The 60948-nt window shown below is 40.7% G+C and overlaps 3 protein-coding genes across 4 annotated transcripts in view; 2 read left to right on the top strand and 1 right to left on the bottom strand.

The window, feature by feature from the left end:
- Positions 1–4449: 4449 nt before the first annotated feature.
- Positions 4450–29587, top strand: UQCRC2 (ubiquinol-cytochrome c reductase core protein 2). The gene is made up of 14 exons (XM_037055791.1): positions 4450–4598; positions 7277–7360; positions 7451–7600; positions 8712–8776; positions 10218–10274; positions 10704–10828; positions 13693–13790; positions 16100–16157; positions 20434–20529; positions 20913–21112; positions 23702–23782; positions 25587–25663; positions 27864–28017; positions 29323–29587. Exons 1-14 carry the CDS (start codon positions 4566–4568, stop codon positions 29404–29406), a joined length of 1362 nt encoding a protein of 453 aa, XP_036911686.1. The 5' UTR covers positions 4450–4565; the 3' UTR covers positions 29407–29587.
- Positions 29588–35006: 5419 nt separating this feature from the next.
- On the bottom strand, positions 35007–50127 carry PDZD9 (PDZ domain containing 9). Of its 2 annotated transcripts, XM_037055785.1 has the most exons (4): positions 49723–50127; positions 47563–47742; positions 39843–40032; positions 35007–35770 (listed from the first exon to the last, which is right to left on the bottom strand). In XM_037055785.1, exons 1-4 carry the CDS (start codon positions 49751–49753, stop codon positions 35383–35385), a joined length of 789 nt encoding a protein of 262 aa, XP_036911680.1. In that variant the 5' UTR covers positions 49754–50127; the 3' UTR covers positions 35007–35382. The 2 variants fall into 2 exon arrangements, with proteins under 2 accessions (XP_036911680.1, XP_036911681.1); XM_037055786.1 differs by lacking the exon at positions 47563–47742.
- A 6771-nt stretch (positions 50128–56898) lies between these two features.
- The window catches only part of MOSMO (modulator of smoothened), a 96680-nt gene continuing 92630 nt past the window's right edge, over positions 56899–60948 (top strand). The window contains exon 1 of the mRNA XM_037055790.1: positions 56899–57035. Within this exon, the coding sequence (XP_036911685.1) occupies positions 56930–57035 (106 nt within the window). The 5' untranslated portion in view covers positions 56899–56929. The remainder of the gene's footprint in view (positions 57036–60948) is intronic.

Here is a 60948-nt window from a genome sequence, read left to right as displayed (position 1 = left end):
GTTAATATCCAGAAATCAAAGGCATTTTTCTATACGAACAATGAAACAGCAGAAGCAGAAATCAAGAAAAAAAATCCCATTCAATATAGCAAAAACAAAAATAAAATACCTTGGAATAAACCCAACCAAGGAGGTTAAAGACCTGTATGCATAAAACTACACAACACTGAAGAAAGAAATCAAGGAAGACACAAACAAATGGAAATATATACCATGTTCATGGATTGGAAGAATTAACATCAGCAAAATGTCCATACTACCCAAAGCAATTTACAGATTCAATGCAATACCTATTAAACTACCAATGGCATATTTCACAAACATAGAACAAACACTTCAAAAATTTATATGGAACTATAAATGACCCTGAATAGCAGCTGCAATGTTGAGAAAGAAGAACAAAGTAGGAGGGATCCCAATACCTGATATCAAATTGTATTACAAGACCACTGTAATCAAAAGAGGCTGGTACTGGCATAAAAACAGGCATATAGACCAATGGAACAGAACAGAGAGCCCAGAAATAAACCCAACTCTCTACAGTCAATTAATATTTGACAAAGGCTGCAATAACATAAAATGGAGTAAAGACAGCCTTTTCAACAAATGGTGTTGGGAGAACTGGACAGCTACATGCAAAGAAAATGAAACTCGAGCACCAACTTACACCATACACCAAAATAAATTCAAGGTGGATAAAAGACCTAAATATAAGCCGGGAAACCATTAAAGCCCTAGAGGAGAACATTGGCGGGAAAATCTCAGATATTCCACACAGCAATATTTTTACTGATATGATACGTCGCCCAGAGCAAGGGACATAAAGGAAAGAATAAACAAATGGGATCTCATCAAAATTAAAGGCTTCTGCATGGCCAAGGAAAACAGTATCAAGATAAAAAGAGAAGCAACAGTTTGGGAAAACATATTTGCCAATGATACCTCAGACAAACGTTTAATCTCCAAAATATACAAAGAACTCACTCGACTCCACTCAAAGAAGACGAGCAAACCAATTAAAAAATGGCAAAGGACTTCTCCAAGGAGGACATACAGAGGATCCAGAGACACATGAAAAGATGCTCGATATCACTAGCTATCAGAGAGATGCAAATCAAAACCACAATGAGATACCACTTAACACCAGTCAGAATGGCTATCATAAACAAAGAAACAAACAGCAAGTGTTGGAGAGGTTGTGGGGAAAAGGGGACCTTAGTTCACTGTTGGTGGGATTGCAGACTGGTATAACCACTATGGAAAACAGTATGGAATTTTCTAAGAAAACTAAAAATGGACCTCCCTTTTGACCCAGCAATTCCACTGTTAGGAGTATATCCTAAGAACCCTGAAGCACCAATCCAAAAGAACCTATGCACCCCGATGTTCATAGTAGTACAATTTACAATAGCCAAGAGTTGGAAGCAACCTAGATGTCCATTGGTCAATGACTGGATGAAAAAACTATGGTACATTTACACAATGGAATTCTATGCTGCAGAAAGGAAGAAGGAGCTCCTACCTTTTGCAACAGCATGGATGGAACTGGAAAGCATTATGCTGAGTGAAATAAGCCAGGTGGTGAAAGACAAATACCATGTGATCTCACCTTTAACAGGAATCTAAACAACAAAACAAACAAGCAAGCAAAAATAACCAAAGACACTGTAATACAGAAGGTGCTGACAGAGTCCAGAGGGGAGAGGGGAGAGGGGAGAGAATCACAGGGGAAAGGGAGAAGGACTCACATGAACAAGTATAAAGGACACATGGACAATAACTAAGGTGGGGGGTGGAGATGGGAGGGAGGTGGGGAGCACTGGGAGGGGGCAGGGCTGGAATACAAGAAAGAAAACTGTACTTGAACAAGAGTTAAATAAAAATTAAAAGAAAAATGGTGTTGGGAGAGCTGGACAGCTACAGGCAAAAAAATGAAACTCAATCACTAACACCACACACAAAAATAAATTCAAGGTGGATAAAAGACTTAAATATAAGTCATAACACCATAAAAGTCCTAAAGGAACAGAGGAAGGAAAATCTCTTCCCAGTCAAGGCACATGCCTGGGTTGCAGGCATGTGCCTGGTTCCCTGCAGGCCAACTCCCAGCAGGGGACGCACGAAAGGCAACCATACATTGATGTTTCTCTCCCTCTCTCCTTCCCCTCTAAAGATAAATTTTAAAAAATCTAAAAAAAAAATAAAATAAAAATGGATCTTAAAAAAAAATCTCAGACATCCCACATAGCAACATCTTCACAGGTATGTCCCCTAAAGCAAGCGACATAAAGCAAAGAATAAACAAATGGGACTTCATCAAATTAAAAAGTTTCTGCATGGCTAAAGAAAACAGCATTAAAATGAGAAGAGAACTAACCATATGGGAAAACATATTTACTGATGATACCTCCAAAATATATAAAGACAAGGGTTTGATATCCAAAATATACAAAGAACGTACACGACTCCACTCCAGGAAGACAGAAAACCCAATCAAAAAATGGACAAAAGACTTAAACAGACACTTCTCCAAGGAAGACATACAGAGGACCCAGAGACACATGAAAAGATGCTCACCATCACTAGCTATCAGAAAGATGCAAATTAAAACCACAATAAGATACCACCTCACACTAGTCAGAATGGCCATCATAAACAAATCAATATACAAGTTGGAGAGGTTGTGGAGAAGAGGGAACCCTAGGCGGGAATGCAGACTGGTGCAGCTAGTGAAAAGTGGAAAACAGCATGGAATTTCCTCAGAAAACTAAAAATGGGAACGCCTTTTGACCCAGCAATTCTGCTGCTGGGATTATACCCTAAGAACCCTGAAACACCAATCCAAAAGAACCTATGCACCCCAATGTTCACAGCAGCACAATTTACAATAGCCAAATGCTGGAAGCAATCTAAGTGCCCATCAGCAAATGAGTGGGTCAAAAACCATTGTACATTTACACAACGGAATTCTACACAGCAGAAAAAAAAGGAGCTCTTACCCTTTGCAACAGCGTGAATGGAACTGGAAATCATTATGCTAAGTGAAATAAGCCAGGTGGTGAGGGACAAATATCACATGATCTCACCTTTAGCTGGAACATAATCAACAAAAGAAAAAATCGAACAAAATATAACCAGAATCACTGAAATTAAGAACAATCTAACAATAGCCAGAGGGGAGGAGGGAGGGGACAGTGGGGAGAAGGGTTTTCAAGAACTATTATAGAGGACTCATAGACAAACCCAAGGGAGAGGTGGGTTTTGAGGGAGTGGGGAGGAAATGCAGACAACTGTAATTGAACAATAATAAAATAATTTAAATAAAAAATTTTCGTAGAACAGCATGCATTCATCTCATGCACCACTAGTGTAAGTCTACCACACTTTGGATAACTCTTATGTATGATACAAGACAAAATTAGGAGTGACCCCAAGGACACAGAAATTAGGTTGGCGCTAAATTCTAAAGGACCAGAACCCCATCAGGCAGTTGTAGGCACGGAACAATGCAGCCACAGGACAGACGAGTTTGTCTCTGCTTTCTACCGGCTGGAACAGCAGCCCTTTAGAAGTTTGACGCATACGTAAATCACCTAGAGATAGTGTAAAAATGCAAATACTGATCCAGCATGGAACCTGCAGAGCCCCCATTCCTAAAAAACTCCTAAGTGATACTGATGCTCTTGGTTCCCCAAACACGCGAGGTCCCAAGGTGCAGACAGTGAGTCCCTCAAGGGCAGCTACCACACCTCCCTAGTCCACTTAGCCTGGGCTCACCCAAGCTGCTTGCTACTGCTCCTGTAAGCTCCTTTCTGAGTTTGCTTCCCCGGAGTCACAGCTCAGAAATCTCACACACACTCTACTGTTCAAAACATTTTCACTTTTTCATACAAAAACCACAGTTTTCCTTTCCTACGTAACCCCTGACTAACACTCAGGTTCCACGCGAACAAAGACATTAGTTGAGAGCACTGAGTCCCCGGTCTGCTTCGGGAGTTACGACAGTGAATTCCTTGGACTGCACGTCTCTCCCGGGCCCAATGAACTGACCAGGGCTTTACCAAGCCACACACAGTCGCACACAACTTCGAACCCCACGTCTCCACAAAATGACAGGCGGCATAGATCCCAGTAAGCAAGACATCTCAAAGCTCAAAGACAAGTGCAGCTCCGAGGTCGCGGCTGGAATCAGAAGAAGCTGTCCCATTGGGCAATCCGGTCGGGAGAATCCAAAGTGGCAGAGGGGCGTAGAAGCTGTAAACGTATCAGGAGAGGATTGCCGAGTGGATGCCCGGGCCAGGAGGAGAATCCAAAAAGGTGGAAACGAAGTTATGTGCTGAGATATTTCCTTAAGAAGACAGTTATCTCCCTACCCTGTGAAGTGCAGGAATTAAACTGATCCAACCTCCCCCAAGGAGCAGTAGAGGGGTCCGGATAGACCGCTGTCCGGATAGACGTGACCCGCACGAAGGGGGCGCGGGGAAAGCTGGGAAATTGCGGCTGTCGGTCACCATCTTGCTTTCCCATAAACCAGCAGCGATCGTGGGTCCAGGCAGTTTGGGGCCATGAAGCTGCTAATCAAAGCTGGGTCCCTCTCGGTAAGCATAGCTGGCGGGTTTAGGGAGGGTTGGGGAACGGTTTGTTAGCAAGGTAATACGAACCGGAGGTACCTGGTTAGGGGTCCTGGGCCTAAGTCTGGTCTGCCCTTGAGCTGAACCTTGCATCTAGGCTGCATGCTAGGTGGGTCTTGCGTTGCAGGTCGGCTTCGTGCAATAAGCAGAAGAGACCTAGTGACGGAAAACTTGAGGGAGGGAGAGGGCTTGAGAGCGGTGGTAAGCCGACCCAGTGGAGAGACCTCTGAAGGTCACTGCTGCAATTGCGTCCCAAAACCACGAGACCTGGGGACAGGAGGCTGACATGGACTTAACTCGTTACCCTTGCCCGGGCAGCTGCAGGCCTCTACTTCTTGGTGTATCGTGGAGCACCAGTTTCCCCAACAGTGAGATGGGCTTATGAGTAAAATTTGTAAGAAATGAGCTAATGTCTTTGAAGTCATCACTGCCTGGAACGTGCTTATTATGGTGTCCTGGATGTATGATGTGTGTTTTTCTTGATCTTGTTACAGACTTCGTCTATGAGGGTTCTTTTGTCTGTCTTCAAGAGCTGCTTAAGGCTCCTCCTTCAAGCCCAAGTGAAACATAGCTGTCGCTAGGGAAAAACTCAGGTGTCAGTATTTTGTCACTGTGGAGCAGTTGCTATCCAGGGAGGAGATCGGAATGCCCTTAAAAACCTCAGCTTTGCTCATTTTGCCCCCAAAGAATAGTTAGCAATATCTGGAAGCATTTTTTAAAGATTTTCTTTATTTTTAGAAAAGGGAAGAGAAGGAGAAAGAGGGAGAGAAACATCAATGTGTGGTTGCCTTGCGCTCCCCCCACTGGGGACCTGGCCTGCAACCCAGGCATGTGTCCTAGCTGGGAATCAAACCAGTGATTCTTTGGTTGGCAAGCCAACGTTCAGTCCACTGAGCCACATCAGCCAGGGCTGGAAACATTTTTGGTTGTAATAGCCTGTGGAGAAGGGCTGACATCGAGAGACCTGGGATGAGGCCAAAACATCCTAGGGTGCACAAAGAGCCCTACACAACAACAACAAAAAATAGCCAGCCCAAAATGTCAGTAGTACCCAGCATATTTATTAGGTAACCTAGTAACCTGGTAGAAAGAGGTGCAAAAGACCAGGGGATGGAGTTTTCCTGTGCTTAATGTTTAAATAGATATCCTATGAATTATACAAGTGGCCATAATTTACACTGTGATTGTCTTATGCTTCCTGGGACAAACCAAAGATTAACAGCCCTTTGAGGGTAGCCCAGTTAGAGGTGCAAGAGATGGCAAAATCTCCATTTCATCCCTACCCACTTTCTAGTAAGGGGAAAAAAAACTCAAAGGTAACAGTTGGAGAATTCCAATGTAAACAGATTACAGTAAACTTGAAAGTAATTATTGTTTCTAATTACAGCATATTTTACATAAGAATACATTTGTATGTATTGTTATTAAAATGATATTTTAATTGTTTGATTTGAGAGAGAAACATCACTTTGTGGCACCAACAATTTATGCATTCATTGGTTGATGCTTGTACCTGCCCCGACCAGAGATTGAACCTGCACCCTCAGTGTGTTGGAACCACTCTCTAACCTGCTGAGCTACCCAGTCAGGGCATTGGATAATTCTTTGCAACTGATTTGAGTGGGACAAATTATAGGAAGTGCATAACAAAGTATCACTGTTGAGACACATTTGAGGGGAAAAATACCTGAATCTCTCTTGGCAGTAGCTCTAAAGATTATTCATATTTGAACTTTATGCCTGCATGTCTTAAATTTTAATTTTTGGAAAATTGAAAGCCAAAATTGCAAGTAGGGTTAACTTTACCACACCCAGCAAACGAAATTGATGATAAAGCAAGCTAATTGTAACCTATAATTAAAAAGTACTGACAGCAAATGAAAACTAGGGATCAACTAGTACACTGCTGCAGAAAGCACAACAAAGTACCCTCTGTCCTTCACACTTGATCATTTGGTCCTGGGAGTACCAAGCTTTATTAATTAACATATCCACTGTGACCGCATAAACCTTAGGCATAGGAAAACAAATTCTGTGCCATTGTATATCATTTCCAGAAAAAAAAAGTTTAGATTGTACGCAGTTTAGATTTCTAATCCAACATTTACAAGGATCCTTTACTTTATGAGTGGCTGCATATTACACATTGAGATTCTGCTGTGGATGAGGCTATTTTTAATTTTAGAGTTATATAAATTTGTATTAGTCAAAGAAGCTATAACCCTTTGTTGTATAGTCTCAGTGTAGCAGATGAGAGAGTGAAGAAGATATAGTATGGGAGACATTTGGGGTTTGATAGAAGTTCCTTGGCCCATTGTGTCTTTCAAAGGTAACTAAAATGATTGTAATTTCATTTGGAAAGGAAGACTCTTTGGGCAGATAAGGGAAGCAGCACAGAGTAAAACTCAGCATGTTGAATTTGGTATTCCTTCAGGCTCTACAAATCAAATAAATAGAGGTTTAAGAGGCTTGGGTGAATGGTGGGTTAATAAATACATATAAGTTAATCAGTTAAATCTTCCCATGGAGTTCTTTTACCACTACTGAACACCTATTGCTCAGGCACACTAGGATACGGTACACCGAGATATGTGTATAACCTGGAGTTTGATGGGTTGTTTTGTTTGTTTGTTTTGTATGTTTAGAGATTTTATTCCCTCAAAGTTGCTCCCAAAGTGAAAGCCACAACGGCCCCTGCAAGACCGCCTCCATATCCGCAGGAGCTTGAGGTTAGTACTGTTGAATTGGTGCTTGGAACCTGTACATGCCTTACTGTCTTGGTCATATAAAGTTTATTCACATCTCCATTTTAAATACAGCTTACCAAGTTACCAAATGGTTTAGTGATTGCTTCTCTGGAAAACTATGCTCCTGCATCGAGAATTGGTTTGTTCATTAAAGCGGGCAGTAGGTACGAGGACTGTAACAACTTGGGAACCTCTCATTTGCTTCGTCTTGCGTCCAGTCTGGTAAGCACCTTTACTTTCTCAATATGTTTGGAAATGCTGTGGTCTCTTGATCCTCCAGAAAAGAATAACTGAAAGTAGTGTTCCTGTATTAGTTGCTGGCTTGCCATAACAGATTACTGCAAACTGAGTAGCTTTAACAACAGAAATCTATCCTCTTAGGCTAGCAGTCAGGGTAACAGTTGAACCATGCTCCCTCTGATGGCTCTAGGGGGAGCCTTTCCTTGCCTCTTCCTAGCTTGTGGTGGTGGCTGGCAATCCTTGGTGTTCCTTGGCCTGCAGCTACATCACCCTTAATTTCTGTATCTTGTCACACAGTGTTCTCTCTGTCTCTGTGTCCAAATTTCTCTCTTGATTATTTCATTCCTATTAGATTTAGGGCCTTCTCTAATCTAGTGTGACCTCATTTTAAATATGTTTGCAAAAATTCTATTTCCAAACAAGGTCTCAGCCACGAGTTCTGGTTGGACGTGAATTTTGAGGGAACAGTATTCAACCCTATACAGTCCCCTAATATAATGTGAAAAACCACGGAGAAGCATTAAACTAGTGTCTATCTGAATGTTTGTGCTAAAGTATAAGAAAAAGTTTTTTTAAGTATGAAAATTGAAAGAAAATTATTCTTTCCCATATGCAAATCTCTTTTAGACTATATTGATGACTCTAGTAAGCTTATATTTGATAGTGGAATATTTGCCTAAATGTACTTTATATAAAAATCTATACTTGTGCTTTTTGGTGAATTTTGTTTTATAATTTTTCTTAAGGTTTTACTTGAGGGGAAGAGATAGAGAGAGAGAGGGATAGAAACATCATTGTGCGAGAGATACATTAATCAGTTGCCTCTCTCACGCCCCCAGCTGAGTCACCTGGCCCACAACCCAGGCATGTGCCCTGATTGATTGGGAATCACACCGGCAACCTTTTGGTTCACAGACTAGCACTTAATCCATTGAGCCACACTGGCTAGGGTGTTTTATAATTCTTAAAGTAAAAAGGATCCACTATTTAGTTAGAGTTCTCTTTTAATTTAATGACAGATATTAGATTATGATACAATGTGCTGTTTGGGGAACTTAGAATTACAAAAATACTAAAAATGTTCTCTTTTAAGACTACAAAAGGAGCATCATCTTTCAAGATAACTCGTGGAATTGAAGCAGTTGGTGGCAAATTAAGGTTTGTTTAAAATAAGTGTTAGGAAATCAATAGTGAAAACACTAGAAAATATTCAATTGGAAATATTCTATTTCTCTGTTATCAGGGTAGTTAAAGATTTCTTGAAGAAGGGAAAGACTAATGAATTGGACTACATCAAAATGTAAACATCTTTATGCTTTAAAGTAAAAATTCAATTAGCTGGGAGTAGATATTTGCAAAATATATAATGTGGAAAGGATTATTTTGAAAAATAAAGAATTATATACTAGGAGGGAAAAACAAAGAGAGGATCAATGGACAAAGGACAGAACAGACTATTCCCAGACAAGGAAGCCAGAAACAGTAATCGTCCCTTGTAATCAGTAGTATGCTAACCATTCCTCACCCATCAAGAGTCTTTGTATCTTGTATTGGCAGTATTATGGGAGATAGAGAATATCTTATACAACTGGTGGGAGTATAAATTGATTCAACTACCTAAAAAAATTAAGGAATATCTAGTAATATTGAAAATGAGCATATCCTACAGCCTAACATTTTTTAGTACACATTCACAAAAATGTTTTTGTAAAGCCTGGAAACAATTTAAGTGTCCATCTTTAGGGAAACAAAGTATGATGTAGTCATATAATGGGACTACTACATAGCAGTTAAGGAATGACCTAGTTCTGCATATCCACATAATAGATTAAAATACAAAATGTTTTGTGGAAAAACAAGTTTCAAGGTTTTTTTAAAGATGAGTCACTTATAATTTTTTTAAACAATAATACATATTGCTTGTGAATATGTTTGTCTCTAGAGTGGGAGAGAATGAGGGAATTAGCCTGGGAAGGGTACAGAGGAATCACTTGTCAAGTTGTGCTAAAATATATATAACATAAAATTTATTTTAAGTGTACAGTTCTATAGCATTAAGCAGCATGAAACAACCATCACCACCATTCATCTCCTGAATGTTTTCATCTTCCCCATTGAAACTCTATAGTTATGAAATACTAACTCTTTATCCCTCTCCTGCCAACCACCATTTTATGTTCTGTCTCTGTGGTTTTGACTACCCTACGTACCTCATATGAGTGGAGTAATACAGTGTTTGTCCGTTTATGAATGCCTTATTTCACTTGGCATAATGTCTTCAAGATTCACCCATGTGTAATGTATCAGGGTTTCTTTCCTCTTTAAAGTGAAATTATTTGTATTTTCTTATTAAAAATATTTAGTTATTTTTGTTTTTCAATTATAGTTACAATACAATATTATACTAGTTTCAGGTGTGCAACATAATTTTAAAAATATTTTTAAATTTTAGTTGATGGGCATGTGTATTTTTGTTATACTATTTATACTTTTTTATGCTTCAAAATAATTTTTTCAAAGGAACTGATTAATTTAACAGATATAAAGGAAAACTTCTAATTCAGATAATTTACTGTACAGTAATTTATTTCTGATGCAGTGTGACATCAACCAGGGAAAACATGGCCTACACTGTGGAATGCCTACGGGATGATGTGTAAGTACCTGCATGTATTTAGGATATTTTATTGCTCTATTATTAAATTTATTGGTTTCCGAGGGAGGAGGAGAGAGAGAGAGACATCAGTATGTTGTTCCACTTATTTATGCATTCTTTGGTTGCTTCTTGTATGCTCCCTGACCTGGGACTGAACCTGCAACCTTAGCATATTGGAGACAACATTCTAATCAACTTAGCTACCTGGCCAGGGCTAGGACACCTGCTTTTAAAGAAATGCTAAACTGCTCAGTTCTGAATGCAGCATTATGACCTCTGACTTTGGTTTTGGATTATGATTTGCCAAGTGCTTAAAACACTGTGCTCCCCACAAGGTTAAAGTTCAATGTTGAGAGTGTTACAATTACATAGAATAAATGTCGGTTTTAAATTTTTGACTCGTAACTTATGTCTTGATATCTTCTATAGTGATATTCTAATGGAGTTCCTGCTCAATGTCACCACAGCACCTGAATTTCGTCATTGGGAGGTAGCTGCCCTTGAGTCTCAACTAAGGATTGACAAAGCTGTGGCTTTTCAGAATCCACAGGCTCGTGAGTTCCTTTCTAGATTACATCAGTTGTTTCGAATATACTGGGTTTCAAAGAAAATCGATTTATATATAGAGAAAAAATGTTGAAGTTTGTTTCTACTTGGGTTTGAAAGTGTCTTTTCCTAAAATTTGTCCAGTTTTTAAAATATATTGTTTGTTCTTTTGTTGCTAACCATTTCTATTGTTGATTTTTTTCTCTTTTTTAGTTTAATTATGGAATCCTAGGCATTTTTTTCTGCCACCTCACCTGTGGGGTTTTTGTGGGTTTTTTTTGGTTTTGCTTCCACAAAATCCAGCAGCAGTTTATTGGTGCCACTGACATTAGTGTTTATTGTTACAAAATAGCTGTTACTATTTAGCCAATCCACTTTTATTGGGCCTTTCCAAAGCAATGTACTTAATTTTTTAAATAAGATCTTGTTTTGTATTTATGTAATGTTTGGTTATATAATTTTGACAAGTACAACTGGCAAAACAAATCTGAACACCACCAACTCTTGGAAGTAACTCAACTTTTGGTAGGTGCAGATGCTCAGGTAGACCACTCAGGTCTAAACAAGTGACCAGCTGCAAGGGCTCTGTGTGGGATGGGCTTCACTCAGAATGCAGGCCTTTTGCAGGAAACCCACTAGCTTGGGCCTCCTGACCTCAGTTACCCTACCAAACTTCATGCCTTGTGGCAGGGCCAGTGGGTTGTGCATAGCCTGGGCCCACCGTTTCTTCAGAAGGCTCTGGAGGAAGACCAGGTGACCTCAGAGGATGGCCTGTAGGTGGAAGCGGATTTCAGGGTGCATTGGACCTTTTATTGATCTGTCCCTGGCTCAGATCTGGAAGAAGCCTATTCTTGTATATAGTTTGGCCCCTCCCACAAACGCCCATGCCCAGTAGAGACAGCCGCAGTAAATAGCAAGGAAGCTCCAAAGAGGTAGCCCAAGGTCAGGTACAGTCTAACATTTACCTGCATTGGAACCCAACCTGAGTGGGACCCAAGACCAACACAAGTCAGTGGTGGGCTTTGGACCACATCAGAGCTCCACCCAACTACCCACACAAGCAGCACACCCACAGGGAATTCCGTCAGACGCCAGACCCTGCTGGGAACAACTCTGCCTGGGGGACAGCTTTTGCACAGTGACTCCTACACTGTGATCGAGGTCTGTCCTTATAATAACCCAGCCTGGGGGTTAACTCCACCCAAGAACAGGGCCTACAGCATTCAAGACTCAAATACAACAGGAGAGTATACATAACCCACTCGAAACATTTCCTAGAACACCAAGCTCAGGTGGTCAGGAAAATTGGGCCACTGAGCCCCATAGGATACTTTATTATAAAGCCATCATAGCAAGAGTCAGAGCAGATCTACCTAATACACAGAGACAAACACAAAAAGGCAGACCACAGGCCGGTTGAGAAAGGTTCTCTTCCCTGCAACATAATGAGTGCTTGGTTCATGTTAGCTAATATTATGTCGTAGTGATGCTTTATGTCACAAAGGAGTATGATCTTTGTTACTCTAGACTTCTACGAAAGAAATAGAATGGTAAAAAATTTTTTAAGATTTACTTTATTTTTAAAGGGGTGGGGGAATGAAGAGAGGGAGAGAAACACCGATTGGTTGCCTTCTACATGCCCTCAACTGGAAACCTGGCCTGCATCCCAGCCATGTACCCTGACCGGGAATCAAACCAGGAATCAAACTGGCAGTCTTTTGCTTTGTGGGATGACGCCTAAGCCACTGAGCAGCACTGGTCAGGGCAGAATGGTAAATTTTAGAAAAATGACTTACATGTCCAGAGTGGCTTCTTCCCCACTGGTAGAAGCGAGACTCCAGCCCTCCTCCTTTCTGCCTGAACAGTTCTGTAGTTTACTGGCAGGTATCTGCCCACAGGTTTACATCTTCAGCCCATCTTCCACATTGCCATTGCAATGATCCCTCTGACATGAAAATCCAGCAAAAATCCTTTACAGGCTTTTAATTATATACGGGATAAAGCCCAATCTCATCTGGCCCTGCCTGCCTCCCTTGTTTCTTTCTGTACCCTCTCCCCCTTTTCATTGCAGTTCCCCTTTCAATCAAATTGTTGTCATACTTTATGCCTTCCTCTGTTTCTGCTGCTTGAAATGCCATTCCCAAATCACTCACCTGGCAAACATGTACTTACTCTGTAAGACTCATCCCAGATTTTACTTCTCTTAACTCCTGTCTAGCTCATACTGCCTTTCCCTGTGCCCCTCTACACTTTTGATATACTGTACCTAGAGAGGGAACTTAGAAGTAAGTAAAATTCAGATTAAATGACTTGTCCAAAGTTTTCTCAACATTTTGAGGGCAGACATTGTGTCTTACTTATCTCTGTATTTCTGGCACTTAGCGCAGGGCCTGGCATAGGAAGATGGCCCAATGATGAGCAAATGAAGGGACATACCCCAAACAAAGCCTCTGAAGCAGGAAAGTAGGGACAGTGCCAGGGCCCCAGTGAGGGGTGCAATTTGATGATAACATTTGACCCCTGAAAGCTACTAATATGACCTAAGCCTGACACTCTTCTAACTCCTCTCAGACTGACAACTCTCTCATTACCTAGAGAGGGAACCTAGAATTAAGTAAAATTTCAGATTAAATGATTTGTCCAAGATCACACAGCAAATCGGATTTCTGAACCCAGGCCATTATAGTTTCCAGATAATAACAGGTACCTAGAGAAGTGTTTAGGTGGACTCCAGCAAGTAATCTCTTATTTTTCATAGCACTTTTCAGCTGGTAGAATTTTAAAAGTTGCCATAAGATGAACAAAGCTTTCTAAGTTCTAAAAGTGTTGTTGTTTTCATTTAAATTATATTTCCGTAACTCTTATTTTACAGGTATCATTGAAAATTTGCATGCTGCAGCTTACCGAAATGCCTTGGCTAATTCCCTGTATTGTCCAGACTACAGGCTAGGAAAGGTGACACCAGATGAGGTACTGCGCAACATGTTGCATTTTACAATGTGCTTGTTTCACATTAAACTGAATGTTCACCTACCATATTGGGTTTGTTTGTAATTTTTCTTTGTTCTAATTTAAAAATTTACTCGTTTGCTTTTTTTATCAGCTTTTCAACTAAAATTCTGTCACAACTATTTTTGTATGTTTTAACTTAAAAATTTTATAAAGGGGACATATGAAAGTTCAGACACAGAGAAAAAATGAAGGAAAACACCTCACATACATAAAGGCACTCAGTATTAATACATAGGTTTATTGTCTTCTAGACCCTTTTCTGTGCGTATGTATCTTTTTAAAAACAGTATTATAAAAAATAATAAATAAAACAGTATTAAATGTTTAAATAACATAATCTTGTGACAAAAATAATTCCCTTTGTGAAGATAAATTAGGTAGCTAAAAGCACAAAGAAAAACATGTATTTATTTATCTATTGTATTGTTTATAATTATGAAAAATTAGAAACAACATTGGAGAAATAGTTAAATAAGTTATTAAATGTCAATAGAATGGAATACTATGCAACCATTCAAATTATTAATCAGGAAAAATTTTATAATGTCAAGCGATGAAAAGGCAATTTATGAGTAGGATATACCAAAGAGTCTCATTTTTAAAAAAACAAGGTATGTGTTGTATATGAACTATACTTTAATTTAAAAAATAGTAGTAAAGTGTGTGTATGATAGATAAATACAAAGATGTTAATCAAGGTTATTTCAGACTATTAGCATTTTTTAAATGGGTCCCTAGGCTAAAAGAAATTCTGAAGAAATTGATGTCAGAATACTTTGAGCAATGACAGCATTCAATAGAAAAAAAAAGAAAATGGATGTCCAAGGTGACTATATTTGTAGGAACAATTTGTTTTAGGGCACAAAAATTTGATAACTTGATTCGAATTTTAGTTCCATTACTCTAGCCTAGTGATTATCAACATTATGACCCATTCCCAAAGAGACTTTGTAGTCAGATTTTTCTACCCTCCCCCAATGAATTTGTAATACCACAGATACACTGAATATCTGTTAATATACTGTTTTTATTTGTACTCTATATAAAAGAAATTATATATTTTTCTTACCCTTAACCAATTTTCATTCCCTTGAGCAATAGTGCTCCTATGAGAATGCATGTTTAAGCCTGACTTTTGTATATTATGTCTAAAATAATAGTATAAACCAGTGATTCTCAGCTCTCACTGATTCTTAAATCATGGGGGATGGGGGTAATTTATAAAAAAGATTCCAAGATTCTACATTGAGTTCTACTATATATCAGTTTGTATAGTGAGCCTAGAAATGGGGTGGGGGTTGGGAGATAGTGACAGTTTTTTAAGTTCCCCAGATAATTTTTTCATCATCTAGGTTGAAAAGCCTAGTATAGACAGTAACCTCATGGCAAGATGGGTGAGAGGTACAGTGAAGTAATTCTGTTACCTCTAGAGTAAAATGCTAATAGTCCTTTAATACTACCTGAAGAAAGACAAAAGAAACCTGGTATACTGCTTAAGTCACATCATAAAAGTAATAAACTAGGTTCTTTTTTTTTTCAAGTTCAAGCCGGTGTGTGCTCTAATTTTTTATTCCCTTTTTTATTCTTTTTTCAGTAACAGCTTTATTGAAATATGATTCACATACACAGTTGACCTATTTAAAGTCCACAATTTAGTAGTTTTCATTATGTTCACAGTTATGTAACCATCATCACATTAAGTTCTAGTTCTTTTAAGCAGTAGTCTTTTTGTTGGTGGTGGTGGGGTTTTTTTTTATTTTTTTTAAACACCTAATTTTTTTTTAAACTTTTTTAAGCTTTTATTTATTTATCTTTAGAAGGAAGGGAAGGAGAGAAGGAGAAATATCAATGTATGGTTGCCTCTCGTGAGTCCCCCGCTGGGAACTGGCCTGCAACCCAGGCATGTGCCCTGACTGGGAATTAAACCGTGATCGTGTGGTTCGCAGGCCCGTGCTCAATCCACCAAGCTACACCAGCCAGGGCTAAGCAGTAGTTTTTAAATAAAATGCAGGTAGCCTCTTATTCGTTACAACAACTTTAAAGTGATAATGTTTCTGCCGAACTGCAGTTTTAAATGTTTACAGCTTGCAATTTATTTTTTTAAATTTTTCATAAGGTATGATTTTTTGGTTTGTTTTTTATTGTATTTTTTCCCATTACCATTTATCCTCCTTATACCCTCTTCTACCTCTACCCAACCCTTCTCCCCACAGCTTTTTATATATTTATACCAGTATAACCTAACAAATGCTTTTTAACTTTTTCAGCTACATCACTTTGTACAGAACCATTTTACAAGTGCAAGAATGGCTTTGATTGGACTTGGTAAGTTGGGAGTTGCCTACCTATCAGTTTGCTTTCCTAAGAGTAGTCTTAAACTGTAATTAGGTGAGTATGTATTGAACAAAATTTGAAAACTTGGTCTATTTATGTCTCATAGGAAGTATGTAATGAGATTTTAATTGCTAGTGTTCTTTTTCTTGAAAAGCAGAATTCAACATTTAACTTTGTAAACTACCACTTTTAAATTTATTACAGTATTTGCAAAACCTATGACAAAGGGCAAATTGCTCTGGGCAAAGAGCTTTTGCAAGTTTTTGTTTTCTTTTTAAAGAAAGAAGTACAAGTTTATTAGAAAAATAGGCAGAGGGTATGAACAGCCAGTTCATGGGGAAACTGAGTGTGTGTGTGGTCAGTTACCCTTGAAAAAGATGGTCAGACTCACTAATAATTAAGAAAATTTTAATCTGTAAAATTGGCAAAAAAATTAAAAGTTTGACAATGCCCAGTATTACCCAGGGTATGGAAGTAGTAGGCACTCTCAAAAATTGTTGGTGGAAATGTAAACTGATAGAACATTTTTTTTTCTACAAGAAAAGAATGCTTTTCATTCTCTACAAGAAAGAATGCTTGGGAGGAAACTGTACGTGGAAGCTATTCTGCTTTAAAGGTGACATGGTCTTATGCATCAGTTGACACATTTCAGAAAGAAAACATGATTTTAGTTGTTCTTTTCATCTCCAACTTGCTGAGAAAGGGACACTTCAGGAATACTTTAGCAGAAGTGATAAATGCTCTCTGTATGATCAGAAACATCATTCCCCTGAGCATTTCTGAAATGAGTCTGTTGTCCTGGATTTAAAAAAAACTGCCAAAGTTGTTTGTTCAACACCAGTTGTTTTGAAACAGTGTCTTTCTAGTGTGATTTTGAAGGGTTCAAACATTGCTTTTCTATTTTCTCCAAGGAAAATGAACTGGTGACAGAAAGTGCACCATTCATTTCACATTCATTTGGACCGCCACAATAATGTTTTGTCCAAAGCACATCATAGACTTTGCTTGCATATCTTTTTTTAAAATATATTTTATTGATTATGCCATTACACTTGTTCTATTCCCCCCTTCATTCCCTTCCACCCTGCACACCCCCTCCCCCACCATTCCCCCCCTTTAGTTTATGACCACATGTCTCAAATTCTTTAGATTCTCTATTTCCCATACTATTCTTGCCCTCCCCCTTATCTATTTTCTACCTACTGTTTATGCTACTTATTTTCTGTACCTCTCCCCCCTTCTCCTCCTCCCAGTCCCCTGTTGCTAACCCTCCTTGTGATCTTCATTTCCATGGTTCCACTCCTGATCTAGCTGTCCTCTTAGCTTGGTTTTGTTTTAGGTGTGGTTGTTAATAACTGTGAGTTTGCTGTCCTTTCACTGTTCATATTTTTTTATCTTCTTTTTCTTAGATAAGTCCCTTTACCATTTCATATAATAAGGGCTTGGTGATGATGAACTCCTTGAATTTGATCTTATCTGAGAAGCACTTTATCTTTTCTTCCATTCTAAATGAAAGCTTTGCTGGATAAAGCAATCTTGGCTGTAGGTCTTTGGATTTCGTGACTTGGAATACTTCTTTTCAGCCCCTTCTTGCCTGTAAAGTCTCTTTTGAGAAATCAGCTGACAGTCTGATGGGTACTCCTTTGTAGGTGACTGTCTCCTTATCTCTTGCTGCTTCTAGGATTCCCTCCTTCATTTTCATCTTGGCTAATGTAATTATGATGTGCTTTGGTGTGTTCCTTGGGTCCAACTTCTTTGGGACTCTCTGAGCTTCCTGGACTTCCTGGAAGTCTGTTTCCTTTGCCAGATTGGGGAAGTTCTCCTTTATTATTTGTTCAAATAAGTTTTCCACTTGTGGCTGTTCCTCTTCCCCTTCTGGTACCCCTATAATCCGGATGTTGGAGTGTTCAAAGATGTCCTGGAGGTTCCTAAGCCTCTCATTTTTTTTTTGAATTCTTCTTTCTTCATATTTTTCTGTTTGGTCATTTCTTTCTTCCTTCTGGTCCACCCCCTTGATTTGAGTTCCAGTTTCCTTTCCATCACTATTGGTTTTCTGTGCATTTCCCTTCATTTTAATTAGTTTAGGCTTCATTTGTTTCTCTAATTTGTGACTAAAATTGACCAGTTCTGTGAGCATCCTGATCACCAGTGTTTTGAACTGTGCATCTGATAGGTTGGCTATTTGGTCATTTAGAGTTATCGGCTCCAGGGCTTTGAGTTCTTCTTGAGCCACGTTTTCGTCTGTTCGCACCTGTTACCTTTGAGGAGCAGAGCCCTAGGTGTTCACCAGGGCAGGGCAACTCAGTCACAGGGTTGTGGCGCTGTATGTAGGGGCGGGGTCAAAGAGGGGCAATGGCGGCCCCCTCTGCTGCTTCCTGCCGCTGGGACCTTCGTGGTCTGTCTCACTGCTTGCTTCTTCGCTGGTTTATCTGTGCGCGAATGTGTGACCGAAGTCAACCTGCCACCTTGCACCCTCACTGGGTCCACCTGTTGCTACCTCACACCTGGGACCCGCCCACGGCTGCTTGCACCCCTGAGTCGGGAGATCTTTCCTGCAAGACCGGGCTCTGCTGCTGGCTCCGCCCCTCTTACCAGTCTGGTTGAATGGTTCATTGTTGTCGGACTTCCGTATAGTTCAATTTTCTGTGTTTTGGCTGCGTTTTTGTTACTGAAACTTTGTTGGCTTTAAACTTGGTTGTGAGGGGAGGCACAGTGTTTCCACCTACGCCTCCATCTTGGAGGAAGTCCTGATAGAACATTTTTTGAGACCTATTTGAGTGTATCAAAATTCTAAATTTACATTCTTAGACCCAGCAGTTTTACTTTTCAGAATATAACCTGCAGAAATACTTGGTCAAGTTTAGAAAATAGTTGCTTGAGAATATTATTTGTAGTATCTTTTGCATTCATTGTTTTATAAGGAATAGCTTAATTGAGGAGTAGTAATTCATATACCATGAAATTCACCCTTTGAAAGTGTACTTATGCAACTATTCCCATTTTGTAGTTTCAGAACATTCTCATCATCCCCAAAAGAAACCCCATACTCATTATCAGTAACTCCCCATTCCACCCCCTCCTGTCCTCTCTGGCAACCACTAATCTACTTTCTGTCTGTACATAGTTGACTATTCTGGACATTTCACTTAAAGGGAATTCATACATTATATCACTTTTTATAACTGGCTTCTTTCTTATTGTAATGTTTTCCAAGTCCATTTATATTATAGCATGTACCAGTGTTCCCTCTTCTGGCTGAAAAATATTCCATCACCATATTTTGTTTATCTGTTCATCAGGTAGACATATGGGTTATTTCCACATTTTGGCTCTTGTGAATATAAACATTTGTGTATAAGGTTTTTGTAGATTAGAACATCTGTTTTTAATTCTTTGGGGTATATGGCTAGAAGTAGAATCGCCAGGACATAAGGTAATTATGTGTAACCATTTGAAGAACTGCCAGATTGTTTTCCAAAGCAATTGAACCATTTTATAATCCCACCAACAGTGGACAGGGGTTCCAGTTTCTCCACGTCCTTACCAGCACTTGTTATTTTCTGCCTTTTTGATTATGGTTATCCAGGTGTGTGTGAACTGGTATCCAATTGTGGTTTTGATTTCTATTTCCCTAATGACACTGAATATCTTTTTTTGTGCTTATTGGCCATTTGTAAATTGTTAGAGAAATGTGTGTTCCAGTCCTTTGTCGATTTTTAATTGGGTTGCTTTTTTTATTTTCAAGTTGTAAGACTTCTTTATATATTGTGGATACTAAGTTCTTATCAGAACCACTCTGTGGGTTGTCTTTACCTCTCAAAAGGGTTCTTTGGTACACAATGAATATTGTTTTAATAGCCAACTATTGGAAATCTGAATGTCCATAAAGAAGGGGTTAATTAAGTAAATGATGATATATTCATATAAATGAAATTCTTTATAACCATTAAAGGTTGGATGTAGACCACTCACTCAGATGCAAATTACAAAAGGCAAGTTTAAAACAATATCAATAGTATAACACCATTTTGAAAAATAACGAAATGAAGATAATATTAATACATGCGTCAAAAAAAATTTTAGATGAATACGTAGTAAACTATAAATGGATATCTCTGGGAGAATGGCATTGGGGAGTAGGGACTCTTGTTTTCTTTACTGTTTATTTCTGTAATATTTGAATTGTATATTAATCATTTTTAACAGATGTTTTATAATTGTCTTTTAGAAATTCTGGTTCTAGCTTTTTTTCTTTCTGGTGAAATAGGTGTGAATCATTCTGTTCTGAAGCAAGTTGCTGAACGGTTTCTGAACATGAGGGGTGGGCTTGGTTTATCTGGTGCAAAGGCCAGATACCGTGGAGGTAAGCGTTTTCTTCTATTAAGTTTAATTTTTCAGAAGGAACTCCCCCCTCCCCACCAAAATATTGTATCAGAGTGGAATAGGCCTGATTATTTACTACCAGACAGTCTGAATGTGGAAGGAAAGAATTAGCCTGCTTGGGTGTTGTCTATTAAATGTATTTTGTGTTTTGCCAGGGGCAGGCAGAGTAGCAAGGAAAGAGTACTGGGCCTTAGGAAAGCTTAATCTCAGTGAGTTCATAGTACGTGGTACAGAATGCTAAAGACTGGGCCTTAGGAAAGCTTAATCTCAGTGAGTTCATAGTACGTGGTACAGAATGCTAAAGAATAAAACCAGTGGTGACCAACCCACTTCTTTCTTCACCCTCTCCTTCCATGGCCCCAGGTGAAATTCGAGAACAGAATGGAGACAGTCTCGTCCATGCTGCTTTTGTAGCTGAAAGTGCTGCCACAGGAAGTGCAGAAGCAAATGCATTTAGTGTTCTCCAGCATGTCCTTGGCGCTGGGCCACATGTTAAGAGGGGCAGCAATGCCACCAGCCCTCTGTACCAAGCTGTCGCCAAGGGGATTCACCACCCATTTGATGTAAGTGTAAGCAGCTGATGGCTCTCCTCTTTTCTCAAAGTCTCAGTGTTTATAATGTAGTCCAGATAGTCTGCTCTTAAATGTTAATGTGCTCTTCAATTTTAAGACAAACACAAAGAAAATCTTTGTAAAGTTGAAGAGACAGCCAGGCTTGTTTTAGTACTTCAGTGGGCCTACCGAAAACTTACTGTCTTTTCAGTTTGTCCACCCCTAATATATAGGGGTGGGCAAATATACGTTTGTAGTTGTTCGTGTGAAAAATAATACAATAATTAGTAAATAATAATATAAGAATAAACTGTTTCACATACTCAACAGCTGTAAACCTGCTGATGAAAGAATACTTTAGCCCTGGCTGGTGTGGCTCAGTGAATTGAGCACCAGCCTGCGAACCAAAGGGTTGTCTGTTCCATTCCCAGTCAGGGCACATGCCTGGGTTATGGGCCAGGCCCCCAGTAGGGGGTGTGCATGAAGTAACCACACATTGATGTTCGGCTCCATGTCTTTCTCCCTCCTTTCCCCCCTTTCTAAAAATAAAAATATAAAGAAAAAGGAAGAGAAAAAAATAATACTCTAAAAAGTCAGAAATTCACACTTCACTTCCCTTTAGGATAAAATTTTAAATACTAAACATTCCCCTAAATTCTTTTTTTTTTTAAGATTTTATTGATTTATTTTTAGAGAGGAAGGGAAAGAGAAAGGAAGAGAAATATCAGTGTATGGTTGCCTCTTGTGTGTCCCCTCCTGCTGGGAACTGGCCTGCAACCCAGGCATGTGCCCTGACTGGGAATCAAACCGCGATCCTTTGGTTCGCAGGCCCATGCTCAATCCACTGAGCTATGCCAGCCAGGGCTTCCCCTAAATTCTAATTAGCCTTTATTTCTAGATTTTCTTCTGTCCTCTTAGGCTCTTATGGCCTTTTCCTGATTTCGACTATTCTTTATGTTTTTCAATCAAGTGTACAAGATACATACCAAGAAATTCCTACAGGTTGAAATGAAGTTAAAAAAGAACAGTGAGCCCTGGCCAGTGTGACTCAGTTGGTTGGGCATCATCCTGTAAACCAAAAGGTCATGGGTTCAATTCCCATTCAGGGCACATGCCTAGGTTGTGGGTTCAGTCCCCGGTCAGGGTATGTATAAGAAGGCAGCCAGTCAATGATTCTCTCTCACATTGATATTTCTCTCCCTCTCTCTTTCCCTCTCTCTAAAATCAGTAAGGATGTCCTCTGTTGAGGATAAAAAAAGGAGAAGACAAGTAATGACATTTAATCATAACAAAAAGTCCACACTACTTTAGAAGATACCTTTTTATGACAGTGAGCAAAGTGCTAAAGCTTTCAAAATGCTGATACTCAAATCAAGAGAATGTAAAATGTCAACAAGATATTATTCAATGAGTGACCATTGTTTTTCCAGTGTACCGTACCTTACCTGACATTCAATGATATGCTTTTAAAAAGTATCACGTACTATAAATTGTAGGATTAATAGGATTATAATTAGTATTTATAACTTAAGCAATAGTACATGGCACAGGCAGGTTTATGCTTCAGTCTTTGGCCGTGTGACATTTAAAAGTGGAAATTAAAGTCAACCTTCTCCTTTTACTCCTCTGTTTATTATTTGAGTGCTAGTTTTCAAACATTTTTTAGTGCAGGAGCCTTTTTGGCCAATATGATTTCCCAACTATAATACCCACACACAAGTCTTTTCTTTTAAAGAAGTTCTGAAAGTTTACTTAACAGTGAAACCCTTGGAATCTTCTGTTCATAACCTTAGGGGGTCCCTGGAACACAGTTTGAAAATCCACTATTTTAAATGTTTCTAAATGAATTCACCTGCTGCTTTTAAAATTTCCTCCAGATTTTTTTTCTCTTGGTTCATGTTCTATCATTTTCTTTACCATCAAACGATAATGATGGCTTCACGGTGGCTGGAGTTTAATCCTAATTCAATGACATAATGTAATAGAAATTCTTACTTCAAAACTTGTCCAGAAGTTTGGAGTATAAATAGGATAGTCTCAGAATTATAATTCAAGTAGAAGTGCATTTTTTATGCTTTATGCTTTATCTGGGCTGGACCAGTGGTTCTCAAATGTTAAAGTACATGAAAATCACCTGGAATATTAGTTTAAGATGTGGGCCCCAGACTTTGTCTACAGAAAACTAAGTTGTCTATTGCAGGAAACCTACAAACAAGTGATCCTTATGTAAATACTGGGAAACTTTATCCTAAGTGGTCACGTTACCTTAAGGAGCTTAACATTGTTCAGACAGGAATAATCCTATTATCCAGAGGCTAAACATTTTGCTACCTTGGAATGTGAATAATGGTCACCAAGCAGAAATTTTTCCTTGACTCTTTGACGTTAGTCTTTAGATGTGAAAGTGTCACAACCCATGATACTCAGCCATTGTGTCTGTAATGACAATGTTCACAGGTTCACGTTTACATTTACTTTTAATCAAAATAGGTTAGCAAAAACGAAAATAAACAAAATCTTAGTCTATTTTGCTTATATTATGAACATACAAGTTTTTGTCTCTACAATGTTAAGCTCCAGTCAAGTTTCATTGTATTTCAGGTTTCCGCTTTTAATGCCAGTTACTCAGATTCTGGACTTTTTGGGATTTATACTATCTCTCAGGCCACAGCTGCTGGAGATGTAAGTTGCAAACTCACCATGCTCACAAGTTTTTATTCCCCATTAACATGTTTTTAGTTAAAATATGGAAATGTTTGAGTGCCATGACTGATCAGAGCTCTGTAACATCACTGAGGTGTATCTGCTGTGGAGAAAACAGAAACATGTACACTAATGCTTCCGGGAAAGAGGGAGGAAATGCTTCCTTGGAATTTTGGTTCTATTTGGAGAAATGGCATTAAGTTGTCTCTAGGACATCTAAACTGAGATCTCAGGTGAGGTCAAGGCCAATATGTGTATTTGGGAATCCTCAAAATACAGACTGTGTTGAAGTCAGTGTTGAGTATGAAAGACTGTAGGAGAAAACTGAAGATTCTTATGCCCCATGCTTTAAGTGACTCAGGGAAATGACCAAGAAAACAGGAATAAAAAGAAGAAAAACTGATATATTTGGAGGAAATTAACACCATTTTGATCTACTGTAGATTGACATCCCTTTAGTTACCATAGAGAGGTCCGATAGATTTAGCAAACTAGGACATCACTGGTGATATTGCCAGTTTTCACCAGAATGTTGGAAGTAAATGATAACTTATTGTGCTAAGGAATGAATGAAGAAAGAATTGAAGGTTAGTGTAGGCAGGTGGAGCTTGGATGCAGGGTTGTGGGTGGTAGGTTTTGTAGGGTTTACACTAGGAGATGAACTTGGAAGAAACATTCATAGTGGAAAGAGACAGATTGAGGCAGACATTGGAAATAGGAAACTACAGATGGGAGATTTGGGACAGATGAATGTCTAGATACACACGAAATGGCAATTAGCCATTAGAGACATCTACACAGCAAATTCACAGTACAGACAGGCCTGGTTTGCAATTTTTCTTCAATAGTATTCACTAGCCTTATTGAGGAGACAAGTAGCAGGGTTGATCACAGGCTGAAGTGCTACTAAGTAGGCAAGTCATAAGTAGGAGGAAATAGCAAGGGAGTTGGGAATGCTGGCAAGAGTTTGAGAGAATATTCTTGGATCCAGGCTAGACAGAGAAATGAAGCCAGAGGGACCTCAAATTGAAACAAACCAAGGAACTCGTGATCTTGATAGTGGAAAAACAAAGACAGCAGGATGTAAGACTTAGGTCAGGGGTCTTGGAATTGAGGATTTGGGAGGTAGGACATACATATCTAGGTTATGGCCAAGTCTGGGGTGTGGCTATGAATATGAGTAGCTAAAATAGATGGAAAATGAAGGTCCTAGAATTTAGGTAATTGGGGGGAACATTAAGTAGCAGACCAGAATGATGCCAAGGTTGGGGTGGAGAAAATCATGGGCCAGGTTTATTAATTTACTTAGTCAACAAGTATTTAGCAAGTGCTCACCCACATCACCGGAACTTGATTCCTCCTTGACTCCAGCATCCCCAGTATTGACAAGCTTTAAGTTGGCTGAATGGATTACTTCTTTCTTCTCAGTGAACAGTAAGCACTAGCAGTATTAACTGTATGATGCTTTAAGAGGCTAGGGAAATTTTAGAGGTACTTATTCTTTATAGGTGATTATAAATCCATGTTTGCTTTTCCTAAACCTCCCCGCCATCTTCTGCCACTTATTTTTGCAAGAAGCTTTGCTACTCAGATACTGTAAGTTATACAAACAATTGCATGGAATATTGGAAGAATAAGGAATACATACTGACTTAAAAACTCCATCCAAATGGACACTGTCAATTTAGTTCTCTAGAACTAAGCTTCCATCTTGTGTTTTTACCTCAGAGGAGCATTCGATTGCTTCAGAAGACTCTGGCAAGCTTTTCATTGTCTGTCCTAGGTTATCAGGGCTGCCTACAACCAAGTAAAAACAGTTGCTCAAGGAAACCTTTCCAATACAGATGTCCAGGCTGCCAAGTAAGTTTCAGTATTAGCTGTGTGTTTTGTGTTTCAGTCATTTGAAAGTTACATTTTTTGTAGTTGTAACAATATTGTAATATATGCGCAAAAAGATTGAAAGATACAGAAAATGATTTAAAAAGAAAGGGAGACATACCCATATCCTACCATCTAGAGATAAAGCAATTAACATTTTGCTTGTTTGCTTGACCATTTTCATGCATTTTTAAACAATTGTTAACATTATGGATATACTTACAGCCTATTTAATAGCATGTTTACTGTTGAAATTTGAAAATTACACAAAAAGTGACCTTTCATTCAGATTACTAAAAATTTGTTATAAACAACATTAATTGGTGTATTAAAATATACTTAGTGGACACTTTATGCAATTGGAAATCACAGACTCTAAAGAATATCTTTACATTTAAAACACTTGTATTTGATATTAATTTCTTGGTATGGATTCTCAGCTGGGTTAAGACTTGTAAACATTATAATGAAAGGCTCTGCTTTAAAATATATGTTTATATAAAATTTTTATTTTTATATTCAAAGTCACAATGTAAAAAGTTTATACCAGTTTATAATCATACCACCAGTATGTGAGTGCCTGTTCTACCATAACCATTAGTAATTTCTTTTTCTCTTTGCTGATGCAATAGACAAAAAAGGATAATCTAATTAAAAGATTGAAATACTCTTCACCTATTTGGTGATTTTTAAATTCCCACTGTTACACTGAAAGTACTAACAACACCTCTAATTTGGAAGTTCTGGGATTTTCTCTTAACTAAAAGAGAGACACTTTGGGTAGAGTTGGAAATCAGTTTACATTTTCATACAGCAGTTTAAAACATTTAACTTTGACTCCATCTATTGAGGACAATTCATAATGTAAATCCTGAAACTCAGTCTTCATGATCTTAAGTGTCACCCACATGGCAAGTATGACAGTGAAGTACAAGTCAGGAGAGAATAACCAATTGGTCATTCCTGTAGTACCCATTTGTGTTATTACTTTGTTAAATGCTGAACACACTAAGAAATTGCTTCTCTTGAATAATGACAACATGGTTTATTAAATATTATATCCATGCAACCAAGGGTTAATAGGCTGTAACTCTGTGATTGTACCAGAAGCAAAACATGGTAAGAAAAAATTGAAACACTGGATTTATTTAAGAAAAATTTTTTCAAGGTAATTTATTTAAGAAAGTGTATTTTAATAAGTATAAACACTGTTTTTATAAGGTATGACAAGGATGGGGTTTCCGTTATTAATGTCAAGGTATTTTTATAAGGTATGACATGTAGAGGATGGAGTTTCAGTTATTAATGTCAAGTATTTTTTTTTCTTACTTGCCATTCGCATGGAGTTGATGCTTTTTTCTATCAGGTTCTTAGTCTTCCTGTAGTGAAAAAGAGAAAGTAAGGTGTCATTGCTGAAAGGATAAACTAATAACCTTTTGGTAAAGTTTATTGCTGGTAAAATCTCACTTTAATTAAGCTGACAATTTGGTAAAATTGCTACCTATAATCTTAATTACGTATAAATGGGGTCTTGTTAACAGTGTGCCAAAGGAGGATAATTTATTTAAGGGTTAAATAACCCAGGAGCATTATTGAACACCAATTTCTTTCTGAGAGAATTACGAATTGGGTATTATTTTATTTGAAATTGATGCTTTTGTGCCCACATTTAAGCTACTGGAGCTTACCCTCCTGCCTCTCCATTACTTTCTACCCTCAATGAGACAAATCCCAGAACAGAAATAGGGCTGGGGTAGAGGAGTAGCTACAGAATTAGCACACAACATTCTGCTAAGTGGACAGTGCTTTAAGAGCCCATATAGTTATTTTTCTTTAATAGAAATGCCTAAAATTATTACCAAGAAAGTATCAAGAGACAAGAGTTATTTCACTAATCAAAGCTTTACATTAAAATTGGCTTAACTAGATCTCAGTTCTAGTCCAAAATCAAAAGGTAATCTGTTGGGGTTTTGTATAATTTTGTACTGACAGCTTTCTAAATGATAATGTAAATAATGGTGAGCTGAAGAAATAGAAGGGAGGCCTGTAACAGTGTAAGATTTCAAAGCTGTTAATTTGCATATTTACCAATACATATTTGAGAGTTTGGGAACATACTAATAAAATTGCCTTGTTCTATAAAACTGGCTTCTGTCTTAGTTATGTACCTTTAATTGGACAGGAACAAGCTGAAGGCTGGGTACCTAATGTCAGTGGAGTCTTCTGAGGGTTTCCTGGATGAAGTTGGGTCTCAGGCCCTTGTTGCTGGTTCATACATGCCACCATCCACAGTCCTTCAGCAGATTGACTCAGTAGCTGATACTGATGTCATAAATGTAAGCAAATGAAAACTGACAATTTAACATCAAATAACTTGACCTTAATGATCCAATTTCAGAAGGCATGCATACGCTTCCTTGGGCTGTATATGTTATTCTTGTGCTGTTTGGTGCCTGTCTACCAAGTAATTTCATTACCATCGGATCTGCAAATAGCTTCCATATCAACTCAGGGTTTATGTATCTTCCTCATTCAACTAAATTACAATTAAGTTAAACCATTCTAAATTTTTAGAGGTCAAGAAAAATCACATATTGGCAATTTTATGATTCAAACTAATAATCAAGTTTGGTATTTTTCCTTTTCACTCCCAAGAAGAAATAAAGTATGTATTCTGCAACTCCTTCACAATCCATCATCTCAAGATTTTCTTTTGTCTTCTCAGCCTAAGACATTCTCCTGCTTTTGCTTTTTTTTCACATACATTATTGTTGACTACAAGATGAGTTGTTTTGAGGGCAAGGAATGTGTGTTATACTTCCTTTCTATATTCCCTACTATACCAAACAAGTACATGAACTACAGAATAAATTCAAAATCAGCAGGTTTTTCTAATCCTTTCTATATTAAAAATGCCAACTGCCCTTCCATTGTAGAGGTCTCATCTGTCTTCTTGACAACATGTCTACCTTATATAGGGACAATGAGGATGGAAAAAAGAGACAGTATATTTTAAGGAGTAAACCTGATGTCACTTTGCTGGACCCAAAATTTATTACATATTCTTCCAAATGTCCTCATCTTGTATACTACCATGTGAGTCCCAACCCAACTGTTGCCACCACTATCCACTGAGAAAAGATGGCCTGACAATGCACAGACTGATGCTTATGGTATTACACTAACCTAAGCACCAGCCTTTGAACTTGAAGTCATGGCATAAAGAATACTAAGAAAATTGGACTTTTAAGTTAACAATCAGTGTATTTTTATTAACCTAGACTATTTGCCACTGTAATACAGAAATAAGAAGGTACAGCCCTGCCCGAGGCCAACTCCACCCTAGTTTGCCATGTCCATGAGGTTTTCCTTATCCCCCTCTATTACAGTTACCTTCATATCAAGAGCACCACACTTCCTCAGTCACACATATGATGGGATACTCAGAGAAACAGCTGAGCTTTTATTCAAATGAAAACAGCACAGTAGCCCCCTTCTGTAGTTAGTTTTTACAAAAGGCTGTTAACAGAACTGCTGGCTTATAGTGTCTTATCCATAAACTCATGAAATAAATAAGTTAAATTACTTGATAATACGTGTTCTTATTTCTTTTAACTTTGCCTTTTTTTGTTTACTTGAAGGCTGCAAAGAAATTTGTTTCTGGAAAGAAGTCAATGGCAGCAAGCGGAAATTTGGGGCACACACCTTTTGTTGATGAGCTATAATGCCAAAACACATTGTAAGAAAGAGCTGGACATTTTCTCAACCCAGAGCAGCGAACACACGAAAGTTCCAAGTCTGTAATGTAACATTTATCTTTTTCAATGAGGTAAAATAATCTTAAAAAGTATAAATGCAGGTAATTGTTTCCAGCCAACCTAAAGTCAATAAAACATTCTAAGTGTTTTCTTGTGTTTGTTTTCTAATCAGTTAATCAATACGTATTTACTTGCAGACATCTTTGTTTTACGTGCTGTGAAGGAGAACAGGATATGATAGCGTGAGAAACTATTTTTTTATCTTTTTTTAAAATACGTTTTATTGTTTATGCCATTACAGTTGTCCCATTTCTCCCCCTTCATTCCCCTCCACCCTGCACACACCCTCCCCCACCATTCCCCCACTTTAGTTTATGACCACGTGTCTCAAGTTCTTTAGATTCTATATTTCCCATACTATTCTTGTTCTCCCCCCTGTCTATTTTCTACCTACTGTCTATGCTACTTATTCTCTGTACCTCCCCCCCACTTCTCCTCCTCCCCTGTTCCTAACCCTCCATGTGATCTTCATTTCTATGGTTCTGCTTCTGATCTAGCTATCCTCTTAGTTTGCTTTTGTTTTAGGTGTGGTTGTTAGTAACTGTGAGTTTGCTGTCCTTTCACTGTTCATATTTTTCATCTTCTTTTTCTTAGATAAGTCCCTTTAACATTTCATATAATAAGGGCTTGGTGATGATGAACTCCTTGAATTTGATCTTATCTGAGAAGCACTTTATCTGTTCTTCCATTCTAAATGAAAGCTTTGCTGAATAGAGTAATCTTGGATGTAGGTCCTTGCCTTTCATGACTTGGAATACTTCTTTCCAGCCCCTTCTTGCCTGTAAGGTCTCTTTTGAGAAATCAGCTGATAGTCTGATGGGAAGTCTTTTGTAGGTGACTGTCCCCTTATCTCTTGCTGCTTCTAGCATTCTCTCCTTCATTTTAATCTTGACTAATGTAATGATGATGTGCCTTGGTGTGTTCCTCCTTGGGTCCAACTTCTTTGGCACTCTATGAGCTTCCTGGACTTCCTGGAAGTCTATTTCCTTAGTCAGGTTGGGGAAGTTCTCCTTTATTATTTGTTCAAATAAGTTTTCCACTTGTGGCTGTTCCTCTTCCCCATCTGGTACCCCTATAATTCAGATGTTGGATTCAGATGTTGGAACCTAAAAATGTCCTTTAGGTTCCTAAGCCTCTCATTTTTTTGAATTCTTGTTTCTTCATTCTTTTCTGTTGGTCATTTATTTCTTCCTTCTGGTCCACTCCATTGATTTGAGTCCCAGTTTCCTTTCCATCACTATTGGTTTCCTGTGCATTTCCCTTCATTTCACTTAGTTTAGCCTTCATTTGTTACTCTACTTTGTGACTAAAATCAACCAATCCTGATCACCAGTGTTTTGAACTGTGTATCTGATAGGTTGGCCATCTCTTGGTCGCTTAGAAGTATTGGCTCTGGGGCTTTGAGCTGTTCTTCTTGAGCCATATTGTTTTGGTCTGTTCGCACCTGTTACATTGAGGGGTGGAGCCTAGGTGTTCACCATGGCGGGGCAACCAGTCACTAGGTTGTGACGCTGTATGTAGGGGCAGGGTCAGAGAGGGGCAGTGGCATTTGCTATGCTCTCTCTTGGATTTTGGTCCCTTCTGCTGCTTCCCGCAAGCAAATTGGGCCCTTCTGGTGCTGGTTCCTGGGTGTGTGGGCTTATGCACCGTCCAGGACCCTGTGGGTCTTTCCAACAAACTGTCTGGGAGCCTGGGAGCCTCTCCTGGCACGTCGATCCCGAAAGTTTTTCCAATTGGTGATTTTAGGCTTTAATTTCCATAGCTGGGGCCCTGGAGCAGTGATCTGTCTCACTGCTCACTCCTCTGCCTGGTTTATCTGCATGTGAAAGTGTGACCGTGGTTAGCCAGCTGCCCCGTGCCCTTACTGGGTCCACCTGTTGCCACACCACGCCTGAGATCCGCCAGTACGCCTGGGTGGGCCAGCCACCTTTTCCAGCAGGACCCCGCTTGGCCAGCCGCTGGCTCCGCCCCTCTTACCAGTCTGGCTGAACAGTTCGTTGTTGTCGGACTTTCGTACAGTTCAATTTTCTGTGTTTTGGTTGCATTTTTGTAACTAAAACTTTGTTGTCTTTAAACTTAGTTGTGCGAGGAGGGACATGTTTCCACCTACGCCTCCATCTTGGCCAAAAGTCCAATCAGAAACTTTCAAAATGAAAGTTGAGTAGCTATTAGCCAGTATTTCTAGGCTATTGTTGGTGGTACCTCTTTGAGATAAAAGCAGACTTCTGGTCAGTATGGGAGCATCATGGCTCACTTTCTCTCATACACCCACATCAAAATTACAACAAAATTGTAGAAGCAACCGTCAAGTTGAATGGGAATTTGTCAACTTTGGAATTAAAGAATCCACATCCATCCAGACTGGTAAGAGAGGTGGAAACATGCAACGGATTGGTCCCACATTCATGTAAGGTGGATAACAATTTGGGAGTGAGATCTCAGGAGTGAAGAGTCCCAGCCCCACACTAGGCTCACCGGCCCAGGGTTCCAGTGCCAGGAAGGTAAGTGCCCATTACTTCTGTCTACAAAAACCAGCAGGAACTGAATTGCTTGAAGAAACCTCTGGAGTCCCCAGCAGTTTCCCTTAAAGAACCCACATATGCTCTCACCTACTCAGATTCACTCCCTCTGAGCTCTAGCACTGGGGTAACAGCTTGAAAGCTTGGATAGTATCCAGCTTGAAAGTATCCAGCTTGGATACCAGTGGCATCCAAGGAGGAACTGAAGTTTCTGGTATCAAGGTGAGAGCTGGGGGTCAGCTTTCTCCAACACAGGCAGGTAGCAGCCATTTGTCACTTTTCTGAGTGTACCTCTGACAGAGCCAGCTGGCAGATGCCATCCATAGCTGAGACTCCCATCAACCTTGCTAAACATTGTTTGCCCTCCCCTGGGGATACCCTCAGGCTCTGTCCCACCCAATTTACAGCTGTTAACAGTAGCTATTTTATATGAATGACTCGTCTTGGTTCATGCTTCACAGCCTGCCTCAGTGAATTCCTGTCCTCCCTACCTCTTGCTAAGTGGCCCCAGGCCTGACTCTAGTTGCAGTCACCTAGATTCACAACTTGGCTTCCCCTGGAAATCTAAGCCCTGCACAAGTAGCAGCCATCTCAGATTGCTTTATAGTTCAGGCAGGGTGGTCCTGGTCAAAACAGGTGGGATCTGACCTTGGCCTGAACCACCCAGGAAACCCCAGAGCCTGTGCACCCAGTGGACAGGTACAGATCACATCCAAACTACCAGCCTGCCCCTCCACAGCTGATCCTCCACAAAGGATGGATGTTGGTGTTCAGTGGTTACAGCCAATCATTGAAGCTCACCGGCCCTGGGTAAATCCCTTCCATTGACCTGTTGCAGCAACCAAGTCTCAACTACAAGAGGATGGTGAACTCAGCCTACACAAAAGGCATACCTTGAGTACCCAATTTGGGTCAGAAGGGAGCCTATGCCTCTGGACTCTTCAGGACACCTACTGCATTAGGCCACGACACCAAGATAGGGAGTCATAGCAGCTCTACCTAATACATACAATACAAAACAAACACAGGGAGGCTGCTGAAACAAGGAGATAAACATGACCCAAATGAGAGAACAGGTCAAAACTCCAGAAAAAGAACTACATAAAATGGAGATGAGATAATCTATCAGATGCAGATTTCAAAACATTGGTTATAAGGATGCTCAAGGAACTTAGTGAGGACCTGAAAAGCATAAAAAAAGATCCAGTTAGAAACGAAGGATACACTAATTGAAATGAACAATTTATAGGAGAACAACAATAGAATGGATGAAGCTAAGAATCAAATCAATTATCTGGAATATAAGGAAGCCAAAAACAACTATGCAGAACAAGAAGAAAAAAGAATTCAAAACAAATGAGGATAGTAGCAGCCTCTGGGACAACTTCAAGCATTCCAACATTCCCATCTTGGGACCATAAGGAGAAGAAAAAGAGCAAGAAATTGAAAATCTATCTGAAAAAAATAGTGAAAGAAAACTTTCCTAATTTGGAGAAGGAAATAGACATGCAAGTCCAGGAAGCACAGAGTCCCAATTATTATGGATGCAAAGAGGCCCACTCCAAGGCATTTCATAATTAAAACACCAAAGGTGAAAGATAAAAGAGAGAATCTTAGAAGCAGCAAGAGAAAAGCAGTTAGTTACATACAGGGGAATTCCCATAAGACTTGTCAGCTGATTTCTCAAAAGAAGCTTTACAGGCTAGAAGGAATTGGCAAGAAATATCCAAAGTCATGAAAAGCAGAAAATCTCTACAGCCAAGATTGCCCCACCCAGCAAAGATATCATTTAGAACCACAATGCAGATAAAGAGCTTCCCAGACAAGAAAAAACTAAAGGAGTTCATCATCACTAAACCATTATATGAAATGTTAAAGGGACTTATTTAAGAAAAAACATCAAAACGATGAACAATAAAATGGCAATAAATACATACCTATCAACAATTGAACCTAAAACACAAACTAAGCAAACAAGAACAGGGACTGATACGGAGAGCATTTTGATGGTTGCCAGATGGGAGGACAGGTTTGGGGGAATCAGTGAAGAGGTGAGGGAATTAAAAAGTACAACTAGGTAGTAACAGAATAGCCATGGGGATATACAGTACAGTATAGGGGGTGGAATAACCAAAGAACTTACATGCATGATCCATAGACATGAACAATGGTGTGGGGATTGCCTAAGCAAGTAGGGGGTGCTGGGTGGTGGGGAGCAAAGGGAAAAATTGGGACAAGTGTAATTACATAATCAATAAAATAATTTTTAAAAATATTGTTTGTAATGACAACAAAAAGATAAAAACAGTTAAAATCTCATTTGGGGTAAGAACAATTAAATGGTCTGGATTTTATTCCTTTCTTGCAATATAGTTATTTTTGAAAAACAAGTTTTCTATTAGTTGTGTCCTATATTTGTACTGCTTCATTTTGTATATCTGCTTTATCTTCACTGTGACAGAACTTTGTCTTCTCTCATCTTCTCCTTCTCCCTCATCTGTTTTTATCCTGTCTCTTTCAAGTACTGTACTTTGCTGTGTATAATGTGCACTTTTCTTACTCGAATTTTTCAGGGAAAAATAAGGATGTACATTATACATGGGCAGTACCTGAAATACCTTATATCTATTCTTGTGTTTTGTAACTTGTTACATAAAATTTCTTATACCATAATATGTTAAAAAATAAATGCTAAAATTCTTTTATAATACAAAAAACAAGTATCTATAAATAAATAAATAAATAATCGAATTTAAAAAAATAAAACAAATGATTTTTTTCCTGACAGTTTGGGCCAAAAACGTGGGTGTGCATTATACATGGGAGTGCACTATACACAGCAGAGGAAATGCTGTGTATAGTGCTGTGCAAGGAAATCCAGCAAAATACATTAGTTACCAATGAACACCAACATTTAGAGTAAAAGTGGGGCAAAAAAGGAAAAAAATTTCTAATTTGAACAACTAGCCAAAAATATCTATTACTGGAGTTTGCAAAACAAGAGAAACTACATATCTAAATAACAATATGTACTTACCTTAAAAAGTAAAATTCTCTACTATGTTCATACATTCTGATATTAAACTGCTCAGCTGCATTTTCTAAAAGATGAGACATATTTCTGAGATATGAGGGTCTTAATGACTGAGTGATGGTGCTGTTTTAAAAATAAATTTTTGAGGGTTCTTGGCCCACCAAGGGAAGTCTTGAATATCACATTGAAGAAGGTCTAAAGGCTTCACAACAGCTGTGAAATAATTGGCTAAGTCTGCACATATTCCTAAGTACAGGAAAGCTGTATGTGGCAGTGCACAAAAATTGGGTATCTTCCAGAGAAATGCTCCTATGATCACAGATTTGTAAACTAGTAACCAACTTTTGACCCAGGTTGACCCTTGCCCTTTTCAACCTGGGCATAGTCTTCCAGCCAGAATATGTCTGAGGCTGAGGAGGAGGAGGAACTGTCTTTGTCTTGCTTCACCATTGTCCAGTATGGGGAAGGGGCTCTCATTTCTTTCTTGTGGTCTCTGTGAATCATGACATCACAGTTAATGTCTGTTCCTACACTGATAGTCTGGTTCTTCTTTTCATATTCATGCCATTCTCTGGAGATTGACATAGGTCTTCTTGCAGGATGATGCCCAGTGGACTGTGGGGATTTATAATACTTAAGTTTTTTATCTAAAACTACATCTTCCTTGTCCTCAGTGCTTGTGAAAGAGTCGTTTGTCTGCTCAGTTTTCTTTTTTGTGCTGGAAATAGAAGAATAGTTAAATGAAAAGTGTTCTTAATATCTTATCATTGGCTTTGGCACATAGAAGAAAGGATATAATTTAACTTTAGCACTGCCTTTTTGAGTTGTGAACATTTTTCTCTTTTCTAAAAGTATCTTTAAATTTGTCTCCATTCCTAAATGTAAATCAAACTGCCTGGCTTTGTACGGACTTAACCCTGATGCCTAATCTGATTTATTACCAGGCTTTAAAGGGTGGGTTAATTTCACCCCACCCAGAATGTATTTATGAGTCTCCAGGGGTTGGCAATAACAGAATATCACCAATTTCAAGGGGAGCCTGGAAGCAGTGGGCCTCAAAGACCTTTAACACACTAGTCATGGGAAACTGTGAGTCTTACTTTTTTCTCCTGACCATCATTCTTTGCTTCTCTTTTGGGTTTACAAATGTGGATTTGTAGAATACCCTTCTACCAGATGTATCTCATTATTCACTATCGCACCTCTTTGTTGCTGTCCAAAAATTTTTAAGATTTTTTTGTAACTTGCCTCAACTTTCATAATTGTTTAAACTTGGGTGAGGCTTGCCTGCTAGCAGTTATAGACCTCTTTTTTAAAAAGATTTTATTTATTTTTAGGTAGAGGAGAGGGATAGAAACATTGGTATGTGAGAAAAACATCGGTTGGTTGCCTCTCACACCCCAACCAGGCACCAGCCCGCAACCAAGGCATGTGCCCTGCCCGGGAACCAAACTGGTGACCCTTTGCCCTGTACAATGACGCCCCACTGACTAAGCCATACCAGTCAGAGCCAGGCCTCTTGAACTTCTAATCCTGCTCTATCTGTGCCCTAAAGTTTCTCTCTCCTGCTGATGTACAATTAATATTGAGTCATTTTTACTGAGAGCCACTGGTCTTAAATTGTGTTATTTTCTTTGATCCTTGATTTAGCGCTTTGCAAGGAAACCTAAAAGATCTAATGACTAGAATAATATGCCTTCATCATGCTCAGGGCTTCCTAAACAGCACATGAATGAGGGGTGGGGGGACAAGGTACTATTTTTTCAGGCTGCAGAGAATATCCCTTGTAACTCTGTATCAGGTCATATAAAGGACAGGTGGGAGAGTCAGGCTCCTATTAAATTGGCACTAGATAATAAAACCACAAGCCTGCAGAGATCGGGGTTGGCTGGAAACAGTTTTTATACCAGTAGGCCAGCCCAGATCTTTATATGGTATATTCTCTCCAATGTTCACATAGTGCCCTATGCTCCTAAAGAAGGTCATACCAGCTTTGTGAAAGAAGTCTTTTCCTCCCTTTTCTTCCCCTTTCTTGGCCCCTTCACATAAGATAATATGACATCTTAGATACAAATCCTTTGCTTAAGAAAGGGAGTCAGAACATGCTTGGCAGTGTTCCTAAGTTTCTGAGTTTCACCTCATACTTAAGTTGTGCTATTCTGTATTTATCTTTTCTTTGTTTTTGAACAGTAAATCTGCCACCCTTAGATTTTAACATTCTAAATCTCAAACTCTATAATTAAAATGCTTAGTTAGAATGTAGTTTTGTATAAGCAAGTGGTTAAAAGCTCAGGCTTGAGTGACACTCCCCAGCACAAAGGTCCACCAGCGCTCTGTGACAGCTAAATTTAAACTAATTAAACCTGAATTCTTCATTTGCAAATCCTTACATTCCAAGTGCTTAATAGCCACATGTGGCTGGTGGCTACCATAGAGGACAACACAAATGCAGAACATTTCCACTGCCACAGGAAGTTCTTATTAGACATGGCTGCTCTAGAGACAAACCACTGCTACTTACCCCTGTGATCTCTGGCAAGTTTACATACATTTCTTTTGGCTTCAGTTTTCTTATCTATAAAATGATAATAAAAAGAAGTGGATGGCCCTGGCCAGGTGGCTCAGTTGAATGGAGCATCACCCTGTGAACCAAAATGGTTGCAGATTTGATTCCTGGTCAGGGAACCTACTTACGTAATCAGTTTGGTCTGCAGTTGGGGAATGTACAGAAGTCAACCGATCCAAATTTCTCTCTTACATTGATGTTTCTTTCTCTCTCTCTCTCTCTCTCTGTCCCCCTCCCATCTTTCCTCTCTCCCTTTCTCTTTCTCTAAAATTACTTTTTAAAAATATGTAACTTCAATGAGGATTTTTAAAAAAGAATTGGCATGAAGATTAAATTGTATAATCTTGTAAATAGTACCCATCACATTGTAAGCAGTGAATAAGTGTTTGCTATTATCATGAATGATTTTTAATCAAATCATAATCAATTTGGTTATTGGGGAAAAAATTTTCCCCTAGTCTGTGCCCAATTTGATGGGGACAGCTGTTCCCCAGCTCTAGGCCATTGTCACCATGAGGATGCAAGCCCATCTTCTGATTTTTTCAGGAAAAACCACAAATCCAGATTCTTTCCATGAAATATTAGTATTGCAAATTTGGCAACTAATTCAAATATTTTTCACTTTTTAAATTTGAAATAAACAGAAAATGAAAAAAAACAGTTTAAGAAAAAAATCTAAAAACCTTCATAGTCACCACCTAGGTCAAGAAATAGAGTTCTACTGGCCCCTAGACAAGTCCCATGTGCCTCCTCACTTTCTACAGGTGACTGCTCTTCTGGCTTTTTAAAACAGGGTAGAGGGGAGGAAAATAAAAAAAAACAACACATGGTAGAGATGAGCGCATCTGTGGCGACACCAATCCCTAGGGTCACAAACTGGGATCTCTGAAGTAATTCCTATGCGACAATCTGGGCCAATTTTAGTGTAAGTGAAGTTTCCAGCCAGGTTTCTTTGAGCTCATTCCAATGAGCAAAGATGCAGGGCTGCAGCAACTAGGGCCCAGGAAACCTGTCAGAATTAATAAGGACCATTCCTGCATCAGAGCACTCAAATTCTCACTGAAAGAAAAGATGTTCTCATGCTCAACAGAACTTCCTTATCTGATCCTCAGAATTGTCCCTGCTACTCCTGTGATAACAGATAAACGAACTCTCAGATTGATTTGCCAGAGATTCAAAGCTGGATTTCAAATTTTACTTACTGAACAACAGCCCTCAATTAAGTAAAAGTCCAGCATAACAAGGTTATTGAAGGTTCAGCATAATAGGACAGACTTGCCCCTGCTTTCATAGAGTTTGCATTCTTCCAGGGCAATACAGTAAACAATTGACTATACAGATTATTTCATTGAAATTGAATCAATGCTGTGAGGAGAGAATCAGGATACTATGAGAATATTTGACAGGTGGACCTGACAGTGTTTTAACACTTCCTTTAGGAAAGTCTGCACTCAGAACCTTCAAGGAAGATTCATGACAGGGTCCTAAGCATACTGTAGACAGAAGAGCACATGAAAAAACCCCAAGGCAAAGAGCAACATCAGGTAAAAGAACTGAAAGCCAAAGTGGACCACAGGGGAGGGGAGCCTTGTGAGATGAAGCTGGAGTGGTATACAAACACCAGCCAAGTGCTGGGAGCACAAACCAGTATAAGAATTTGGGCATTTATCCCAAGAACAAAAGAAGGTCCTACAGATTTCAAGGCATGTTAAAATCCAATTTGCATTGTAAAAGGATCATTCTGTGTAGACAATGAATAGGGGCAAGAGTAGATGCAGCAAGCCAAAATGGTGGCTTAGACTGGAGTGATGGTAGTGGCCAGAGAGATGGACAAATATTGGAGATGGCTGGAAGGTGAATAACAAGTTGTAGTGGCTGAGGAGGAAGGGGGAAGACAAGGAAAACAGAAAAATCAAGTTCAGCCTCTAAATTTCTGACTTGTTCAACAAGGCAGACACTGCCCCAGGAAGATAGGGCCACTAGAAGATCAGAGGTGAGCTGGCTTTTGATTTTAGGCATAATGAGTTTGAGAGTGAGTTTATGATATATCCAAGGGTGATATATCCAAAAGGATTTAGAAAACCATGACATTGTTCTGGCAGTGTCACCAATCCCTCCTACCATGGTTCATTTGATAACTTTCACATTAAACCAAGATGCTGAGCTTCATAGACCCTGGAGAATTCTGTAGTATAACAAAGATTTCCAAAAATGAACTACCTACCATGTTACTGGGAATTTGGTCTCTGGGATTAAATCACATATTTCTTGCCATTCTTCGGGTATCTCAATAAAATCTCGGTAAACCTTTATTTGCAGCACTGTTCCTATGGTGATATGTTGCAAAAGCTTTAAAAATTCTCGAAGAGTATATCCTAACACATTAGCTTGGCCAACACTAATCAGAACATCACCTAAAGAGAGGAAAAAATAGCAGCAAAAATACAATAATGGTTTAAAGGGAACATATCATTTTGGATTTTATTGTGAGGTGTTTCTTTTCATGGGTTCATATTGCTGGTTCATCTTTAACCAAAACCAAGAGTCAGTCTTTATTTAATAAAAACAATCACCTCACCCTGACTGGTGTGGCTCAGTTGGCTGAGCATCATCCCATAAGCAAAAGGTCACTGGTTCACTTCCCAGCTGGGGCACATCCCTGGGTCGCACGTTCTTTTCTGGTTGGGGTATGTGCAAGAGGCAACCAATTGATATATCTCTCCCTCTCTTCCCCTCTCTCTAAAAATATACAAACAAAATCTTTTTTTTTAAAAAATGACCACTTCGGTAACTTGAGTGTCTTTTGCATAATGAATGTATGCAAGATGTTTCTTATAGCAGTGCAATGTAGATATTATATCACACTTTCACAGCATTTCTGAAGTTTTTTGTGTGACAGAGATTATACCATTTATAATTGAAGCATCCTTTAGAATTCTAAAAGTATATTTCAAATAAAAAGAATGGCTATTACTCTTAAAGAAAAAGCCATTTACATTAAGTGATGCATAAATGGCCTACTTTCCATTATAGCTGCCTGGCTTTTTCCAGTGCCCTTCACAGTGAATTGACCACATTAAACATCAGTGTTTAATTCTCTGCCCTCGTAGAGTATTGGTTGAGCAAATAATTTTGCATGAAACACTGGACTATTAGCATGCTTTAATTAAGCTTAAGATGTATATAAAGAAAATACATTGGTTCAAAGGGATTTGACAGCTAAGGCAGTGCTGGACAGGAAGGGAAATGTAATGGTAAAGCATAGAGCTTCTGAGCCCACAGTAGATGGGAAGAGAACCACATCTTGACAGCAAGTTCCTGGACCCCAAAATAGGACCCTAAAACATTGCAGACTGCTCTGCCTGGTTCTAGGAATTGTATCCCTACCCCTTGTGGCTAAAGGCGAGGGACGACCTCTGGATGATGGGTAAGACCCCTCACAGTGGGGGGCAACCTAAGCCAGACTTGATCACTTGGGGGGCCTTCATTGAAGAACTCCAGGGGCTGTGACAGGGAGCAATGGACTCTCCGCCCCCCCTCCCCCCGGCCAGCCGACCCCCAGCTTTGACATAGCCCCAGTCCCCATGTTCTCTGGGAGAAGCACTCCCTGGCTCTAATCCCCTTAAGCCTGAATAGCTGTTGGGAGAGGTGCAGCTCCTTGCCTTGCTAGAGCATGTCCTGGGGAAAAATCTGGCATCACAAAGACTTCCTGATAAACCTGTGAAATCTGCTCTGCTAAGAGTGCTTTCATTCATATGTTAAGGGTTTGAGTGGGAAAACTAAACTCTGTTCCTGACAGACTCTGACTCATAGTAAGCCCTCAGATTTCTTTGAAATGTTATCTACTGTTTGATCTTTGCCACCCTATATTTCTGTGTATTAAAACCCAGTAAAAGGCCCTGGAGGAGGGAGCTCGAGGCCTTTCTCTCCTCGGAGAAACTGGCCGCTGCTAGCCTTCTTCCCCTGTGAAACTGGCCACTGTTTACTTCTCTTCCCCAAGCAGATCACATCATGTCTTGGTCATATTCACTCTCATCCGTGGCACACGGGGGGACTTGTGAGGGAAGTCGCCCCCACACTAAAAAAGACCAATTATTAATTTGCACTCACCTCCCTACCCCCAGCATCTAGGGCATGGACATGTAACCTAGATTCAGCCACTGGGCACTTCCACCAGGGTCACTGAATCTGAAATAGGATGTGCAGAGGAGTATGGGGAGCATACCCAGTTTCCAGGGGTAGTTGTACATGGCCCTATGTTCTCACCATTTTCCAAGCCCGGTTCTCCAGCCTTTCTGGCAATTCTGTCAGACTCAATGTTTTAAATACAGTGCCTTAACAGAAATGTTTTTTCACTTGCAATGAAGAACCCTGCTACAAGGGTATTATTCAGCGAGAGAAGAAGGAATACAGAGAAACTGTTTTTAAGGGAAGACTCACACTGGGTAAAATCTTAGTCTTTAGATCTAACTAGTATTAACTTTCTGTCAAGTGGTAATGGAGACGTTATAACTAACATTGGATGAAGTGACTCCAAGGAAGTCCCAAAGGATGTGTCCACCTCTCTGTGTGGGGGAAGGTGGCAAAACCTCAATCACCCTCCTTCCAAGACAAGACTTAAGACGAGGTAACTTCTCTTTATCTTTTACATTTGCTCGGTAGGAAGTATGCTGGAGACAAAGTTTATCTCTGGTAGCAAATGCTGCCTCAGTTTCCTCCAAGGAATGCCAAAGACAAACTTCCATAGTGCTAGATTCTATCAGAAACAAAAATTTCAAGTATTCTTTTGGCTTTTGGCTCAGAGGAGACTTAGGTGCAACTTTCTTCAGTCCTTCTGAATCCGGATTCATCTGACAACATGCCATCAAAGTTTGACCCCAGTGAAATCAAAGTCATACTCCTGAGGTGCATTGATGAGGAAGTTGGTGCCACGTCTGTCCTGGCCCCCAAGATTGACCCCCTGTCTGAAAAAAGGTTGGTGATGCACCCTGGCTGGTGTGGGATCATTTGGTTGGACTGTCATCCCATAGATGGAAAGGTTGTGGGTTAGATTCCCAATGAGGGCACATGCCCAGGTTACAGGTTCAATCCCCCAGTCAAGGCACCTACAAGTCGATGTTTTTCTCTCGCATTGCTGCCTCCTCCCCCCTCTCCCCCTGCCCCCCTCTAAAAAGCAATGAAAAAATGTCCTTGAGTGAGGTTAAAAAAAAAGTTTGGTGATGACATCACCAAAGCAAACAACCTATGATTGGACTAAAAGGGTCTGAGGACTACAGAACAGACAGGCCCAGACTGAGGCTGTACCTTCTCCCTCCTCCTTGATCATCAAAGCCCTCAAAGAACCACCAGGAAACAGAAAGAAACAAAAGAACAAACAAACAATTAAGCACAGTGGAAAGACCACTTTTGATGAGATTGTTCACACTGCCTGAGAGACATGACACTGGTCTTTAGCTAGAGAACTCTCTGGAACCATTACAGAGATCCTGGGGACTGCCCAGTCTGTGGGCTGCAATGTTGACGACACCTTCATGACATCATAGACAACATCATAGATGGCATCAGCAGTGGTGCAGTGGAATGCCTGGCTAGTTACGAACTACAAAGGAAAATATTTCAGTTAAAGATCACTTGACGACTGAATAAAAAAAAAAGTTTCCAGTATTGAAGAATGTTTAGAAGGGTAGAGAAAACTTTACTTTGGTCTTAAAAAGTAGCTAAGAGTAAAACTAACAAAACCAGCTTCAGAATGCTGCAAGGTTTCTTTCTCCCAGCTACCTGTAGATTGTGTGGTCCAGCGGAGGTTAATTACAATGGCAAAAACTCACTGGGTGAGCTCACTTGCCTAATGTTAAAAGGAAAGTTTATAGCTGAAAGCTATGGCTTGGCATTCTGCTTAATTATGTTGTTAAAGAGTGATTTTTATCAAGAGGGCAGAAAATAAAGAGCTTGATGCCCTGATGCTGTATACCAAACATGTCATTGTATGAATGTGATTACTATGGCACTGGATATTCACATGGCCCTTTAAAAACAAACGCCAATCTAGTATTTATAAATACCAACCTTATTACACATGTATTGTTTTAATAGGCTGTAGGAACCACATCATATAAACTTTGTTTAAATTACTTATTTAAATCCACTTTGTAGCAGCCAAGCCACTACTAAAAAAGAGATTTATTTATTTTTCTCCATTTCTCCCAACTAAGCTTAAGTTCCATAACGTCCATGTGGTGTGAGACCCAGTGCCGAGCAGGAAGCCTGCACACAGCCGGCATTCAGAAAATACTTAATGAATGTGTCATGGTAACAATGATAGCCAGTACAGGACTTGTATTTATCCTCAAAGATATCTTAATTTCTTAATGTATCAGAGTCTGTTAAAACTATACTGGCCAAAAGGAATTTAAAGTTTAGCCAGAAGTCCTGGCCAGGCAGCTCAGTTGGTTAGAGCATGATCCCAATATGCCAAGGCCATGGGTTCAATCCCTGTGTCAGGGCACATACAAGAATCAACCAATGAATGCATAAATAAGTGGAACAACAACAAATCAATGTTTTTCTCTCTCTTCTCTCCCTTCTACTCTCTCTCTAAACCAATAAATAAAAATTTAAAAAATAAAGTTTAGCCAGAACAAGTTAACGCTAAACTAAATTAGGAAATCAAGATGAAACCTGTATGAAACACCAAAGGAGAGAAATCTGAAGCACATGGATGAGAATGGGGCCTGGAAATGATGAGGTCAAAGAAATTGCAGGTTTCAAGGAGTATCACCATCTCAAAATTTCAACCATTATCAAAAGGAAGGAATTAGAGTCTTTGAAGCCTGGACCCTGAAGAGGAGTGGCTGACTTGCCATGAAGAAATTTAGGACTCTGGACTTTCTCTTTATTAAAATCTCATTTCTGCCCTGGCCAGGTAGCTCAGTGGGGTGGAGTGTTATCCCTATACACCAAGGTTGCAGTTTCAGTCCCTGGTCAGGGCACAGAGAAGAGACAAACAAGTGGAGCGACAAATCTCTCTCTCTCTTCCTCCTCTCTCTCTAAATCAATAGAAAAAATCATTTCTAGTCAAAGGTAGAGACTTTCTAGGTAGACATGGTTCAAGTCCCAGCTCCAACTGCTCAGCTCTGTGTATTGTTTCTTTACCTAACTAAGCCTCTATATTTCATTATCTACCTTCCAGCAGCATTGCAAAATTAAATTATATAATATAGAAACACAATGCGCAATATCTAGGTAAAATACTCAATTATTATTCATTTATTAAGCACAGACATAATAAATATGCCAGTATTACAGGTAAGTACTGAATTTCAAAGAGGAATTCAAGATTGTCTCTGACCCTGGCTGGGTAGCTCAGTTGTCCAGTGTGTTGCCCCGATGCACCAAGGTTGTGAGTTCCATCCGCAGTGTCAGGGCACATACAAGAATCATTCAATGAATGCATAAAGAAGAGAAACAACAAATCAACTTTTTTCTCTCATTCTCTTCCTCTTTATTTTTTTAAAGATTTTATTTATTTATTTTTAGAGAGGGGATAAAAGGGAGAAAGAAATGGAGAGAAACATCAATGTGTGGTTGCTTCCCACATGCCTCCTACTTGGAACCTGGCCTGCAACCTAGGCATGTGCCCTGACTGAGAATCAAACCAGCGACCCTTTGGTTCACAGGTCAGCACTCAATCCACTGAGCCACACTAGCCAGGGCTCTTTTCCTCTTAAAAAAAAAAAAAAGACTGCTTTTGACTTCAAGGACTTCAAAGAGCCTACTAATTGTAGCCCCCAACATGAGATTCTGCTTTGTGTGCGTGAAAACACTCCTAGTCACACTCCAGGGAGTGTACACTCTGGTTATAGAGCAGCAGCTGGCATACAATTCACCCCAGGGAAGCCAAGGAGAAGAAGCAGAGCCCATGGGATCCGTCCTAGAGTTCCTCTGGTCTGGAAAATCCAGAACTCTCTGGCACTTTGTTCCCCAGCCCCAAGTAGTGATGCATGGAGAAAATGCTTTGGGTTTAAGGTGAGATGAACTGTTTTATAATAAGATCATTTATCTACTTTCTTCTTCTTTTTTAAATATATTTTATTGATTATGCCATTACATTTGTCCCATTCCCCCCCTTCACTCCCCTCCACCCTGCACACCCCTCCCCCACCATTCCCCCCCTTTTGTTCATGTCCATGTGTCACAAGTACTTTAGATTCTGCATTTCCCATAGTATTCTTGCCCTCCCCCCTATCTATTTTCTACCTACTGTCTATGCTACTTATTCTCTGTACCTTCTCCCCCCAGTTCTCGTCCTCCCACTCCCCTGTTGCTAACCCTCCATGTGATCTCCATTTCTATGGTTCCACTCCCAATCTAGCTGTCCTCTTAGTTTGCTTTTGTTTTAGGTGTGGTTGTTAATAACTGTGAGTTTGCTGTCCTTTCACTGTTCATATTTTTTATCTTCTTTTTCTTAGATATGTCCCTTTAGCATTTCATATAATAAGGGCTTGGTGATGATGAACTCCTTGAATTTGACCTTTCTACTTTCTTCTTTAAACCACTGCTTCTAACCCAAACTGCAATTACAATAGAATCTCCAGAGGAGACTTTAAAACTTGAACTGCCCTATCCCCAATCCCAAACAACTGAATCAGAACCCCTGGGGAGATATTGCCCAGCTATCTTAGTTTTAAGAGTTCCCCAGGTGATTCTAATAGGTAACCAGAGTTGCAAACCAGTGGTTTAATTCACTGGCCCTCCTGTACCACAATCACTTTTTATTTCAAAAAAGACATTAAAGACATGAGTCTAGACACTGTCTAAGTAAGACCAGCCGAAGATAAATTATTGCCAGTATTTCCATAGCATTGTAGTTTTCAAAGCACTTTCATTAAAATTATCAAATCTCAGCAACCTTTGACAAAGGTGGTATTATCCCAACTTAGGGATGAAGTGACTGAGGCCTGAAAAGTTAAGTGACTTTGTCCAAGGTCATAGCACTAGAAAGTGACAGTCCAGTTAATGCTGAATGGTTTTTCTTCTCAACACCTTATAATTTCATTGTGCCTCACTGACTCCTGAGCACAGCACTAGGCTCAGAGCAGGCACTGGGAAAACACATCTTACACTGGATAAAAAATTCATTTACCCAAAGACAAAAGAAATGGGGTGGTACTGATAAAGCATTTGCACTTGGGAGTTTAACAGAGAGGGTTTACATCCCTGCTCCTTGGTGTGACCATGGGCAGGTTTCTAAAATATCTGATTCCTTATATGTAATGTCCTTTTTTTCCCCTTTTTTTGTATCCTCACCCAAGGACATTTTTTCATTGCTTTTAGAGAGAGAGGAAGGGAGAGAGAGAAACATAAATTGGTTGCCTCCCATATACACCCAGACCAGGGATCATATGTACCTGGACCAGGGATAGAACCTGCAACCTTTCAGTTATGGGATGACTCTCCAACCAACTAAACCAAACCATCCAGGGCTCTGTAAGGTCCTTAAAATAGCAGAGTCTTCTTCAGGGTTTGTCAGGAGGCTAAAATGAGGTCATGTATCTAAATGTTAATGATTAATACTGCCTAACAGAGAGGAAATCTTTATCCACCGTGAGCCATGAGCTCTGCAATGACACTGCCTGTGTTTGTATTCCACTTGCTAGATGGGGGTGAAAGCGGAAAAGGAACTCATTCTCACTGAGCCTCAGTTTCCTCACCTGTAAAAAAGGAATGATAATGCTTTCTACCTAGAGGGTTATTATAAGAATGCAATGAATAAATAATGTACAAGAGGGAGGATTACATAAGTGATGGCAACTGGCTGACCCCTAGAAAGCTCTCATACAACGTCACCATTATGGTTACACTGAAACCTAATAACCTGAGTATCCCTGAAGGCAGCGGGGAAGGAGGCAGGGTTGGGTGGTGGGAGCCACGGGAACCACAGTCACCTGGTTGGAGTTTTCCATCCCTGGCTGCAATCCCCTTCTTGATGAGGTGTGTGATCTGGAGATAGGGCCCTTGCTGGATGATGATCAAGCCTAACCCCAGGCTGCCCACAGTGAGTTTGGTCTGCTGAGTTTTGCTCAAGTTGTGCACAGATGACTTGACCTGGAAGTTGATTTGTTTTTCTAATAAAAAGAGGGGGATATATTTTAGACCTTCAAGGAAACAGAAGCATGAGAATCATCACTGGGGCTCTAAAACCAGACCTCTAGGGGAGTTAACCTTTCCACTCTTCAGTTTCCTCCTCAGTAAAAAACAGTGTCCAGCTGAGCGGGTTATTATGAGAATTAAATAAGACAGTGAAAGAAAGGCTTTTGCACAGTGCTTAGCACATTATGAATGTTTAACTGACATTAGTTATTATCCATTCACTTAACATATATTTATGGATTTAAGAAGTGTTTCTTCTACTCATGGATCTTCCCACCTAGTGCAGGAGACAGATATCCATTAGTCATGTAAATACGTTGAATAACAGCTGTAACACATGTTATGAAGGAAAAGTATAGAAGGCTCAGGGTGACCATCAGGAGGTCAAGGTCTCCTGTTGGGAAGGCAGGCCAGGCTTCCCAGAGGAGGTAAAACTGAATTGAGGTCCAAAGAACTAATAGGAAATATTTAGGCAAAGGACATGGAAGGGAGCAAATTGTATCAAGATTCAGAGACAAGAAAGAGCATAAAGGATACCAGTAGGGGCAGATAGGAGGAGCAAAGGCAGAGCAGACCTCCCTTGCAGGTTTACCTAACTGGAAAAGCTAGAAGCAATTTATGCAGGACATGGTAAGATTTGCATTTAAAAAAAGAAAACAGAAGAAGGAAGGAAGGAAGGGATTAGAAAGAAAAGAAAAGGAAAGGAAAGAAAAGAAAGCAAGCTCACTCTTTTGTTGCTGTGTGGAGATTAGATTGTAGAGTCCAGAGTGGATGTGAGAAATAAAGGGGTCACTGCAATTGCCCAAGTATGTAATGGCAATGACAGTGGAAATGCACAGTAGTGAAAAAGCATTTGGGAGGAGAACCGGGGACAGTGATGGTGGGAGGAAATGAAATATGTTTTCCATAGAACTAAACCTCACAAGAAAAGTTTCAAAGACTGAAGAGTGATTTAAAACAAGTTATTCTTCCAAACAGGAAGCTTTTGGGAAACTCACTTTCAGTACAAAGGAACTTCTGGGGAGATTTGTTTTCTGCATATCTTCCCAATGTTTCACACACACACACAACACTTCCCTTAAGGACAAGTGACAAACTGCTACTCACTAAGCCTTTGCCAAATTCATGTGACTGGTGTTTGGGGGGCCTGGGAGACCTCCCATTATTGAGGAAGGGCTTCCCCTGCTCCCCCTACCCCAGCTGGCAGGGTTCACTGCTATTTCTGCCCAGCAGGTGTCCTTGCTTATCTTCCTCCTCTCTGTGTGCAAAAACCTAGGGTGAAGGAGGAACTGACTCCAGAGACTTTTCAAGACTATAGAGGCATGCCCTGAACAGTGTGACTCAATTGGTTGGGTATCATCTGATTTCTGGTCAGGGTACATGCTTGGGTTGGGGGTTCAATCCCAGGTCAGGGTACATACAAGAAACAACTGATCGATGTTTCTCTCCCTCTCTTTCTTGTTCCCTTCCCTTCTCTCTAGAAATAACTAAATAAAATCCTGGAGAAATTAAAAGATTATAGGGACAATTTAGACCAGGTGGTTTTCATCCTCTCCTTAAGCCTACAGAAAAGTGGTCTTTTAGGCAGGGTTTCACTCTACTATGTCTCAAAAGACAGCAGGGTTAAGTGAAAGAAGCCAGACTCAAAAGACTCCATGAAATATGATCCCATTTTTGTGACATTCTCTGTGGGAAGGGAAAAACTACAGAAACACATGAGAAGCTGAGGTTGGGGAGAGGGTTGGTGGCCAAGGTGCAGCCTTTTGACTGTGGTGGTGGTTAAACATGGGTAAGCAATTTTCAAAACTCACAGATCTGTGCCCTGAGAAGGGAGGCTCTTACTGTATGTAAATTGTAGTCTGGTAAACAAATTATGGTAAGAAGCCAAGAGGGTGTTGTTCCCATTTCACAGAGGAAAAAAGAGAAGAAGGCTTGTCCACTCTCTCTCCACTCACCTTTTCTGCTTTTGTAGATGGCCTTCTCCATGGCCCCTGGAGGTCAGGCTGTCAAGGAGCGCTTCCCGGAGCGGAGCCAAAGTCGGTCCAATTCTCAACGGTCTCTCGAATCCCGGAGGAGCGAGGAGCGAGGAGCGAGGAGCCAGTGTGCTACGCCGCACGTGGTCCAGTTGCGGGTGTGGAGAGACCTAGGGCTGGTGACATGGTTGCCCCAGGGGCCGTGCGTGACACCCAGAGGTTGAGCAGTGACGTCATCACAAGGCCTTTGGGACTTGGAAAATGGAGTGTGAATATTTCAGTAGAGAAAAACAAAACTTCTGCAGGTACTAGTACAGCGCTGCCCACAGCAAGTTCACATCCATTCCTGGGAAACCACTGAAATGGAGAGAATGGAGAAAGCACAGGGGAGGGTCTCGAAGATGTGAACTGGTCCACAGGGGACCATCACAGCAAGCACAGACTCCCCTGCTACCTCCCAATAAAGTTTCTAAATATTGTTACACCAACTATTCCAACTGTTTTGGAACTGCCTTTTTTCATGGGTATTTTTGAATGAGAAATAGCCAAGGGGACCTGAAAAAAAATGAGTTCCGGTTCAGAGAGGAATTAATTCTTATTTTTCCAGAGTAACCCTTCCTCCTACACACATATACTCAGACCAGAAGCCTGCTCTACAGTCTGTACTGATACACAAGACAAGATAAACAAGGGCTCTATCTCTTGGAACTGAGACTTTAAAAAAAGAGATGGAATGAGCAGTTTTAGGAAAATATAAATGATCAAAAATAAATTTTAGAAGAAATAAAAATAAGAGAATGAGGTAGGTCCTGTTGCCCTTCCCATCCTGATTAGACTGAGAAGTTAAGCGCCTTGCACTCTTGCCTTCAACAAATAGTAATCAAGCACCTATTAGGTGTCAGGCACTGTGCAAAGATGTCCAGACTTGGGAAGCTCCCAGCTTATTCAGCTGTTTCTGTGGCTCTACCCAAACAATAAACCAGGGCAGATTTCTTTTTTTAAAAAAAGATTTTATTTATTTATCTTTAGAGGGGAAGAGGAGGAGAGAGGGAGAGAAATATCAATGTATGGTTGCCTCTTGTGCGTCCCCTGCTGGGAACCGGGAACTGGCCTGCAACCCAGGCATGTGCCCTTGACTGGGAATCGAACCACGATCCTGTGATTCGCAGGCCCTTGCTCACTCCACTGAGCTATACCAGCCAGGGCCAGGGCAGATTTCTTTTCTTCCCCCCCCCCCCCACTTCTTTGTATNAAACAATCAACCAGGGCAGATTTCTTTTTTTAAAAAAAGATTTTATTTATTTATCTTTAGAGGGGAAGAGGAGGAGAGAGGGAGAGAAATATCAATGTATGGTTGCCTCTTGTGCGTCCCCTGCTGGGAACCGGGAACTGGCCTGCAACCCAGGCATGTGCCCTTGACTGGGAATCGAACCACGATCCTGTGATTCACAGGCCCTCGCTCACTCCACTGAGCTATACCAGCCAGGGCCAGGGCAGATTTCTTTTCTTTTTTTTCCCCCCACTTCTTTGTATTTTCTGGGCTTCAGTAACTCACATATCAATTTTAACTTCAGAAACTGTTCAATCAACCTAGATGAGTTACAAAATATTTCTTATTCCAACAAATTTGCTCTTCTCTCCGAAACTCAAAGATCACACTGGTTTTGGTGACACGATTTCCCTCTCATAAATTTCCTCTTAAAAGATCTTTTTTTAAAGGAAATATTTTTCCCCTAAGATTTTATTTATTGAGAGGACAAGGGAGGGAGAAAGAGAAGGAGAGGAATATCGATGTGAGAGAGATGCATTGATCAGTTGCCTCCTGCACGCATCCAGACCTGGAACCAAACTGCAAACCAGGTATGTGCCCTGACCAGGGAATCAAACCTTTTGCTTTGGGGGACGCTGCCCAACCAACTGAGCTACACTGGTCAGAGCCAGGACAGATTTCTTATTGGATAAATTCTGTGTTTCAAAGGCTGGTGCACAGGGAAATGAACAAAGTTGTCCTGTTTCCTACCGTTCCCAACCTCAAGGAGTTTCTTGCAGGTGGCTTCTTACAATGGATGGCCTGTTTCTTCCTCTGAATCATTTGGTGAAGCAGCTGTCCAGATAGAAAATTCATTCTACCATAAAATACATTCTCGCCCTGGCTGGTGTAGCTCAGTGGATTGAGCGCGGGACTGCGAACCAGAGTATCATGGTTCGATTTCCAGTCAGGGCACATGCCTGGGTTGCAGACCAGTTCCCAGCAGGGGATGCATGAGAGGCAACCATACATTGACATTTCTCTCCCTCTCTCCTTTCCTTCCCCTCTAAAAATAAATAAATAAAATCTTTAAAAAATACATTCTTTTCCTCCATTTTCCTGTCAGTAGGGGAATGGTGAGAGTTACTAGGAATGAGGCATGGCAGCATTTGAGGTTCTGTGAGGGAAACATCTTGGGGCCCGGTACAGGGGCTCCACCCACCTCTCATCCAAATCGGGCTGAAATGCTCTTTTGAGCAGATGCCAAGATCATACTGATTATTGGAACTGCAGGATACAAACTGTCATGGATTCTGTGCTGTGCCACCCAGATGCCCCTTCAAGACTGATCAACTTTTTCTTCCTGCCTCTATCTCAACCCTGCTGCTAGCCAAAGAAAGCTTCTTGCCCAAGTTCACACCTTCCCAAGTAAGCTAGTACCCACTCACTAGTCAGTGCAGGGTAAAAACCTGCTCTATGTCCAACTCAAACAACTCTGGAGGGCCATCCCCACTTCAGAAGTCCATATGGGAGCCACTGAGGTCCATCTGTGGCTGCACTGCAATGTCACTTCTCATTCTGCCTGGTCCTACTTCCCTCCCTCCACAGGTGTGGGTCCCAAGAGCAGTCCCCAGTAAACTCTCTGGAACTCAGAACATGTTTTCTAGAGAACCCACCTGTACCAGCAGTTGATGTGGTCTGAAAGAGTAGATGCTACAATGGGATTTGGGAGCTGGATGATTCACTGCCCAGGTGACAATGAGGACCCCATCCACAGTAGACAGGGAAGCACTTAGATTGTTCGATTTTTCACCAGTAGTAAAACGGAATGATTTGGCACCCACAAGATTCATGTGAGCATCTCTTAGCACTCCCTCATTCCATTTTGACAGTAAATAGACAAATAGCAACTACCTGAAAAGTAAATGGCACCCAGAGGCTCAAATTCCTCAGGTGATGGAGTGATTATGTGATGGAGGCCTAGGCCTCCCTCCACATAAGCCACCCAGGCCATTAGATGTGCTGGCAGAGGGTTTGAAGAATCAAGGATGATAGGAGAGGAGGGAAATGAGATCAGTACCAGTTCTGCAGCTGTAGTTGGTGTTCCATTCATCTTCCTCTTGTAAGTTTTCCACAGGAAAAGATGCCCACCAGGGTTCTGAAGGTGCTGCTCTCCAAATTGAAAAGAAGTGCTGCACCATGGGTTCACTGTTGCAAATGCTAGTGTGCTGCCTAGGCCCTCAGAGCTGAAACTGAAGCACCTATTCTACAAATACTGACATGATAGTAGGTGGGTTGATGGATCACAGCTGCCAACCCTCTCAAGGAACTGTCCTTGGCTGAGAGCCAACTTACCCAAGATCATGCATGCCCCATTCCTGGGGTAGCTAGCATCCAGTGACTGGTCCATGTAGGCATACAAAGGCTTGGCCTCTCTACCGCAGCTAACAACTCCAAAATGTCATCCAACTTCAGAGCTCCCTGTGGGGTCTGTCAGAGACCCTCTGACTGCAGAGTCCTTCCTCTGCTCAGTCTATTTGCTTCCCTTTCCCCACAGGAGTTAATCTTGAGAGTACTCACTCAGAAACCTCATGCACACTAATCGATAATGTCTTGTCTCAGAATCAACTCCAATGAAAGCCGATCCATTTGACTGAGATTTGAGCCCAAGGCACAAGTTGTTAACTTCTGGATGTGGCTCTTTTGTTGTATCTAATCCTGAAAACCCCAGGTGCACACATGTGGTGCATCCAGCATACTCTTGGCCTGCATGGTCAACTTAAAGCCCAAGGTGGCAGTGTGTTCTTTATCCTGTCAGGCCGAAGAGACTCCTTGAAGAGAAAAGTGATTGCACACGCCCATCCCCAGCTTTCCCAGAGGTCTCATCTGGATTCAGCTTCTGCTGGGCTGAGGCCTACAATCCATCATCATAAAGCTCTATTGGTTTACAGCCCTTTAACAGTGCAGAATGGTTATTTATGACTTCAGGCTGCCAGCATAGCTCCCTCTTGAGGCATTCTATGTTCTTCGGTCCCTTAGGACTTTCTGCCTCCATGGCTTATCCTCTCTCTGGAAAGTCTTGGCTGCTTTGCTTAGTGGTGATCAGATGTGATCAGATGTGGAGGTTCTATCACTGAAGCAGAGTGCCTGACTCCGCTAGGTTATATGGGGGAGAGACCCAGAGAGGTGACATGAAATTCAAGTCAGTAGCAGGTGTAGGACTACAATATGGTTCTACATTGTTTTTTAAATTAAGATTTGATTTATTTATTTTTAGACAGAAGGGGAGGGAGAATGAGAGGGAGAGAAACATCAATGTGTGGTTGCCTTTCGTAGGCCCTCTACTGGGGACCTGGCCTGCAACCCAGGCATGTGCCCTGACTGGGAATCAAACCAGTGACCTTTCTTTGGCTTGAAGGCTGGTACTCGATCCACTGAGCCACACCAGCCAAGGCTAGTTCTATATTCTTGTGTACTCTGTTGTACCACCTCTAACCCCCCTGGGGTTTGCCTCTGCTAAAATCTAGACCGAGACATAGAGAGGAGAACTGATCTGTCCCATAGGTCTCAGAGAGACTTGGGACTTTGAAACACCAGGTACTGGGAGAAAAGAGAGATATGGGACTGAAAATAGGATTAATGGGAAATCTGTAAACATGGTATTTGGTCTTTGACCCCCCTACTCCCATTGTCTTCAGTGATGCATGACCATTCATCTGATAAAAAATGTTTTAAATTTTTTAACTGCATGCTGGTTATTTTTATGTTTTAATCTTAAATCCAGAAACTTTTGTGGAGGGGCAAAGGCAAGAGGGATTGGGAATTTATATTTGGGATTTTTAAACACAAGAATCAAGTCATTATCATTCCACTCAGTTTGAGTTCAAATAGGCAAACTGTTCCTATTTCACCCTAGAATTCTCCTCAATTTCCCAGTGGTGAACATCAGTGGACATTGTTTGAGAATTCAGAACTGTATAGTTGGAGTTGCTTCTATTCCTGGGCAATAGAAGTGCCAGACAATCAGCCAAGGACATAGTTCCGTCAAACTTCTCCAGCACGTTAAAAAAAAAAAAAGTAAAGACTTTCTGTAGTAATGTGATATGCTTATTGGAATTCCTGAAATATATGGTAGCTTGTGCCAATTTCTGTGGCAGAAGAAAAATAAATGGCATAATGTTTTTTAAAAATCCTTCCCCTCAAGAAGCCAATGTTTGAACAGGAATGTCTATAGACTAGCAATCAAAGTGCTCCTTACCCAGTTGATGTGGTGACATTGATAACTGCAAATTTCTGCAAGGCTGTTGGATTTGGTTAAATTTGAAATTTGCTGAGTTTTGGGGACATGTACCTATCCCAAAAATAGAGAGACAGGTGTCACTGTTCTAGGTCTTACTGGAGATAAGCTGGGTGGCATTCAGGGAGAAAATGAGAATCTCATCTGAGCGCTGCATGAGGGACTATCTGGATCCAAAGTCAGGGTTATGGTGATTTAGTCCACGAGCCACGAAAGAAGGGAAACCTACACTAGATAGATAGATAGATAGATAGATAGATAGATAGATAGATAGATAGACAGACCGACCAATTGTATTGCTAACAAAATATGCCAATGTTTTCTTTTCTGGTTATCCATCCAACCTACGTCTCTCCTTAGGCCCCACGTAGTAAAATGTATCACCAAACACAATTTTGGAGATATTCCTGAGTCCTCTCTTTCGACTCCAATTTCAGCTAGTCGTTCCCCCTGCCTATGAAACACCAGATTGTCCATTTTTCTCCATTCACTACTCTGATCCCAGCCAAAAGAACATTACCCTCTTCTGGACTACTTGGCTTGTTAACTGGTATCCCTGCTTTCATTCTTGCCCCTCATCTCGACCATCTACAGACTAAATAAAATTTTCTCACTGTCCTGTCAGCGCCTTGCGTTGCACTTAGAATAAAATCCAAACTTCATCATGGCTCCCCAAGCGCAACATCCGTCCTCTGCCCACCTCTTGGTATTTCACACAGGGTTCTCCAGCCACAGCATTCCCCGCCCCCCACCCCACCCCGTCCCACCCGCGCAGCACCCAGGAGAGGCCGACGTCTTCCTTCCATTCCCCAGTGCTTCGCGAACTTGCTTCTTCTCCCTCTGTCCAGCCCAGATCTTCATAGGTCAGGGCTTTAGGACCGTGGCGGTCTGTGTAACCCTTCATGTCCCATCCCCAGCTGACCTAATTGATAGATCAACACCTGAAATTATCATTAAAGACAAGGTTTAGCGTATTTCTCTCTTCCCCAGCAAGACGTCCGCTTCAAAGAGCCGCTCACAGGTGCACCCCAGTGCCTGGCGCACGGCGTCGATGGTTACGTACTACTACTACCTGGGGCAGTTCCGAGCTCACGGGAACTGAGTGGGCAATTTTACAAGGTGACAGGAGCTGTATGGGTCCTCCAGCTGGAAGACCCGCGCCCCACTTCCCTGGCCTCCATCCAGTTTCAGGCTAAGGACTGAAGGGAATTTTGTGACCAAACGGTCAAAGACAAGAACGATACTATTATTAGTGGCAAGAAAGCGTGGCCTGCCGAAAGACACCGGGGACGGGGCAGGGGTCTGAGCCAGGGGAGCAAAATAAGGTCGGAGTGGAGCAGTTCGAACCGGCAACGACAGGAGATCCGCAGAAACCAGAGGACTAGCCTGGACCGGCGCCGCGGCTTCACTTCCGGGTGAAGGGAGGGCACGCCGAGCATTTCCGGGGCGGGCTGCGGCTCCGGCTGTGCCAGTGGCGCCGCGGTTGTTCGTCCAAGGAGCGCTTAGGACGCCAGTGGTTCGGGGCCGAGGGGGCTCAAGGCGGTGGCAAGGGGACTTCGAGTCCCAGCGGCGGCCCATGGGGCGCAAGGAGTGAGGCCGCGGCCTGCCTGGGGCTCGGGGGGTGGGGGGAGTGGGGCGGGGAGATGGATAAACTGACCATCATCTCAGGATGTCTCTTTCTCGCCGCCGATATCTTCGCCATCGCCAGCATCGCCAACCCCGACTGGATCAACACTGGGGAGTCCGCGGGTGAGCGACGGACGTGCGGGAGCCAGGAGAGGGTGGTGAAGGGAGGGGACTCGGCTGAAGAAAAGTGACTGAGGGGAGAGAAAACCTGGCATGGGCTGTCGAGTCCCAGACCAGGAAGCTGGGTGAGGAGAGAAGGCCGCCCGACCTCAGGAACCGTGGGAGAACCAGCTTCGTGCTGAATTTTTAAAAAGAATTCAGGGAGACGGGAAGAAAGTATTTGGAGTAAACTGAGGAGCCGGTAAAGAAAAGCTGGAGCGGAGGCTGGGGCTGGAGCGAGATTGCTTGTGGGCGAGGAAAGGCCCAGAGGTGCCAGGGCCGACCTCGACTCCAAGGAAGCTGTGAAGGGGACGGAGAGGTGGTGGAAGAGGCAGGGTCACTCACTGGTGCTGGGGTGAGGGCTGGCTGGGTGCTGGGTAGGACACCCGGGTCTCCGCATCCCGGCCTAGCCCCTGCCTACTTGGCAGCTTTGGAGACGCATCTGGCTTCCGGGTTTTCCCTTTGAAGTCTCTGTGTTTATAACTTGGCTTTATATTAGGCCTGAGAGCTATAAGCCTACTAATAATAAACTTCATTTTATGGAGCATCTTTCATTCTAGAACATAACAAAAACGCTTTAAATGTCTTAATAGTAGTTACAAAATTAAATAACACAGCAGAGTTGCAGGCAGCCCAGCAGCAGTAACAGTGTCTGCTGTAACACCACGGAGCTGTGAGCAGCAGGGCAAGGAGGTGCTGGAACAGAGGTGGCATCTTTCTGAAGAAAGGATATCGCAGGTGAATGCCTGAGCCTGTTTTCTAACTGCTTGTTAAATGCAGATGAAGGGATTGTTGGGGGTTGGGAATGTTAAGCTCCATCCGTGAATTATTTGTTACAAAAATGTATCACTAAGCTGTCAAACTACCTGTAAAGTATTACTCATGGTTCTGTATATCCTGCAATATTTTTAGCCCTTAAAAAGGCTGTAGCTAGGACATTTGTTGCTTCCTCCTCTCTCCCTTCTCTCCCTCGTCTAGACCTAGTAACATAAAATCATGCTGTCATCTTTGCTGGTTATTAAAATAACACTCTAAAAATTCTGCTCTTCTTGCCTATACAGTTTTAGCACAGCTCTTAATTGTAAAGCATAGTATATATTATCATGTGAGGTGTTAGCTAATGCTGTGGTGCCAATCCTATTATAGTAGATAAGTGTATGAAGTTAGCCATTTTACACCTTAAAAATACACAATGCTATATGTCAATTACACCTCAATTTTTTAAAATTGTAAAGCGTATGAAGTATCACAATGGTTAAGAATTTGGTGAAACAGTGGGCTTTATTTCTGAAATTGTTGGCAACACCAGCATTACTAGTTTGTATAGTATATGTATGGCACCCAAGGCATGACCTGTTCTTGTTTTTATCCTAATTATATGTGCAGTGACTCCTTTTATGAGACGTTCTTTGGAACTTTGCATACTTAAGGGCAAGGAAGTTTTCCTGTTTTGGCAGAAAAGATCCTTTCTGCAAAGATGTTTCAGGCAGAATTCCATTGTATAAAATAAACTAAATAATCCCTGGGAAGCTATACTTGATATCGGGAACTGTTACCTGTATAGGAGAAGAAAGAGCTAAGTAGTAATGTAACATTCCTGAGAAGATGGAAAGGGACACTATTCAAAGCATTGGGAAAGTGTATAACTCCTCTGTTATATTCGAAAGAAAGCAAGGATAGAATGAGTACATCTCCTTCAGATTAGTAGGCTAAGTCTTGTGCTGTGAGTTGCTGTAGAGATGGGAGAGATAGAAGTTCAAGGTTTGAAATAAGTTGAAAATGTATGGAATAAATAAATAGTTGTAGAGGAATCATGCTAACTGGTGACATAGTAGGATTGTCTAACAGCATACAAGCCTCATAGAGGTTGGTGGTCATGAATACACAGTATAATAACCCATCTGCTTGTTGACCTTTACTAGGAGTGCTCAGCTTCTTTGGTACCAGTGTGTGGTGAAAGCCAATAGAAGGCTTCATTCGGGGTTGGGGTTTGCCAGCTACATGGGACAAAATGACAGTGGAGCAGAGATATTGGTCAGAATATCATTATGATGATGGTTCATGAACTCTCAGCTGGGTAAAGAGTAAAATTGAATAAAAGAAAGATTTGTCAGTGAATAGTAGACAAATGGTTAATGGAAGAGTTGACTCAATGGAATCAAAGATCTGACTGGGAGTGGTTGATACAGCAAAGTGGGAGTACAGAGGATTGTGGACACAAGGTCCAGAGTGCAACAGTGGGGTGAAGGATGTAATTTTTTTAACAGTTTCCCTTACCATCTCAGGATACCCTTCAGTTAAATGTTCTGTAGCTAGAAGGAAGAATGAATAATAGGAGGTAGTAGGAACAGTAGGAAAATTTTCAAAATCATAACTAACCCATATTTCTTAACCTTTACTATGTCAGACAATAAGCCCCCAGAACTTAAAATGAACAGGGTTATGTTCCTTTGTTCACTCTTTTGCTCTTGCATTGTGATAAGATGCACCTGACCTTTACCTGGTGTTTGATTGAGCTTTTGTGCTCCTTTTACCTGAGCAGACAGATCTAGTGTTTAGTTCCAAAAAGTTGGTGCAGGGTTGCACCTACCATCATTGAAACACTTACAGGAAGTTCAACTAAGACCTCAGAAGTGACAGGACTAATTTTATTCTAAGATCTGCACAAAAGTGACTTAACCTGGCAGTAAAAAGTTGTGTTGGCTTCCTTTGGTGCATTATGCACAGTATAAACTTTTGTATTTTTGTTTGTTCTGATTTTATTTTTAAAATACTTTATTTATTTTGAGAGAGAGGTGATAGGAGGGAGAGAAACATTGATGTGCAAGAGGCAACCAGTGTAGCCCCCAAATGGGGACCTGGCCAGCAACCCAGGCATGTGCCCTGTCAGGGAATGGAACCGGCTACCTTTTGGTTCGCAGGCCAGTGCTCTATCCACTGAGCCACACCAGCCAGGTCTATTTGTTTTGATTTTACAGAGAGGGAAGGGAGGGGAGGGAGAAAGAAAGGCAGAGAAATAACCATTGGGATCTGCTGTCTTCTGACCAGGAGCGAACCTGCAACCCAGGAAGGTATACTGACTGGGAATTCAACCAGCAACCTTTGGGTTTGCAGTTTGACTCCCAATGAACTGAGCCACACTAGCCAGGGCTGTAATAAAAGTTTCTATTGTGATGTTTTTACTGTGAATTTTAAGTGGACAAAATATATTGAAAGTAGGATTCCTACAGCCAAAAGGTTCTGCAATTTGTAGGTGGAAAATCATTGCAGTGAACTATAAAGGCAAAGTTTCAGGATTCAGAGCCAAACTTCATCACTTCCTTTGTGACTTTGAGCAAGTTATTTAGACTCTCTTTCTAGTTCCTCCTCTATAAAATAGGGATAATAATAATACCTCTGTCATTGAGTTATTGTGGTGATTAATTGAGTTAGTGGAAAACATTTAAAACGGTGCCTGACATATCACATAAGTGCTCAATAAAAGTTATGCATAGTTGTATTGGTGTTATAGTTTATAGTGACAGGTGTCAGAATCCCAGTTTTGAAATTAAAGCTCAGGACTTGTTACTGAGAGAACTTGTTACAAAAATAATATGACTAGACTTAAAACAAGTCACATAGATAGTCGTCCCCCTTGGCTTTGGACTTCACTCCCATACTTTTCCTACTTTTTCAGTTCTCAGCTTCTTATTCTACTCTCTCTACTCCTTGGATTCTACTTGAACTACTATAATGGGGAATGAAATACTTGAAAACAAAAACTGAAAATAACTGTCTAAAATCCCAACTAATAAACTATATTACCATAAGATTATAGACGATGCTTCTACTGGCAGAGTTTTTATTTTGTTTTTATTGTATTGCTTCAAATACAGAG

Source organism: Sturnira hondurensis, unplaced genomic scaffold, assembly GCF_014824575.4.
Source record: "Sturnira hondurensis isolate 20B ecotype Veracruz unplaced genomic scaffold, ASM1482457v3 Scaffold0008729, whole genome shotgun sequence".
Taxonomy (NCBI): domain Eukaryota; kingdom Metazoa; phylum Chordata; class Mammalia; order Chiroptera; family Phyllostomidae; genus Sturnira; species Sturnira hondurensis.
This window is presented reverse-complemented; position numbering and strand designations above follow the sequence as displayed.

Coding starts and splice junctions, on each gene's coding strand:
- PDZD9 (XM_037055785.1), bottom strand. CDS start 49,753: ATGGAGAAGGCCATCTACAAAAGCAGAAAAG. Junction 40,033..47,562: donor GGATGGAAAACTCCAACCAG/GTGACTGTGGTT, acceptor TCCTCTCTTTAG/GTGATGTTCTGATTAGTGTT. Junction 35,771..39,842: donor ACCAAATTCCCAGTAACATG/GTAGGTAGTTCA, acceptor TTCTATTTCCAG/CACAAAAAAGAAAACTGAGC.
- UQCRC2 (XM_037055791.1), top strand. CDS start 4,566: ATGAAGCTGCTAATCAAAGCTGGGTCCCTCTCG. Junction 7,361..7,450: donor CATATCCGCAGGAGCTTGAG/GTTAGTACTGTT, acceptor TTTTAAATACAG/CTTACCAAGTTACCAAATGG. Junction 8,777..10,217: donor GCAGTTGGTGGCAAATTAAG/GTTTGTTTAAAA, acceptor TTTCTGATGCAG/TGTGACATCAACCAGGGAAA.